We start from the raw sequence: 72,089 nt of genomic DNA, 5'->3' as shown, positions 1-72,089 counted from the left end.
GCCAGTGGTAGACAAGTGGTTTATGTACCATACACAGTATCTAGCTATAACAGATGCTATTAAAGTTTTATTTTTACAACAAAAGTCCATTGCAAGTGCACAACTAGCAGGTTCCAGTGACAGGCTTGATTTTATTCAGCAAATGGAGAAAATTCTTGATTCCCCCAAGGCACCATTAACAAAATCAAGCATCTTTGTCTGACAAATCATCATCAGAAGATGAAGAAGAAGACCCTGATTTAATGTTCTAAAAAATTAATCAAAAATTACATCAGCATGACAGCACAATGACATCACAGTTGACATCATCCATGACATCAGCTAGCACTTACTCCTAACGACATCATTTATGACATTAGTAAGTAAGGACTTCTTTTCCTAGTTAAAGAATTTATTCTCCATTGAGGCTGACAATGGAGAATTTTCTAGGGAGATTCTAACTTCAACATTGGAGAATTTGAAGCTAATTCCTAGTTTTCCACCGTTAGCATCCCTAAGACCTTCTTTGTTTTTTCAAAGAATTTGGTTGGAATGAGCCCTTCTTGTATGCAATTGAGATCTGCACATGTATCAAATAAAGTAATGATACCCAAGGTAAAGGACTTATTAACAACTAGGATGACTCTCATATGCCATTTTCTTATGGAAATTTTGGAGAGGTGGTTGCAAAAAACTTCTTGTTCAACTGGTTTAACTTCAGTTGGTTTGGGCTCTTCATGTTTGGTATAGAGCCATTGGAGAACATGACGGTCTAATTCTTTTATAGCCTTAATTTCTTGAATTTCTTCCTTAAGGACTACTATCTCAGTTTGGAGATCTTGGGTAGTTACTACCTTAGTTTTTTGGTAAGGGAATCTACTGAGGATATCAGAAATATTGTAAGTATTGGAAACTTGAGGATGATTGGTAAAGACACTAGAGGAAGATGTAGAAGGCTTACCTATTGTTCGTTTGAATTGCTCGAGATAATACTTCTTTTGCTCAAAATCTTGGAGATTGTTTAATATTTCAAAAAGAAGATCTTGTTCTTTGGAGAGCACATTAATCACAGGTTCCTCTTGACTAGACTGGGATGAAGATGATTTTGTGTCATCATCTTCGAGTTGGTTAAATTGTTGTTCAAGTTCATCATCAGCAACATCAGAAGTGTCGTTATCTTCTAATAAAAGTTGTTCGATTCGATTAAGAATAGACTCATCTATATCAAGATTTCTAACTTTGTTAGACAACTTGTAGTATTTGGCTATATGACCCGGTTTGTTGCACTTGAAACATTTGCCAGAATTGGGAGTTTGGAAGTTTGTTGGTTTATGTTTACTGGGAAAGGTTTTGTATTTAGAAGAAAATGGTTTGGTCTTCCTAAACTTGGGTGCAGAAGACCAATATTTCGTAATCTCTATATCCTTGGTTGTTCGTCTCTTGTGAGGGTTTTTGCTACAAGGTGGTAAACCAAATTGTTCATAAAAACTACCTAGATGTCGACGAGTTTGTGCTCTATCTTTGGCTAATTGTCTCAATATCTTATCATGTCGACAGATTTTGAGAGCGACATGTTGAATGAGGCTGGTGAGTTGGTCATAGGTAATTTGTTCGTAAGGAATAATATCACCAGAATGCTGATTTTGGAGTTATTCTTTAACTAAATCCCTAAGAGGCTTAAGTAGACCATCTAGGAATTTTTCTTTCCAATATGGGAGATTTCCATAAGGGTTTTGTAGATTCGGGTAAGAATGGAATCTTTATACTATCTGAAATCAGAAATGGTTTTACACTTAAGGTTCTTAAGTATCTCAGAAGATTTTTCCCTAAAGATACATGGACTACCTATGAATATTTTGATAATGGTATAAATCAGGGTGTTGGTTGAATCAGGAATGGTAAGGCCATCCTTAAGAATTGGTTCTCCCGTTGAATCAACTCGGACACTTAAGAGAATTTGGTTCTTATCTTCTTCGATAAGATGGGTATCCCACCATCATTTAAGTTGACCTGTGAAACCTGCTACTAAGACATGGGTAGTAAGTTGGTCAGAACAGTTATGAGAAGTTTGGTATGCAGTGGCTACCATAGTCAATTGTTGTAATTTGGCCAGAATATTGTATTCAGAACAACCATTTATGTTCCATTCATAGATTTTATTGGCATTATAGTTGTTTTGTATAAATTGGGTCTCTCTTCTAAGGCTACATCAGGATGGGTAGCTCTAGAATAGTAAAGTCTTTGGGGCTGACGCCAGTTGAAGGATCATGTTTTGACGGGGTTAATTTTGGGGGGAGGATTTTCATAAAATTGTTCTGACTGCGAATTGGTTTCTTGGTCAGAATCGGCTTCTCGGAGAACATGTAGCTAAAACTCCTTAGATGGAGTATCATGAGCTATCAAGGTTTTCTTAATTTCTAGGATCCTACACTGAAGGTCAGAGAACTGAGGATAGTCTTTCGCTTGGTGGATCCTAAGTTCCGTAGCGAAAGTTCTAGAGATCTCATAAGGTTTAAACAAAGGGATTGAAGAAGTGGAGGTATCTGTTGGCTTAGAACTAGTAGATGCTGAAGTTGGTTTTGTAACTAAATATTCACCAAGGGATTGTAAATATTTGTTCGTATAATTATTTTGTTCAAAGATATTTTTAATATCTTTGCCTGTAATAGATTCATTTTTGTTTTTTTAATTTGAATAGATTAGCTACTACTGAAGTATTTGCATAACTTGTTGAAAATCCTTGTGCCGGAGGATGTTCTGAGATGACTTCTTCTCCGGAGGAGGTTTTCCAAATTTTTGAAACATTAATTGATTTAAAAAAGGAAAATTTAATTGGTGATATTCAGCATAAGCCTCAAACCATTCAAAGAAATTGATTTGTTCTTTTATGAAGTTTAAAGACTCATAGTAAATATTTTGGAGATTTTTTCTATCGTCTCCTTAAAACTTCTAGAAAAACGAAGTTCTTTTGAAAATATTTTCTTGTGAATAAAAATTTGCTCAAAGTTTTTCTTTATCAATTTGGAAATCTTTTTCCAAAACACCTAATTCAGCACCTAAAGCTGAGTAAGTGGGAGATTGAGGTTGTTCATAATTAACTTCTGTTGGAGGGATTGTTTCTACAGAATATTTTGCTTGAGGGATCATAGAGTCAAAATTAACAGTTTCGATTCTAGAAGGAAAAGAACATATTGAATGTCTTCCAGACTGAATCTCAGATTGTGCCGAAGAGGACGAGACAGAGACTCTTTGGCTAAGGGACCTTTGGAAGGAAATGGTTACAGATCCACTAGAATATTGTTGGATTTGAGAGACCGTAGTATTTTCCGGTTTCTCAGCCTGAGTAGCATGTTGTAGTAACTAGTTTTGTGGTAGGTAAACTTGGCTCTAAGAAATGGGTTTTGGTATTGTCAGGTGAGATCTTTGTAGATCTGTTTTGAAAAGAACAGTTTCTCCTTTATGGAGGGTTTTCATGGTTCCAGTGTTAAAGGTAGAACTCATGGCTTTATACTGTATTCTATGAATAATTGCTACTGGTAAGGATCCAATTTTGGTTTCATAATTGGCTGTTTTAACATTAAGAGTTAAAGAATCTAAGATATTTCTATCTCTAAGAGACACCAAAAAATTAGGAAAACAATCAAAGTAAATTGGACCACTACAAAGGCTGGTTTCTATCATTCCTAGGAGGGAATCATTGAAGTCTAAAAATCTAGAATCTCTAAGACAGAGGAGTAGAGACGTGTCTAGACTTTTCCTGGACAGAGGTCTAGCTGCAATCTGTACTAAACCAAAATGGAGATGATTATATTTTCGCCTATATTTTTCTATAGACTTTGGGTTTAAAAGTTTGATGTCCTCATGATCTGATTCAAGAGGAATGGTTTGCTCAATTGTAGAAATATGGTAATCACTAGTTAAGGGTCATCGTGAATACTTGTAAATTGTGGACTGTGGATGTTTAGGGATCTTCCAGTCATCATTTGATTACTGCAAATCAGAAAAGCTAATTTCTTCTTTGAGTTTGGGATTGGAGGAGGATGATGAGGAGGAAGATGAAGAAGTTGGAGACGAGAAGGAATTTTTTGAAGGAGAGTAAGAAGGATGGAAGAAAGACATGTCTTAGATTTGCAAGTAATTACAACAAATTTAATGATGATAACTTTAATGCTTCTTGTTCTTGGTTCTAGAGACCATTGGGTTCCATAAGGATAATATTCAAGTTCTTAACTCAATATTATGTAGAAAAGTTAGATCTAAAAATCAAATCCATGGATACATATCTTCTTTATATATAATAATTAAATCTAATTATTTCTTACGAAGTTGTTCTTTATGATGACTCAAAGGTTATAAATAATCATCGGCAAGCCAACTAAGAATTACATATCCACTTTTCTTATGAAAACTACTTACAGTGCAAATCCGGAAGGATCACAGTGCCAACCTTAAGAGATCTTTTTATGAAAAATATAAGATTGAAGAAAAATATAAAAAAGAAGTCATATATATATAGATCTAAGTCTGATCTACCAATACCACATAAAAGCAAGTTAAAAACAAGAATAATAATCCTTACTTCCCCCCATGGCTTTGATACCCCTAAAAGATTAGGGGAAAAATAAATAAATGTAAGGACGGGAAGCTAATAACAATATGATAATTAAACCTGCAGAAGATATAGTTAGAATGCAAGTAAATAAATTTATGGGGCAGACCCGACCATGTAAATAAAATGGGATAAAGTAAATTAGGTGGTATAACCGACCATAATACAGAGTAATGTTAATGTAAACTTAGACAAGAGTAAAATAAATATGAATTTGATTATTATTGAAACTGAAAAATTGATAATACAAGTTAAAAACTTATATTAATATACTAGAGAGAGAGCTCAAACCAATTCTAGAGAGATGGAGAGAATTCTTTCTCAAATGGCAGTGTAAGGTGTATTTCTTACAAGTGATATGGGGGCTATTTATAGCCAAAAAACTAAAAATTACATAGTATTTTCTAATGTCATCCATGATGTCATTAAGAGTAAGTGCTAGCTGATGTCATGGATGATGTTAGTTGTGATGTCATTGTGCTATCATGCTGATGTAATTTCTGATTATTTTTTAGAACATTAAATCAAGGTGTTCTTCTGATGATGATGATAATGATGATTTGTCAAACAAAGATGTTTGATTTTATTGATCTGAAAATGGTGCTTTGAGGAAATCAAGAATTTTCTCCATTTGCTGAATAAAATCAAGCCTGCTGCTGGAACCGGCTAGTCACTTGCAATGGACTTTTGTTGTAAAAATAAAACTTCGGCAGCATCTGTTATAGCTAGATACTGCGAATGGGACATAAACCACTTGTCTACCGCTGGCACATAGGCTTCAGATGAATCCCACATTTTATACCATTTGTAGTGGCCTTGGAGGGCTAACCACGGTAGTCCTTTATGTCCTTCTGGCTTGTGGAAGGAAAACTTCTGGGAGTATATCCATGGGATATAAAATCTGTGAAAAAATTGGAGGAGTATGTGTATTTGTTGCTCACTAGAAAACCTGTGGCAGAAATAATCATATCCTTCTTTTACTGGTGCTGGGAGGATTTCAGCTCTATGACCATATGCATGCCACCATCGATGTATAAACCACTAAGGAAATTCAAAGGTTAATTGTTTACTCCAGATGATGAACCATGAATGCTTTCCAAGTTTGTTTTGGAAGGTGAAAGCATTCATCCACGCTGTCTGGTAGTCATAATAATTGTAAAATTGTGGATCAAAAGGCTGAGAAAGTCTTTTGTATTTGGCTGGATGGGTTCCCCATTCTTTTGGTGAGATTATTTTGTTAATCCACACTGTAGAATGGGTGACATATGATTGGGTCTGTTTTTCTTTGTGGGGCTTAAACAAGCATGATCTGGTATCTGTGAGAATGAACTCATAGTATTTTTAGGTATGTTTGTGGGTGCTTTAGATGAAATTGGCTGAGAGACTTAGTATTTTCTTAGCTACCTCTTGGGGGTTGGAATGCTAGAATTCTGGTTCAATTTGAATGAGTGGGTAGACACTTTCATTCTTAGTATAAGTGGGTTCCTCGAAGAAGGAGCCTTTGTTTAAAGAAAAAGATTGTGGCACTGATGAAGAAAGTGTCTGATTGGTTGTGGTTTTGTGATGTTGGATAGACACCCTGTACCTGCAATGGGGCTTTTAGCCTCCAATATGTTTTGTGAGGTGCTTCTAGCAACCACAGGAAGTAAAGAGGCCGTGTGATTTTGGGCCGCCATGGAGTTGGAAGAAGATGTGTGGCCTTGTGCCGCCGCATTAGATCAATAGTTTTTATACAATTGATACTGATCTCTCAGTTGTTTTTTAAATATGCCAGGCATGGTCATTTGATCTTTAATGCCCATGAGTTGTCGCCATTGCATGAATTCTTCTTCTGTCCAAGGAGAAGACATGGTCTGTGCTAGTTGAGCTTGAGATTGTTGAGATTCTTCTTCCTCAACTAAGTCTGCCCATTTTTCGGACTAGAAATTGAAATTGGTCCTGAACTTTCTATCATATGAACTTGGGGATCTTCGCTCATAGCGTAGTCTGATAGCGTTCTATATTTGGGCTGGCTTGGTCCAACTGCACCTTTTGGAAGTTGCTTAGAGGCAACTGAAATTGTGTGTTATTTGGAAATAACATCTGTATCAGACTGTTTGGGTATTGCCTCGGTAATATTTTCCTCCATCGGAGGAAGAGCAGGTATTGGAGGATCTGCAATGTCGGCTTTCTTTTTTCTTGGCATTTAATCTTCCCTGTAAGAATTTTCTGGTAAGAAAATCCGGAATACAATTTGAGCTCCCTTTGATATACTCTATATCAAAATCAAAAATAGATAAAATATCTTTCCATCTAGCAAATATATGTTTAGAAGCAAGATTTTGTACATCCTTTTGTAAAACAGATTTCGCAGCTTTACAATCAATCCTTAACAAAAAAAATTTATTTAATAAATTAGCTTGAAATTTAGAAATGCATAAAACAATTGCTAAAATTTCTTTTTTAATTGTAGGATAATTTTGTTGGAAATTATTCCAATGTTTTGATGCAAATGCAATAATTTGTTCCTTGAATGGTTTCAGGATTATGCTGAATATCACCAATTCTTTTTTTTTTTGGCACCATTTGGACAATATGAATGGAATGTAATGCCATTTCATTTAAAACATGCTCCTTCCGAATTTCAAAGGATAATAAATGATATTTTTAATCCTTTTTCAAATTTTATCATTGTCTATATTGATGATGTTATATATATAACATGCTTAAATTTCCTTTCCGTCTTGCATCTAATATTGTTGATCATGCTTAAAAATATGAAGGAACTCTTTGTGTGTAATTCTTGGAGAGAAAGAACCTTATTTATTTAGATTTTTAATTTTTATATGTTCTTGGGTAGTTTTGGTAAGTGTATGATTAATAGCTAGCAGTTGTAAGTTGTAACTAATTTGGAACATTTTTGTAAGATTCCCACCTCCAAATCCTATCGAATCCCAAGCCAAGCTCAAATAAACGACGGCAGGACACATGTGGATAATTTTTGTTATTCTATTTTTTTTAACCAAGAATGCCTAGAGTCTTTTATAATTTACTGCTATAAGCTATCTGTCATACTTCGTCACTCTTGGAGTCTTGCTTCTAGCATAGAAAGTCAGGTTCAACCAATTATCGATCATCAGAAAAATATTATTATTCAAACTATTGTGATACAAATTTTAAGTTCTTAACTATTGAATTTTTCCCGTGGAGACAAATTTATCTCGAGTTATGTCTTGATTATGATACATCTATTCAATAAGTATTGCATAACCAAATAATTCAAGGGAGGGCGGACTGCAGGGAGGGTCCTTTTAAGTAGATGACTCGTTGGGATATTGGAGCGGGACTTCTTTGGAAAAAAGAACTTGAATAAGTTTATTTTTAAAGGAATCATCATTTCCTATTAGGAACGCTATGATAATTTTAATCCCAGCATATTTTGGATGCTTGAAGGCCCTGCTGATACAAAGTGATTTAGAATGATTCTTCTTTCCCCGAAAATCAAAGTTTATCTGGTCCCTGAAAAATTCACTTTTTACAATTACATCACAATAATCCAGAAAAAGGGGGATGTTCATAGCGGACTCAATGGAGCAAGTTATAGCATCCTACTTCTTGTTACAAAAGAAAATTCATAAGAGAGATGAGGCTAATAAGGAATTGATAGAGGTGCATCGAGAAGGTTAATAACTTCTTGATCGAGAAAATGTATGTGCTTGTACTTCTCTTTATTTTTCGAGATTGAGTTGGTGTTCTCTCTTTCTAATGATCCTCTCCTTCGTCATGTCGCCCTAATTACATTCTTCCTCTCCATCAGATTGACATTTGCTCCAACTACTAACTATTAATATTTAATTGATGAATAGACCATGAACGAGAAACAACAAGAGAAAGCACAATGCGAATAGTAGTGGCACAAATAACATGACTAAAAGGCGAGCCTTGTATCTGTAACGATCCGATCGGTCGTTATGAGCATTTGTATTTCGCTCGATAGTTTGGGGGCACGAGTAGTAGCTCCGTAAGTTGTATTAGGACTTGTGTACAAAATTTAAGTTAATTTCGAGTTGCTTTGATATGTTTCGACGCGAGTTTTTGGAAGCCGAAGGTTCGAAAGTTCATTTAGTTTGATTTCAGGCGCGTTTCCTCGTTTAAATATTGTTATACATGATTTGAGGCCGTGAGTTGGTCCGTGTTATGTTATGGGACTTGTTAGTATGTTTGTACGGGTTCCCGAGGGGCTCGGGTGAGTTTCAGATAGGTTTGGGCTGCGTTGCGCTCGTTTTTCTTATTTTTCGACGTTGTTTATTCAAGCATAAATGGTACCACATTAAGCAAATGAGCTCCGATTTCAATTTTGATTGAAGAATTAGATCCGTATCGTAATTACGGAGCCATATCAAAAAGAATCATCGAATTTGGACATCGTATGTGATATTTATAGTCATTTTACTAAAAATTAGGTTGCCAGATTTTTTCTGATTAATTACGAAATTACCATCATTCGTATTTAAAAATCTGCACTATTTGCAAATATTGAAACCAACATATCTCCTTCATTATAAGGTCAAATTGAGTGGTTCAAAAGCCTAACTTGACTAAAATTTCACAAGAAATCCACTAGAAGCATAAAAAGTGAGTTTCAGGATTGTTTGGCATGATAAACGAGGTAGAATAGTTGGCAGAAGAATATATAAAACAAGGGTTTGTTTATTCGGTCGTATTTTGAGTTGGGGAGCTCGGATTTGGGCAATTGTGGAGGCAATGTAAGTGTTCTCTACTCGGTTTTGGTTATATTTCATGAATCCATCTTCGTTTTTGGGATTTGATTGATGATTTCAAAGTGAAATTTGAAGGTTTTTGCCTAAAGTTTCATAAAGTTAACTTTTGAGTTTTGAACATCGATTCGGAGTCGGATTTGAGTGAAACTAGTATGGTTGAACTCGTAATTGAATGGGTTATCGGATTTTATTAGTTTTGTCGAATTCCGAGGTGCGGGCCCGGGTTGGGCTTTTTGGCCGATTTTGGGCTTTTGATTAAAGATTTGACCTTTTCGATTGGGATTGATTCCTTTAGCATTGTTTGATATATTTGAGTTGTTTTTTGGTTAGTTTCGTGCCGTTCGAAGGTCGGAACGCGTGGCATGGCATTTTTGGAGCATGTTTGGCTTGCTCAATATTAGAATTGGCTTGTTCGAGGTAAGTAACTCTTCTAAACTTAGTTCTGAGGGTATAAAACCCTGTAACATGTGTTATATGATTAGTATTGAGGTGATGCACATGCTAGGTGATGGGCATGTGGGCGTGCACCCTGTGAATTGGGACTCTATTGTTCTCATGGCCTTGTATAGTGACCCTATTTTGTTGATCTTTGTGTTTTCACCATGTGATGAAGTAATTGAGCTGTCAATCATGTTAAACACCATATCTAGACTTCATGCTGATATTGTTTGTACTCATAGTAGTTATTTCTGGTTGTCATCTCACTTATTTCCATTGATATTTTTGTACTCAGTCACATTCATGCATTCATATCATATCTCAGTCTCAATTGTTGTTATTGATACATCAAATCATTATTGTCGGGCTAGATTCGTGATATTGTGTTCCCGTGAGTGAGACTAGAGAGATTGATGGCTGAATAAGGCCAAGTGCCGGAGTGAGAGTGACATTTTTTTGGATCGGACTGTTCGCCGCAACATATTATATCTATTATACTTTATGGGATCGGGTTGCACGCCGCAGCGATATATTGATTATATATATGTATATTGATCGGGTTGCACGTCGCAACGATATATGGATTGGGCTGCATGCCGCAGCGATATTAGGTCGGGATGCACGCCGCAACAATATAGCGCCTAGACTGAAAGAGCCCATCCGGAGTCTGTACAACCCTAATGAGCGCAGTCGACTATATATATATGGATTGGGTTGTATGTCGCAACAGTTATTATACACCGCTGAGTGATTTAGTGTGCTGAGTATTGACCTTCGTGAGAGAGGATGCGAGGCAATGAGATTGAGTACTCTGAGAGTGTGAGTACATGTTTCAGCTTTGAAATACATGGCATTTACATGTATACATTGCATACATACATAGAGATACATTTTTCCTCATGCTATATAGTATTACATCATTCATGACTTATTATACACATTGATATGTAGGTATGGAGAGGCACTTTATACTTGTTATTTGGAAAGAAAATGAAACATTTTATTTATTGTGAAAAGGATATTTGAAAAATTACAGTTTTCAAACTTACTCGTACTTTTGGAATTTTCGGTAAGAGATTTGGGATTTTTTCACTGAGATATTTGAAAAGCATGACCATTTTCTGGAACTAGTGAATGAGCTGAGTATTTTACTTTTGAGATATCTCTTTTATAGTTGCATCTATGTTGTTATGAATTGTTGTGGAAAATATTGGCATTGGACCCGATCATGTGTTAGCTCCTCACTACTTTCAACCTAAGGTTAGGTCTATTACTTACTCAGTACATAGGGTCTGTTGTACTGATACTACACTTCTGCACATTGCGTGTAGATGTTGGTTGCTGTGCTCGATGGTTGCAGGACTTGAAAATGTATCGGTGTCCCTGTTGTAGTTGCCTCCTTTGTTCGGGGTAGACTTAGCTTATAAAACTCTGTTTATGTACTTTTCAAACAGACTATGTATTTCTTTTATTTTCGATTTGTAAACTCTATTATTAGAAGCTCATGATTTGTACTACCATTCATTGGGATATATATAGAATTCAGTAAAAAAAAATTAATCGACTTAATAAAATTATTGAAACTGGATAGCTTTAGTTAGCTTACCTAGCGGGTTGGGTTAGGTGTCATCACGACTGGTGGATTTTGGGTCATGAGAAGTTGATATCAGAGCTCGAGGTTCATAGGTTCTACAAGTCATGAGCAAGTGTCTAGTAGAGTCTTGTGGATCGGTATGATGACGTTGATACCTATCTTCGAGAGGCTACAGGGCATTTAGGATACACTTCCCATCTTTCTTTCCTTATCGTGCAGCATTGATTCAGCTTGAAGTGTAAACCTTTAAATTTCTTCTACGCATTTGTATGCGCACATGAGCGCTCAGTATCAGTTGTGCATCGACGGCTTGTGACTCCCTGGATGAGGTGCGAGATGTGATTTGTGTGTGTTGATGAAGGGCCAGTTTGGAGGACTTGAGGCCGGATTTTGACTGTAGCTTGAGCACAAAGGTGTTGATTGTGTGAGCACATGCTTTTTTATTTATACGCCTGGTAGTGTCCCGATTAGTGGAATTTGTGGCTGGATAGCAACGTGATGAGTATGATGTGACTGCGAGATGTGTTCATATGGTTTGAACGTGATGAGAATGGTTGCTTGAGGTGTAGAAAGAACTATTGGGTGCTTGATTTCCATCTTGATTTGACGTATAGTCTCGAGTTATGGGTGTGTTAAAGGATCTTTTCATGTTGTTTAGTTGAGGAGTGAAGTAGATTTTCATGTCGTGATATGAGTTTAGACTCAGGAAGATTAAGTGATTGCGTAATAGTTATGACTGTGGAAGGGCATAGAGAGATGTCAGTTTGAGGCTTAGTAGGCGGGTTATCACCTGCGGGGTGTCCTAAGGTTGTGTGATCCCTATGTTATTTATGTGGAGAGTTTTCTCTTACCGATGGGTTGTATGTGTAGAACTTGAGTTTGGATCATTTGACGAGGTTGGCTTGACTGTCACGAGGATGAATGTGAGCTTAGCAGATGATTTGAGGTATTATATGGTTTGTGTTACATAAGCTTATCAAGGATTTAGTTGAATTTCAATGCGAGATTTTGGGCAGCAATAGAGTATGGGTATTATAAGTTATCAAATTCTTTATTCCTTGGCTTTGAGCCAAGTGGGGGAGTCTGCAATCGACGGTTTGATTACGCGGTTAGGTTTTATATTGGTTTCAGTTTGAGGTATACTGGTGAATCAGTTATGGCTTACAGAGGTTGAGATCGAGCATGTCTCGAGTAAGGGAATTTGTAGATACGGGTTGTATTACACTCTATGGGTATATGGAAATCATGAAATGATTAGTTGCTTAATCGTGAAGGATGTAGTGTTCATGGAATAGAAATTTACTCAATTGCTTAGAGGTGTGAATTACTTCTTAGGGTTTTGGGGTGCAAATGGGGCATAGGTCATTCGGTCTGTTTGGACAGCTATTGAGATTCAAGCAGAGTGTATGACTCTCGAGAATAGTTCTAATGAATTCAAGATTTATACGTGGCAATTGAGAATGTTGCAGATTTGTATATGGCTAGAAGCTGAGAGTTACATGGGATGATGTCGAGACTCGCAGTATTTCTATATCATTATGGATTCTCATTCAATATCAGGAAGGTGAAAGTAATGGCTTTAGATTCACAGAAGGTCTCTTCAGAGTGGGTAGCTTGGTTATGGTACTTTTGGGGTGCTTAAGAGAGCATTCAGCGGCTTATGAGCCTTAGGACGGTATGGTTTTATGCTAGGGTCTCATGTGGTGAGTTTTGGTTGCAGATTGTGGTATTATGGCAAGGAGGAGTATCAATTTAAGGTAATCTAGAAGGAACTCGGAGAACTAGGACAGCTTCGTGATGGGTTGGATAAGCATGGTAACAGATGTGATTAGCTCTTCTGGTTCTTATGATGTAGTGAGTTTCTTCAGGTGTTGTGTGGCGATACTCTCGGGATTTGATGGCTTGTGTAGTTTGGTTAAGTTAGAATAATTCAGTCCTGACGGTGTGGTTAAGTGTAAATGGGTTTCGGAGAGTTCTTGATGATTTCTACCACGGGTTGAGATATATATTTCCTACTGGTGCGAGGGCATGTTGCGTATTGTGATTTTCTCTTGGATGAGATCAAATGAAAAGTTCTTGGCTAATTGAGTGAGTAGTTTCTTGCTAAACGGAGCGGATTATGAAGTTCTCATATTTTTCACAAGATAGCATGGTATATGTGGTGTGAAGTGTGGGATGAAGATTTGTATGGGCAAGGTCACAGTTCAGTTATGAAGGAGACTAGGTAAACGATATTACTACTTGGTATAGTTTGATGATAGTGTACATTTCAGAAGGGGCGATGTGTCTCGATTATGGATACTTTATTGGTATTGCGGTGCTCTCCTAGTTGATCAACTGTTGATGTCCAAATTTTGCTTTGTGGCACAGAAGAATTATAGAAGTATTCCTTGTAGGATGATCACGTATTGGAGAAGTGTTAGGAATCCAAGCGATAGAGATGAGATCAGATATGGTGATTTATGTGTTCTATGGATTTGGAGACTGGGAGTTCCCATGAGTAGATTGTTTTGTGGTTGTGGACTATGAAAATATCCAGGGTTGGGCAGAGGAGAGTATGTGTTGTGACCAAAGTATGGGTTATTTATCTATTGTGGGTGACCAAAGTTGATTTGAAGTTCATTGGTAGGCCCAATATGGATGTGTCTCCAGCACCGAGTCGAATTTGTTGAATTCAAACTGATGTTGTTGAGGGTGTGCCATTCAGTTATTATTAAGCTTATTCGTATTCCGAACTGATCTGTGGGTTACCTTTCTATGTTACTAGAAGTGTGAATCGTTGGTTATACGCATACATGGTGCCGTTTTATTTGGGATTATAACAAAAATTTGAGCAAGATGAGTATTTGGGTATTGCGTGATTGATTGCGCATTGGTTATATTCTTTCAGGATGATGTCATGGTGCTATTTGCTCCCCGCGGTTAGGGAAATGCATTTTGGGTACTTGATGTCGAATTTCGAGTGGTTATGGATTTTAAGCAGGGTGGCTCGAGGCATATAATATGGACCAGCATTTGGATGGGGGTCACGCATTTTAGCAGAGTGATGTAGAGGTATGATCTTTTGTGTAAGGTTCATGTGTTTTGGTTCTGCAGTGTGTGATGAGTTCTTAGCATTGCGTTGTGGTGATACCCGTTGATCATGTGGGACGGTTCTCTTGTTTGATGTCATTTTCCATGTTTGAGTACATTTGGAATGTTGCATATTAGTGCATGGACTGCACAGGTCGTGGCTTTAGATTTTATAGATGTATCATGTCACTAGAATGGTCATGTTGGATGTGATGAGGTCATTGGCCTAGAATGGGTGTTATCAGATCTGATTACCGTATATTTGGAAGGATATTATTGTTGATCGGCTTAGAAATTTGTTGTAGTTCCTATCGAAGTAGATGGAGTTCCACAAGTGGTTGATCTAACCAATGGTTATGAGTTTCTGTGTGTTTCTTTCATCATCAGTAGTACACAAAGGCTTTAGAATGGGGTTTTGTTTGACATGAGGTTTATTACCAGTATTGGGTTGTTTTGAGCAACTACTATGGTCAGAAATTTTACTACGAGTATACGAGTCATGTGGTATGTTGGTTGATTACATCTTGGGTTGTGGTTATGACTTGATATAGCTTGTTCCGGCTTATACAATGTGTAAATGCGAGTTCGGGTCTTGTAGTAAATTTTGGATGTTGAAAATTGGATTATGTGGTTTACGGACTAAGGTTGAAGTAATGATATTTAGTTATGTTGTGTTATCGGACCTATAACAAATAGGGTGATGGGATCAACCCCGGGTATGTGCATGGTAAGGTTACACGGCAGTTTGACGGCTTAGGAACAACTCTTGGCACGTTCGAGGACGAACGTATATTTAAGTGGGGGAGAATATAACGACCCGACCGGTCGTTTTGAGCATTTGTATTTCGCTCGGTAGTTTGAGGGCACAAGTAGCTCTTTTTGCTATATTAGTATTTGTGTGCAAAATATGAGTTAATTCCGAGTTGATTTGACATGTTTCGATGCCAGTTTTTGGAAGTTGAAAGTTCGAAAGTTCATTTAGTTTGATTTGAGGCGCGTTTTGTTGTTTAAATGTTGTTATGCATGATTTGAGGTCGTGAGTTGGTCCATGTTATGTTATGGGACTTGTTAGTATCTTAGTACAGGGTCCCGAGGGGCTCGGGTGAGTTTCAGATAGGTTTGGGCTGCGTTGCGCTCGTTTTTCTTATTTTTCGACGTCGTTTCTTCAAGCATAAATGGTACCACATTAAGCAAATGAGCTCCGATTTCTATTTTGATTGAAGCATTAGAACTGTATCGTAATTACGGATGCATAGAAAAAAGAATCATCGAATTTGGACATCGTATGAGGAATATATAGTTATTTTACTAAAAATTGGGTTGCGAGATTTTTTTTTTCCAGATTAATTACGAATTGCCACTGAATTCGTATTTAAAAAACTGCACTATTTGCAAATATTGAAACCAACATATCTCTTTCATTATAAGGTCAAATTGAGTGATTCAAAAGCCTAACTTGACTAAAATTTCACAAGAAATCCATTCGAGACATATAAAGCGAGTTTCGACATCGTTTGGCATGAGAAATAAGGCGGAATAACTGACAGAAAAATATATAGAATAAGGGTTTGTTCATTCGGTCATATTTTGAGTTGGGGAGCTCGAATTTAGGCGATTTTGGAGGCTATTTTCACCATATGGATTGGGAAAGTGTTCTCTACTTTGTTTTGATTATATTTTATGAATTAATCTTCGTTTTTGGGATTTGATTGATGATTTTAAAGTGAAATTTTGGGGTTTTTGTCTGAAGTTTTATAAAGTGAACTTTTGAGTTTTGAAAATCGATTCGGAGTCGGATTTGAGTGAAACCAGTATGGTTGGACTCATAATTGAATGAGTTGTCGTATTTTATGAGCTTTGTCGGGTTCCGAGGCGCGGGCCCGGGTTGGGCTTTTTGGCCGATTTTGGGCTTTTAATTAAAGATTCAACCTTTTTCGATTGGGATTGGTTCCTTTAGCATTGTTTGATATATTTGAGTTGTTTTTGGTTAGTTTCGAACCGTTTGAGGGTCGGAACATGCGGCATGGCATTTTTGGAGTATCGTTTGGCTTGCTCGATATTAGAATTGGCTTGTTCGAGGTAAGTAACTCTTCTAAACTTAGTGTTGAGGGTATAAAACCCCGCAATATGTGTTATGTAATTGGTATTGAAGTGATGCACATGCTAGGTGATAACAACATGATAGGGGATTCAATAATTACTAAAGAAAAATAAGAAAATCAAGAAACGTGCGGAAGCTAAAAGAAAATAAAAAAAATAAAAAGGACGGAAAATTAAAGATAGATTGAATTCAAGAAATGGTTTCTTGAATTCAAGAAGTCTATTCTAGAAATTGAATCCTAACAACAACAATTAGCTAACAAAGAACTAATCGCCTTTGGTAGAGAATTAAAAAACAAGAGATAGATTGTGAAACCTAACCCTTTAGAATAACAAGAACAACAATAAGCCTAAACTTATCACCTTTCTTAAATACCTAGAAGTGATCTAAGATTTCGAAAGAGTTTAACCTTACCACCTTAAGTTGAGTCTTGAAGGTTGAAGAATAAATCCAAGAGTAGCCACACACAAGAGTGCAAGAAAAATCTCACAATTGTTATTGATAATAATCTGAATCTAAAAGCAAAGAAGATACACCTTTATATAGGGAAGGGGTCACGAAATTCTACCTAAAAACAAGGAAATAAAGTCCTAAACTACTTTGGACAACAAGTCCAACTACCATAGGAAAAGGTAAAACTCTAGGAAACAAAAACCAAGTCAATCTTGGAAAGTAATTCCAATAATTTTAGGAAAAGAAAAACAAAACCTTAACTACCTAAGAAAGCATCAAATATGTCCTAACAAACTAGGAAACAAAATAAGGAACTTTGACTCCTTCTCCTATGTTTTGGCGGCCCCTCCCTGAGCTGACTTGGGCGCCAAGTTGGCTCCTTTGTGAGTTGATTTAGGCGCCTAATTTAGGCCCTCCTTGACTGGTGCTTGGACCCCAATATACTTCCTCTTGGACTTGGACATGGACCATGAAATGAGTGTAGAACTTAGTTAAATCCTCTCCATAATTCTTGAGCTTTTCTTCCACCATTAGCGCCTTCTTGATCTCCCATTGAAGCCCAACAACCTTGTCTTGTTTCTCCTTAGCTTGAGACCTTGTAAATGGCTTTCTTGGTGCTTCTAAAGCTTTATCCTTGTCTGTGGAGCTATCATTCCCCTCCTCTTGAAAAGAATTCGTCCTCGAATTTGAACCTACATCAAACAAGGATAAATCGCAACATTGAATGTAGCACTTACTTGAAACTCACCTGGAAGGTCCAATTTGTAAGCATTATCTCCAATCCTTTCAAGTACTTTAAATGGCCTATCTCATCTATGGTGTAATTTTGTCTTCCTTTTTGAAGGAAATCTCTCCTTCCTCATATGAACCGAAACCAAATCACCAGGCTCGAAGATAACTGGTTTTCGACCTTTATTTCTTCGTAAAGCTATTTGCTCATTCCTCCTTTCAATTGCAAGTCTCGTATGTTCATGAATAGTCTTCATCAAATCAGCTTTCTTTTTTCCTTCAAGACTAACCATCTCATTAGTAGGCAAAGGCAATAAGTCAAGGGGTGTAAGGGGGTTAAAGCCATAAACAACTTCAAAAGGAGAATAACCAGTAGATGAATGAATAGTTCGATTGTAAGCAAATTATACCATAGGCAAGTGATCCTCCCAAGAAGTTAATTTTCTTTTTAGAACAGCCCTTAACATATTTCCTAAGGTTCTATTTACTACCTCAGTTTGTCCATCAGTTTGTGGATGACATGAAGTAGAAAACAACAATTTTGTTCCCAATTTTCCCCAAAGCACACGCCAAAAGTGGCTTAGACACTTAGCTTCCCTATCACTAACAATAGTTCGGGGTATACCATGCAATTTAACAACTTCTATAACAAATAAATCAGCAACATTAGAAGCATCATTAGTCTTTAAACAAGGAATAAAATGAGCCATTTTTGAGAACCTATCTACCACAACAAAGATGCTATCCTTACCATACCTTGTTCTAGGCAGCCCTAACACAAAGTTCATAGAAATATCAATCCAAGGTGAAATAGGCACAGGTAATGGCGTGTATAAACCATGTGGCAACACTTTAGATTTAGCTTGTTTGCACTGAAGGCATTGAGCACAAAATTTTTCTACATCTTTTCTCATATTAGGCCAAAAGAAATTTTCAGCAAGGATATCAAGTGTTTTAGGCACACTAAAGTGTCCCATAAGCCCCCCACAATGTGCTTCCCTCACAAAAACTTCTCGCAAAGAACAATTAGGGACACAAAGCTTACTCTCTTTAAAAAGAAACCCATCTTTCAGATTATACTTCTCAAAAGGCCCATTTAAACATGCCGATAATGCTACATCAAAATCAGAATCATCAACATATAATTCCTTAATATGATCAAATCCCATTAATTTAGAAGTAAGAGTAGAAACAAGAGCGTACCTTCTTGAAAGCACATCAGCAACTATATTGTCTTTACCTTGCTTGTAGCTAATGACATAAGGAAATGTCTCAATGAATTCAACCCATTTGGCATGTCTTCTACTCAATTTACTTTGGCTTTTCAAGTATCTTAAAGACTCATGGTCAGTTTTTATCACAAACTCCTTTGGCTACAAATAATGTTGCCATGTAGCAAGAGCCCTTACCAAGGCATACAATTCTTTATCATAAGTAGAATAATTCAATGAAGCCACATTCAACTCCTCGCTAAAATAAGCAATTGGTTTAGAATCTTGCATTAAAACAGCCCCAATACCTCTACCAGATGCATCACATTCAATTTCAAAAGACTTATTAAAATCAGGTAATTGTAACAAAGGAGCAGAACACAATTTATCCTTCAAAATATTAAATGCATGCTCTTGTTAGTTTCCCCAATTAAAGACCTTATCCTTCTTAATGACTTCAGTTAAAGGTGCAGCAATTGAACTAAAATCTCTAACAAATCTCCTATAAGAGCTAGCAAGTCCATGAAAACTTCTAACTTCAGTAATGCTATTAGGTTTAGGCCAATCTTTAATCGCTTTGATGTTATATTCATCTACTTCAACACCTCTAGAACTCACAACAAAACCCAGAAAAACTACCTTATCTACACAAAAAGTGCACTTGGATAGATTTGCATATAGTTGTTGCTCCCTAAGTACATTATAAACTTGTTTCAAATGTTCGACATGCTCTTCTAAAAATTTAGAAAAGATAAGAATATCATCAAAATAAACGATTACAAATTTTCCATGAAAATCCTTAAAGATATGGTTCATTAACCTCATGAATGTACTAGGTGCATTAGTTAACCTGAACGGTATCACTAACCATTCATACAATCCATATTTAGTTTTAAAGGCAGTTTTCCACTCATCTCCAGGATTCATTCTAATTTGGTGATATCCACTCTTCAAATCAATTTTAGAGAATATTTGAGACTTATGCAATTGGTCAAGCATATCATCTAAACGAGGAATAGGATGGCGATACTTTACCGTTATTTTATTGATGGCACGCAGTCCACATACATCCTCCAAGTGTCATCCTTCTTTGGCACCAAAAGCACGGGCACAGAACAAGGACTCGTGCTTTCTCTTACAAATCCCTTATGAAGCAGCTCCTCTACTTGTTTTTGCAATTCTTTTGTTTCTTCAGGATTGCTCCTATAAGCAGGCCTATTAGGAATTTGTGATCCTGGCACAAAATCAATGTGATGCTCTATTCCACTTAAAGTTGGTAAACCTTTAGGAAGATCCTCAGGAAAAACATCTTCAAAATCCTGCAAAAGGTTAGAAATAACACTAGGCAAAGAGGATGTTAGTGAATCATTATTAAGCAGAACTTCCTTATAAGTGAGCAAGATAATAGGCAGCCCCTCCTTTTTTGCAATTAAACACTCTGGCTTTTGCAAGGCTCACTTTTTTTTCAATCTTAGCTTCTTTCCTCTCACCAATGCTTTCTTTTTTTCACTCTTCCCCACCTTTTCCTTTCTCTCATTGTTGCCCTCTCTCTCCTCACACCTCACTTCATATTTTTCCTCTTTTTCTTTCCCTTTAGTCTCTTGTTTTGATCCCTCCCCATGTTTCCCCATTGATTCTTTCATCTTTTTTTGATCTTCATACACTTGGGAAGGAGTTAAAGGTGCAAGAATGTACTTCTTGCCATTATGCTCAAGAGAGTATCTATTTTTCCTCCCATCATGAAAAGCACTCCTATCGTACTGCCACAGGCGTCCCAATAAGATATGACAAGCTTGCATCGGTACTATATCACATAGAACTTCGTCAGCATACCTTCCAATCTTAAAGGAGACCATGCATTATTTATTCACCGTGACCTCTCCACTATCATTGAACCATTGCAGCCTATAAGGTCTAGGGTGCTTTGTCCATTCCAACCCTAACCTTTCCACCAAATATGCACTCACAACATTAGCACAACTCCCATTATCAATTATCATAGAACAAATTTTATCTTTAATCCCACACCGAGCATGGAATATGTTTTCCCTTTGTTCTTTATTAGAGTGACCCAAATTAATGTGCATAAGCCTCCTAACCACAAAATTCAACCCACTATCAATGTACCACATCTCTTCTACTTCTTCATTCTCTACAAACTTTTCTTCGTGTTCTTCACTTGGTTCACTTTTTTCAGTCTCATATCCCCCATCCTCTTTGATTAGAATGTTTCTTCTACTTGGGCATTCATAAGCCTTATGCCCTCTCCCTTGAGACTTGAGACTTGAGACATTGAATAGAAGAAGTAGAAGTAGAAGTCTTAGGCATAAAAGGCTTACCTCCATCCTTGGATTCCAATTTGCTCCTGCCCTTGTCTTCATGTAATTTAAGAGTAGGTGTCTCCTCAGATTTCGGTCATTGCTTCTTTGGAATAGTAGTTGGCCGGCTTCTCCATGAGCTAGATTATTGTCTCCTTTTGTTTTGTCTTTCTACCTTTACAGCTAATTCAACTAACTCATCTAAAGTTACATATTGTTGTAATTCAACTACATCAGCTATTTCCTTATTTAATCCATTCAAAAACCTAGCCATTATAGCCTCCTCTTCCTCCATACAATTAGCTTGGATCATCGTCATATCCATAGCCTTAAAGTACTCATCTACAGATAAAGACCCTTGCCTCAAAGTTTGAAGACGTTGGTGTAGATCTCTTTGAAAGTGTGATGGCACAAATCTCTTCCTCATTACCCTCTTCATCTCAGCCTATGTAGAAATGATTGCTTGTCCTTCTTGCAATCTGTCCCTAGAAAGCTTCTTCCACCAGATTGCTGCATAGTCAGAAAACTCAACAGCAACAAGTTTAACCTTCTTACCCTTCAAATAGTTGTAGCAGTCAAAGATGGCTTCCACTTTTCTCTCCCAATCAAGGTACAAGTCTGGATCCCTTGTTCCCTTGAAAGATGGCATCTTCATCTTTATACTACTTACATTATCATCTTCAAGTCTTCCTCTTTGTCCCCTCCTATCTCTTCCTACCCTATCAAAATCAATATCATCATTAAAATCATCGATTGGGTTTTCTTGATTTACAATCGGGGCGGGTACATTTCTCCTAGCTTGGGGTCTAGCATTATTTCCCCTCCTAAGTTCAGCTATTGTAATATTTTGCTCAGCAATGGAGTCCCTCATCTCTTGGAATTGCAAATTCCACCTTTCAAATTGTTGGTGCATAGCTTGCAAGGTGAAATCATTCCTTCCTTTGATTTCGGCTTCTTGAAGAATCCTTTGTTCATCATCACTACATGTACGAGACATCCTAAACAAAGCAATATATATCTCTCAATTTGGCTTTTCTCTCTGATGTTCTCACCTCTCTTACCTTTTTCCACTCAATTCAACTATTGGTCGTTAATCTTTAAATTTATTAATAAACTATACTAGTCACAACCCTTAGTGATAAGAGTATAGAGTTAGAAAAAGAAAGAAGAGTGAATGACCAAACCTAGAAAGAACATGAATTGGTTACTAGAAAACAAAAATTTAGGAAACCCAAAACCCACAAGAATAAGGAAAGAAGTTTCCTTCTTCAAGAACAAGGATCCCCTCTTCTTTTCCTTTCTTGACTTGAAAACCAAATAATACTTGAATTCTAAAAATAATAATGAGCAATAACACTTTTTTTGGGCTGATTTTCGTTTTTTTTTTTTTTTTTTTTTTGCTCAAGAACCTCCCAAGATTATCAAGATTGAAAGCTTGATTAGCCTATGCTCTGATACCACTTGATAACAACATGATAGGGGATTCAAGAACTACTAAAGAAAAACAAGAAAATCCAGAAACGTGCGGAAGCTAAAAGAAAATAAAGAAACAAAAAAAGACGGAAAATTAAAGATAGATTAAATTCAAGAAATGGTTTCTTGAATTCAAGAAGTCTATTCTTGAAATTGAATCCTAACAACAACAATTAGCTAACAAAGAACTAATCGTCTTTGGTAGAGAATTAAAAATCAAGAGATAGATTGTGAAACTCGCCCCTTTAGAATAACCAGAACAACAATAAGCCTAAACTTATCAAATTTATTGAATACCTAGAAGTGATCTATGATTTCGAAAGAGTTTAATCTTACCACCTTAAATTGAGTCTTGAAGGTTGAAGAATTAATCCAAGAGTAGCCACACACAAGAGTGCAAAAAAAATCTCACAATGTTTATTGATAATAATCTGAATCTAAAAGCAAAGAAGATACCCCTTTATATAGGGAAGGGGTCACGAAATTCTACCTAAAAAACAAGGAAATAAAGTCCTAAACTACTTTGGACAACAAGTCCAACTACCATAGGAAAAGGTAAAACTCTAGGAAACAAAAACCAAGTCAATCTTGGAAAGTAATTCCAATAATCTTAGGAAAAGAAAAACAAAACCTTAACTACCTAGGAAAGCATCAAATATGTCCTAACAAACTAGGAAAAAATAAGGAACTTTGACTCCTTCTCCTATATTTTGGCCGCCCTTCCCTGAGCTGACTTGGGCGCCAAGTTGGCTCCTTTGTGAGTTGATTTAGGCGCCTAATTTAGGCCCTCCTTGACTGGTTCTTGGACCCCAATCTACCTCCTCTTGGACTTGGACTTGGACATGAAATGAGTGTAGCACTTAGCTAAATCCTCTCCATAATTCTTGAGCTCTTCTTCCACCATTAGCGCCTTCTTGATCTCCCATTGAAGCCCAACAACCTTGTCTTGCTTCTCCTTAGCTTGAGACCTTGTAAATGGCTTTCTTGGTGCTTCTAAAGCTTTATCCTTGTACATGGAGCTATCACTAGCTTCTAAAGCTTTATCCTTGTCCGTGGAGCTATCACTAGGTGACGGATGTGTGGGCGTGCACCCTGTGAATTGGGACTCTGTTGTTCCCATGGCCCTATATGGTGGCCCTATTTTGTTGATATTTGTGTTTTCACCATGTGATAAAGTAATTGAGTTGTCAATCATGCTAAACATCATATTTAGACTTCATACTAATATTGTTTGTACCCATAGTGGTTATTTCTGGTTGTCATCTCACTGATTTCCATTGATATTTTTGTACTAAGTCACATTCATGCATTCATAGTATATCTCAGTTTCAGTTGTTGTTATTGATACATCATATCATTGTTATCGGGCTAGATTTATGACATTGTGTGCCCGTGAGTGATACTGGAGAGATTGATGACTGAGTAAGGCCGAGGGCCTGAGTGAGAGTGATATTTTTTGGATCGGACTGCACGCCGCAACATACTATATCTATTATACTTTATGGGATCAGGCTGCACGCCGCAGCAATATATTGATTATATATACATATATGGATTAGGTTGCACGCCACAGCGATATATGGATCAGGCTGCACTCCGCAACGATATTGGGTTGGGCTGCACACTGCAGCGATATAGCACTTGGGCTGAAGGAGCCCCTCTAGAGTCTGTACACCCCCAATGAGCGTAGTCGACTATATATATATGGATCGGACTGCACGCCGCAACAATTATTATACACCGCTGAGTGATTTAGTGTGCTGAGTATTGAGCTTCGTGAGAGAGGATGCAAGGCAATGAGATTGAGTACTCTGAGAGTGTGAGTACATGTTTCAGCTCTGAAATACATGGCATTTACATGCATACATGACATACAGACATAGAGATGCATGTTTCCTCATGCTATATAGTATTACATCATTCATGACTTATTATACATACTGATATGTGGGTATGGAGAGACACTTATACTTGATATTTGGAAATAAAATGAAACATTTTATTTATTGTGAAAAAGATTTTTGGAAAATTACAATTTTCAAACTTACTCGTACTTTTGGCATTTTCGGTAAGAGATTTGGGATTTTTTTCACTGAGATATTTGAAAAGCATGACCATTTTCTGGAACTGTGAACGAGCTAAGTATTTTACTTTTGAGATATCTCTTTAAGAATTGTATTTATGTTGATATGAACTGTTGTGGAAAATATTAGCATTGGACTCGATCCTGTGTTAGCTCGGCACTACTTTCAACCTAAGATTAGGTCTATTACTTACTCAGTACATAGGGTCGGTTGTACTGATACTACACTTCTGCACATTGCGTACAGATGTCGATTGATGTTGTTGTTGTGCTTGATGTTGAACTTGAAGATATACCGGCATCCCTGTTGTAGCTATCTCCTTTTTTTGGGGTAGCCTTAGCTTATAAAACTCTAGTTATGTACTTTTCAAACAGACTGTATTTCTTTCATTTCCGATTTGTAAACTCTATTCTTAGAAGCTCATGATTTGTACTATCAGTCCTTGGGATGTATATAGAATTCAATAAATTTATTTTTGTTTAATCGACTCAATAAGATTATTGAAATTGGATAGCTTTAGTTGTCTTACCTAGAGGGTTGGGTTAGGTGCCATCACGATTGGTGGATTTTGGGTCGTGACAGTATCACTCAATAAACCCATTTGGATTACACTTAATTGTGATAAACCTATTTACACCCTACCAAGTTCATGTTTGGATTATAGGGAACAAGCACCCAAGTGCATTAAATTCATCGACCATGGCTTGTTACCACTTTTAATGTTTCACAGTTTGAGAGAAACATGAGGTTCACTAATATATACATTAGCACTCAATGAAAGAATCTTTTTAGGTTTAAAAATACCAGGCTTTGAACAAGTTTGCATAGGATGAGAGACATTAATAGACATAGAGACAGAGCAATGATAAGTAGACAAATGGGTGGAAGAGGGTAATTCAGGAGTTGTGGATTTGGAAGAGGAATCCTTAGACCAGTTTGCATTTGTTGTAACAACCCGATCAGTTGTTTTGAGATCTAGCTTGTCGTTTGGAAATTTGAAGTCTTGAGTAGCTTCACTTCAGGTATTATAACTTGTACGTATGGTCAGAATTGAATTTCAGAAAGTTCATATTTGATTCGGATGAAAATTTTAAATTCGAAAGCTTTAAGTTGGAAGAATTAACTAAGATTTAACTTTTGACTAAACGAGCTTAAAATCAAGATTTGAAGGTTCCAATATGTTTGTATGATGATTTTGGACTTGGGCATATGTTCGGATTGAGTATCGGGCGGTCTGGGAGAATTTCGGCGCTTATTATGGAATGTTGGCATTTTGAAGGTTTAGGAATTTCTTAAGTTTGGTTTGAAGTGAACTTTGATTTTATCGATGTCCATTTGAGTTTCAGAGCCTTGGAATAGTTGTTGAAGAAGTTGATCATGATAAGGATAAGCTTGAACTAGATAAGGATAGTTAGATTGCATTGTAGAGTTTGTACTTAACTCAATGTAATAGTCATATATGTATTAGAGCTCTAAGTCATTTGTAGTAGTTAGCACTTAGCATACTTAGCCTAGTTTTTAGTTGTTTTATGACTTGAATAAATTTAGTCACTCATGGCTTTGTAATACATGTGAAAACACACGATTCTTCAATACAATTCCTTCTCAATCTTGTGATTTTCTACATGGTATCTGAGCTTACTGAAGCTACATTGCCCACATGATCAAACATGGCCATAATAATACCCTCAACCTCTTTGTGTCTATCACCTGCTTTCTTGCACCACCTGATTGCCTCTTGTCCAGTTAAGTTGAAACCATCGAACTATTTGATTTGGAGGACACAAATATGCCAAATATGTGGAAGAAACAATCACACAGCTTTAAAATGCTTCTATAGGTGGGACCACTCCTACCAGGCTACAGAGGATCTTCCACAAGCTTTTTCTGTTGTTAATCTGCAAAATACACAGGCTGAAGATGAAGATATGTATATTGACTCTGGTGCAAGCAGTCACACAACCAATTCAACAGGTAATCTATCAAACCTTCAACCTTATAATGGTTCTGATAAGATAATAGTTGGGGATGGCTCTAAACTTGATATCACACATATTGGTAATACAAAAAAATCTGGACTTAAAGTAAAGGAAATCCTTGTTGTTCCTAAGATTAAGAAGAAATTGTTGTCAGTTAGTAAGCTTGCTAAGGACAATTCTTGTATACTTGAGTTTGATGAATCTGATTTTGTTATAAAGGACAAGAGCTCAGGGAGACTTCTGGCCAAGGGATCTAAGAAGAATGATCTATATGCACTAGAGGACAATAACTTTTATGCCTTATCTGCATCAAATGAGTAGAAGAATACAGACAGTATTTTGCATGCTAGATTAGGTCACCCTAGCTTAAAGTCTTTAAAGATTCTTAGTAGTAACAAGTGTATTGATGTCAAGTACTAGAACAAAGTTCCTATTGTTTGTGTTAGTTGTCAGTTAGGAAAAGGATGTAAGCTTCCATTTGAATTGAGAAATAAGATTGAAAAAGAGTTTTTGTTTAAAATTCATTGTGATCTTTGGGGTCCAGCACCTGTTGAATCATCTCAGCACATGAAATACTATATTATTTTTGCTGATGACTGTACAAGATATACCTGGCTCTATTCACTAAGAAGGAAATCTAAATTCTATGATATTTTTGTTAAGTTTCAAAAGATGGTCGAGAAACAATTCACAAAGACTATTAAGATTTTTCGGTGTGATGGAGGCAGTGAATTTAATAGCACTGCATTTATTGAACATTTAGATAACTGTGGCATTGTTAGACATATTTTATGCCCTCAAACACCTGAGCAGAATAGAGTCTCTGAGAGGAAACACAGACATATAGTTGAAAGTGGTTTAACTTTGTTGTTTCATGCAAAGTTACCACAGTTTCTTTGGGTAGAAGCCTTTTTGACAGTTGTATTCTTAATTAACAGAATGCCTTCATCAGTGTTACAAATGGTAACTCCATTCTTTAAGCTCTTTGGAAAGAATCCGGATTATAACAGTCTAAAGGTTTTTGGATGCAGGTGTTTTCCTTACTTGAAAGGAAAAACAAAATTCTCTCCAAATACATATCCTTGTGTGTTTATTGGATATAGTAGCCTTCACAAAGCTATAACTGCTACCACCCACCTACCAGGAGAGTGTTTGTCTCAACATGTGGTCTTTGATGAGAACACATTGCCTTATGTGCAACCAGATGCACCACTAGATAGTTCAAGTGAGAAACTCACATTGCTACCTTCTATGAGTTTTTCTCCAGGTTGCATGATACCTCAAGCCCAGATGTGCACTCTTTTAATTTAGGGGAAGTGTTGAATGGATAACCATTAATTGGTGTAGGTGATCATCCTACAGCTAATATGAATGCACCATCATCTAGTGATCAGTTCACACCTGAGTCTCCAGTTGATGCTCCTGATGAGACTGTTGAGCCTACACCTACAACTTATCACAATGCTGAGCAACTTGAATCTCCTTTAGCAACAGTTCCTATAGGAATAGATGATCGCATGACTGCTGAGAGTGAAGAACCAAATAGCTCAGCTCAAGATAGTGCGCCTTCTGGCTCTAATGTATTTTTAGTTTATGATCCACAAGGAATTCAACTTGAAGTTGACTTGTCTCATTGGTTCAATACTGAACCTAATCAGGATACACAAGCTATACCAATACAAGCTACACCAACTAATGATGCAGAACCAGCAGAGCACACATCAAATGCACAAAGTCATCACATGGTCACATGACAAAAATCAAAATACATGCCAGTGAGGCACATGTGTCTGGTAGCAGCTAAGGAGCCATAGACTATAAATGAGGCACTTTCACCAGAATGGCTTGCAGCTATGCAAGAGGAGTGCACTTCACCAAAACAAGACCTGGATATTGGTGCCTAAGGCACCAAGTATGAATATAGTTGGCTCTAGGTGGGTGTTTAAAACCAAGTGAAAGGCTGATAGATCCATTGAAAGGTACAAGGCAAGACTAGTTGGCAAAGGGTATTCACAGCTTGAAGGAGTAGACTTTGAAGAAACTTTCAGTCCAGTTGTTAAGGCAACCACTATAAGAGTAGTTCTTTCAATAGCTGTGAGTCTCCACTAGTGTATCAGGCAACTAGATGTAAAGAATGCATTTCTGCATGGACATCTACAGGATAAGGTATGCATGAATCAACCACCAGGTTTTAAAGATCCTAGACATCCTAACAGTGTGTTCCTTCTAAAGAAAGCAATGTATGGCCTTAAGTAGGCACCTAGAGCCTGGTTTGATAGGTTCAGTTAACACTTGCTCCACCTTGGGTTTAAGTGCAGTAAGGTAGACTCCTCACTTTTTGTGATGTATTGAAAAAGAGGCACAATCATGCTCCTTTCGTATGTTGATGATATAATTGTCACTGCGAGTCACCCTGCACTAATTTCAGAAATCATTGATGAACTAGGTAAGGAGTTTTCTATGAAGGACCTTGGCCCTTTGCACTTCTTCTTAAGGATTGAGGTCACCTACTTTACTGGAGGCATTCATCTGAATCAGAGTAAGTATGCGGCAGAATTACTTGCCAAGACTAGCATGGCACTTGCTAAGACAATAAGCACACCTCTAGCACAGAAGCATGGTCTACAAGAAGTTGTGGATGATCGAGTTTTTGCTTCACTATAAAGTATTGTTGGTAGTCTACAGTATTTGACTCTCACAAGGCCAGACATAGCTCATGTAGTGAATTTATCAAGTCAATTCATGCAAAGTCCAAACAACACTCATTACCAAGCTATAAAAAGGATCCTTAGGTATGTGAAGGACATAAGTGAGTATGGTCTAAGAATCTTGTCTCAGTCACCATTCAGGTTATATGGTTTCTCTGATGCAGACTGGGGAGGGTGCCCTATGACTAGGAAATCAACTACAGGCTACAATGACTACCTAGGAGCTAACTGCATATCTTGGACATCCAAGAAGCAGCACACAGTGGCAAGGTCTAGTGTAGAAGCTGGAGTATAGAGCACTAACCTCGACAACAACTGAAATGACATGGATAACCTACATTCTCAATGACATTGGGGTTCGTTTAAAAACTGCACCAACTTTGTTCTATGATAACTTGAGTGCACTATATATGACAGTCAATTCAGTAAAGCATGCCAGAACAAAGCATGTTGAGATGGACTATCATTTTGTTAGATAAAAGGTTGCTAGTGATCAGCTTGTCACAAGATTTATTAAATCAAAAGACCAGCTAGCGACATTAATACAAAGGCATTGACTAAGTAGATGTTTGCAAGTTTTCAAAGCAAGCTAGAAGTGGTAAATACACCCCTCACTAGCTTGAGGGGAAGTGTTGAAGAAGTTGATCATGATAAGGATAAGCTTGAACTAGATAAGGATAGTTAGATTGCATTGTTGAGTTTGTACTTAACTCAATGTAATAGTCATACATGTAGTAGAACTCTAAGTCATTTGTAATAGTTATCACTTAGCATACTTAGCCTAGTTTTTAGTTGTTTTGTGACTTGCATAAATTCAGTCACTTATGGCTTTGTAATACATGTGAAAACACATGATTCTTCAATACAATTCCTTCTCAATCTTGTGATTTTCTACAATAGGTTCGTATCGTGATTTATAACTTGTACGTAAAGTTTGGCGTCATTTTGGAATGTTTAAGTATGAATCGGACGCGTTCGTCAAAGTTTGAATGTTTGAAATTTGAAAGAAGGATTTTGATCGTCGATTTGAAGTTTTGATGTTGTTTGGTGTGATTTGAGGTATCGATCAGGTTGGTGTTATGTTTTGGGACTAGTTGGTACGATTGGACGGGGTCCCGAAGGCCTCGGGTCTATTTCCAGATGGTTTCAGACCATTTTTCCTTGTTTTACAACTGTTGATGATGGTGTCTGGTTTTGTTCGTTGTCAATGCGAAGGGTCTCATGCGTTAGTGAAGAAGTAATTTTGGGCAGCTGGATTTTTACTCATCGCGAACGCGACATAGAGGTCAAGAACGCGGAGAAGGACTAAGGTAACCTATGCGAACGCGACATGGAGGTCGCGAACGCAAAGAAAGCGGGGTGGTTGTAAGGGAGAAGGCCTTCGCGAACACGAGGGGCAAAGCGTGAACGTGAAGGGCAGGGGAAGTCGGGCATCGCGAACGCGGACGGGTGGTCACGGACGTGATAAAGGATGGGCCTGGGCAAAATTGTTTAAAAAACGGGATTTTTGCTCATTCCTCTCTTGCTTGAGCGATATTTTGGGCAATTTGAAGGATCCATTTTCATCACCAATCTTGAGGTAAGAGATTTCTATATATTATGAGTTAAATACATGGCTTGTATACGGATTTAAATATGGAAATTAGTAGAAATTGTGGGATTTTTGTACAAAACCTACAAATCATATTTTTGGATTTTAACTACAAAATTGGACATGGTATTTAGGATAAATTATATATTTGAATTCGTGGCATTATGGGTAAAGAATATGTTCAAGAGTTTTGGAAATCTGGGCATGTGGGCCCGAGGCTTGACTTTGTTGACTTTTCGAGCGGAGTTGGGAATTATAATAAATTGTTAAATTATGTACATTGGAGTATATTGTGATTGATTTGCACGTTGTTTGACTAGTTTCAGATCGTTGGCTCTGAGTTGAGGTGTTAGGGAGGTGTTCGGATCCGGTTATGGAACTTCAGAGCGAGGTAAGCTCTTGTCTAACCTTGTGAGGAGGAAACTACCCCCTAGGTGATGTAATTGTTATGTGCTATGGGTGTTGCGTACGCACGAGGTGATGAGAGTTCGTACGTAGCTAAAGGTTGTTCATGTCCGGGTAGACTTAGGACTTTATCATGTGTTATCTGAATTATTTGGACTCATTTTCTAGCTTAATTAATGGAAATTGATTTTGAGACATATATATATTAGGCCGAGCTTTATCACTTTGAGTTGTTGCCAAAATATTTGATAAACATAAAGGAGTATATTCACTATTATGCCCCTGTATTTGTGTTGTAAGCACCTGACTCATAATTCCATAAGTTTCTTCTTTTCTTGTGGAGCGGGCCGAACGCCTCGGTAGTGTAATAGATGCATCTATGGTTTGTGTCGGTCGAACCTCGACAATATACACATTATTCGGGATTGGACCGTACGACCTCGGTATAATCGTGCGTTATATCGCTAGCAGTCCAAATATTCACGAGATTATCCTTCCGCTGATGCCTGGCATTTTATATGGTATTCCTTATCCGTTTCATAATGGCACTTGATACATCTAAATTGTTGAGGTAGAATACAAGAGTGAGAAATTTATATCTTTAAAAGAAATTTTTGGAAGATTATGTAACTTACAGTTTAACCTCCATTATTGTTGTTGTGCTTCATATTTGCTTATAATTTATCATATTATTTTATTGTACCTCTAGTAAGTATCGATGTAGACCTCATTAATACTTCTCCGGGGTTAGGCTAGATACTTACTGGGTACGCGTTGATTTACGTACTCATACTACACTTCTGTACTAAATGTGCAGGATCTGAGAGGATCATTTGATGGTCATATTGGGCGTAGGCATAACTACTGAGGAGACTTTTGGTAAGCTGCATTCTAGGCTGCATATCGCAGCCCACTAAGTCTCCATCGTACTGTCTACTTTATCTTGTCTTATTTACATTTCGAATAGATATTGTATTAATATTGTACTCCTTAGTAAATGTTCATGCACTTGTGACACCGGATTTTGGGATACTCTAGTGGTTGCTTATGGTTCGGCTTGATATTGCCATCTTTTATTTCACATCTTACTAATATTTTAAGTATTGTGATTTTTAAACGCAATGAATCCTCTACTTAATAAGGCTTATGATTTTAAAAATAATAAAATAAATAATTAAATTGATAGTTTACCGTTGACTTACCTAACGATGACGTTGTGCTCCATCACGACCTATAGTGGGAAACTGGGTCGTGACAGTTTGGTATCAGAGCTCTAGGTTGACTTGGGTCTCACGAATTATGATCAATTCTAGTAGAGTCTTAGGGATTAGTACGGAGACGTCTGAACTTATCTTCGAGAGGCTACAGGGCTGTTAGGAGCACTTCCCTTCTTGATTTCTCATCGTGCGATTTGATTTCCGTTGAAGCTTATACCTTCATTTCCTTCCTACTCATTCTTATACGATGTTGAGCGCTCGTGTCAAAGGGGCATCGAGAAGTTGTAGTGGTATTGTAGATGTGGAGCAGGATGTTTCTCCCTGTATATTTGAGCGAGTTATTATCGTCGTCTTATGTAAGGGTGTTATGTCGTCTCAGCACTGTATGCCTATGGTTTTGAGGCTATGCACAGATTGTTATGATGTTCGTACATTGTTACTGTGTTGTGTTGTTGTGAATATTAGGTTGCTCATTTATGGATCGCGATAGTGAATGGTTCAAAAGAAGGATTTCTCGGTTCATGGTTTAGAGGTTCGGCATTTAATCCCAGCAGAGGAAAAGCAATTGGACTATGGATGGTCAGGCCTTAGTTGACGGAGTAGCGAGACTTGATATTTTCGAGCGTGGTAGAATTTTCATTTATGGTGTGGTGTCGTCGTCCTTGTTGGAGCGCATTAAGGCCTATGGGTGTTAAGGTCTCTTTTGATTTGTCTTCGGGGCAGGGTGTTGTAGAACGGTGCCTCAGTAGCGATTAGCAGATATAGCGGTGTATGTTGGCTTCAGAGTCGAATCAGTGTTTCTAATATTGGTGGCTCGAGGGAAATGATCTTTGAAGAGGCTTATAGTTGGTGGCAATTTGTCCGTTCGGGTGCTACAAAGATGGATTATGATTTGAGGTAGTATTTTGACAGCAAATGAGGAGGAAGGACACGGTGGGAGGTGTCTCGCGGTGATTGAATTGCTAGCAGGTCAAGTATGAACAGCAAGGGTCGAGAAGTTTCTTAAAGGAGATAGTTTAACGGAAGTGGGAGTGGCAGAGTAGCAAAGGAATTCTGTGGTAGTATAGCCACATGCCTTGAGAAAAGTTTAGAGCGATTTGGAAATCATGATGGATAGTGACTATGTCTATAGATTTTATTTTGAATGGTGGCTAATGTGTTGAGGAAGGTTGAATATGACAGAAAGAAGAGTGTTTAGGGGTGCAAGAGCTTGATTTTCGTTTTTGGATGCGACATGACTTCGAGTTTGGAATGTATTATCGGACTTTCAGCTGATGTCAATGGGAATGAATAGACTATTATAGCCGGTGGACGAGCATGGGCTCAAGAGGGTTTACAGATTTTGTGGTAGTTGTACTCAATGCAGCATCGTTGAAAGATATTGGTATGGAATTCCACAGGTGGGCTATCTCCTATGAGCATGTTAGCAGTTGCATGATTTTGATAAAGTTTCTACGAAGAGTTCTACTTACTACCCGGTAGAAGGTCGAAAATGCGATTGTGGCTGATAATTCGGAATGTTCATGAAAATTTTAACAAGGGATTTCAAGAAATTTGGTGGATTGACGGTGAGAGATCATGGTAATTGAGAAGGAGGAATTTTTGTGGGTTCTACATTCATGTGATTGTAGCTTAAAGCTAAGTGGGGAAGCCCACCGTCCAGATTGGATCGCATGGTTGTATGTGTGTGTGGTTTCTTGTTATTGGTACATTGGTGGATATTTATGGCTAAGAAAAGAAAATATCAGGGGTAATTCGAGCAAAGAACTTGATGAATGTGTGCTATATTTCTCCTTATTGATTCATGTGCAGGCTTTGGGAAGACTCACAGTTTATGCTTCTTGTAGACGTGATGTACAAGGAAAAGAATTCATCTGGTTGCTTCTTTGGGAGTGTTCATGTGCTAATAGAGTATTGCAGTTTGATTATATTCGAGACCAGGTCAGAGTGGGTAACTCTCAATAGTGGTTCTAATGGGTTCAAGAACTAAAGTGAAGTGTCTAAGGATTTTGGGTTCGCTGTATGGTTAAGTATCAAGTTTTTGTAGTGGGTTATGAAAGGGACTTGGAGTGTTTCTATATTATCATCGGGTTTGTGGTGAGATTTTAGAAAGATGGAAGAAAAGAACTTCGGATTCGTAGAGGATCTTTCAGAATGGGTGTACCAGTTGGAGATGTTATTGTGCGCATAAGGAGGGTATGAGATGGTTCATGGGTATTGAGACGATGTGGTCTTGTGAATTGGGTCACTCGAGATGAGTGTTGTTGGGTTTCAATATGTTTTGAAGGGAGCTATTATTATTTCTAAGTAAATCCAAGAGTAAATTGAAAAAAGTTGGGTCGGTTAGTAATGGTTTGAATCAGCATGATTGTGGCAATGATCAGTTCCTTCGGCGTGTTAACTTATATAGGTGGTTTGTGGTTGTATGTGTGGGCTTGACAAGCACCCTACTTTGATTGATTTGGGAGGTATTTGATTTAAATAACCTTGTTGTGTAAATGGATCCAGGAAGAGTTATGGCAATTTAGACTATGACTTGAGGTTTGTATTTTCTACTGTTGCGGGAATTCGGTTGCATGTTGCAATTGTTCTTTTGAAATGAGATGGGTGAAAGGTTTCTAGCCAATGAAGTGTTTATTCTACTAGTATTTCAAGGGTTATTATGAATTCTTGTACTCTCGCATAGCAGCATGATAGGTGCAGTAAGCGGCATGGGAATTGGAAGTTAAGGATTAAGATTGCGGCTCGGTGTTGATAAGAATGTCACGAGCTCGGATGAGCAGGGAAGAATTCAGATGTTCATAGTAAGCTGGCATTTTCTTTAGTGTTACTTGAGAATGGTGTTCTGTGGAAGAGGCATTGTGTATCGATTTGCAGATTCTTAATTTGCTTTACAGAATTAGCACGGTTGGTGGTATGGAGGTGCAGACTTCGCTACCTGGTGCGGAAGGTCGAGGGAGCGTATCCCACGGGAAAATTGTATAAGTATGACATGTTAGTCACTTGATTATTAAGGATGGAAACCAAGTATGGAGATCTGGTACTATCGCTAATGTGAGAGTTTATGCTTGAAAGGCGCTCTATTCATTTGCTTGTGGACTGTGGGAGTTTGTCTCGGATTGGACGGTTGCTCGTGTGTGTCATGAATAGGGCCATTATGGATCCTTGAAAGGTTGTTGACCCAGTGTGGTATGGTCAGAATTGGCTTGAGATCCATTGATGGGTCTAATGCGAAAGCGTGCTCTACCTCAGGTCGGATGTGTTCATTCGGCAGAGCATTGCTTATCCATGTAATACTCCAAGTCTTCGGGCGTTGGATGTTATTCCCGTCGTCAGCTATTCCATGTAATACTCTATTATGCAATGTGGGTGGAGAGACAGCTTGATTATTCGCATATGTGTTGTGATCCAGTGTAGCTTGTGGTGTTATATGAGCGAGACGGCTCTCGAAATGCAAGTCATTTATTGAGCTTTAGTCGTTCTTGGGTTTTGTAACGTATGGCACTGTCCGTCTCCCCAGGGTTGTATCATGCAATTAGCGTGCTTGTGGTCGATATTTCGGGCATTTTGTAAGAATAAGCATTACGGCTTGACGGGTATATTATTAGATCGGGTGGCATGCTGCCATAGGTATGTTGTGTGGATCGGGTTGTACGCCACAACAATGTCATATTCGTATTGGATTGCACTCCGCAATAGTGTTATGTTTGGATCGGGTTTCGTGCCACAACAGTGTCATAATTGGATCGGGTTGCACATCGCAATAGTGAGATGCTAAGTACGGTTCCTTATACTTATTTTGTGTGCCTTCTTTCTCATCTCTGAGATAGAGCCATAACATCTGCGGGCTAGATGGTTCTTCGCCAAAGTTCGTTCTTCCCTATGGGTCATATTCGAGTTGTATCTTATTGGCGCTGTATGAGATTTTAGACTTTGTTTGAGGTGGCTTATTGCCTGAGCAGCTTGTACTATGTGAGACGAGGTTAGTGGACCTAAGATCAGTGCGATTCCATTTATGTAGGGTAATATCAAAGAGGAAATATCGTTATTCAATTCAGAATGAGGTAATGACTCTTGTTAGGTTGAAAGACCCCATGATTTATTGATTCGGCAGGTGGTTATGAGTTTCTACATATCTCTTTTGTCGTGGCAGTATAGCGGCAGTTGGAACAGGGCTACATGTGTTATGAGATGTATTGCGGGCATCAGATTTGTAAAATTACAGCTATTGTGATCAGTGGATATTATTATTAGCAAACGACTTATGTGGTGCATGGTGTGATTTCAGCAAAGGTGCATGATCATGTAATGGTACAATGTGCAGTGATTGATATGGTAACGTATGTTAAAATCGGGTCTCGTGGAGAATTCCGGATGTTGGAATTTGGTTCTAAGGCTTGTTTGCAGTTTGGCTCGAGCTACTATGCTCGCCAGGGTTGTGGTGGCACGGGTAGGTGCACGAGGTGTTAAACAGTGATTTTGGACTACACTGAAACAGTTCTTGACACGTTCGAGGACAGACAAATGTTTAAGTGGGGGAGAATGTAAGGACCCAACCGGTCGTTTTGAGCTCTAGCACATCATTTGGCGGTTTGAGTAGCTTCACTTCAGGTATTATGACTTGTACGTGTGGTCATAATTGAATCTCGGGAAGTTCGGAATTGATTCGGATGAAAATTCTAAATTCGGAAGCTTTAAGTTGGAAGAATTGACTAAGGTTTGACTTTCAAGTAAATGACCTCGGAATCGTGATTTGAAGGTTCCAATAGGTTCGTATGATGATTTTGGACTTGGGCGTATGTTCGGGTTGAGTATCGGGTGGTCCGGTAGTATTTCGACGCTTATTATGGAAAGTTGGCATTTTGAAGGTTTAAGAATTTCTTAAGTTTGGTTTGAAGTGGACTTTGGTGTTATTGATGTCCATTTGAGGTTCCGAACCGTGGAATAGGTTCATATCATGATTTATAATTTGTACATAAAGTTTGGCGTCATTCCGGAATGTTTAAGTATGAATCGGACGCGTTCATCGAAGTTCGAATGTTTGAAAGTTGAAAGAAGGATTTTGATCGTCGATTCGAAATTTTTATGTTGTTTGGTGTGATTTGATGTCTCGAGCAGGTTCGTGTTATGTTTTGGGACTGGTTGGTGTGATTGGACGAGGTCTGGGGGGCCTCGGGTGTGTTTCAGGATGGTTTCAGACCATTTTTCCATGCTTTGCAATTGCTGGTGCTGGTATATGGTTTTGTTCTTTGCGAACATGAAGGGCCTCATGCTTTTGCAAAGAAGTAATTTTGGGATGCTGGATATTTTCTCATCGCCAACGCGACACAGAGGTCGCGAACGCGGAGAAAGCCTGAGGTAACCTACGCGAAAGCGACATGGAGGTCGCAAACGCGAAGAAGGCTGGGTGGCTGCGAGGCAGAAGGCCTTCGCGAACGCGAGGGACGAAGAGCGAACGAGGAGGGTAGGGGCATCTGGGCATCGCAAACGTGGACGGGTGGTCGCGAACGCAATGAAGGACGGGTCTGGGCAGAATTGTTTTAAAAACATGATTTTTGCTCATTCTCTCATTCCTCTCTTGCTTGGGCGATTTTTGGAGCGATTTGAAAGAGCCATTTTCATCATCAATCTTGAGGTAAGATATTTCTATACATTGTGAGTTAAATACATGGATTGTATGCAGATTTAAACATGGAAATTAGTTGAAATTGTGGGATTTTGGTACAAAACCTAGAAATCGTATTTTTGGATTTTAATCACAAAATTAGACATGGTATTTAAGATAAATTATATATTTGAGTTCGTGGCGTTATGGGTAAAGTTTATCTTCAAGAGTTATCGAAATCCAGGCAAGTGTGCCCGAGTCTTGACTTTGTTGACTTATCGAGCGGAGTTAGGAATTATTATAAATTATTAAATTATGCACATTGGAGTATATTGTGATTAATTTGCACATTGTTTGACTAGTTTCGGATCGTTGGCTCTAAGTCGAGGTGTTAGGGAGGCATTGGAGCCAATTATGGAACTTTGGAGTGAGGTAAGTCTCATGTCTAACCTTGTGAGGGTAGTTTGATGTAATTTTTATGTGCTACTAGTTGTGGGTGCTACGTATGCACGAGGTGACGAGAGTCCGTACATAGCTAAAACTTGTTCATGTCCGAGTAGACTTAGGACTTTATCATGAGTTATCTAAATTATTTGGACTCATTTTTCTAGCTTAATTAATTGAAATTGATTTTGAAACATATATATATATATTAGGCCGAGCTTTATCACCTTGAGTTGTTTCCAAGAAATTTGATAAACGTAAAGGGGTATATTCACTATTATGCACCTGTATCTGTGTCGTAGCACATGACTCATAATTTCATAAGTTTCTTCCTTTCTTGTGGAGTGGGCCGAACGCCTCAGCAGTGTAATAGATGCATCTATGGTTCATGTCGGTCGACCCTCGGCAGTGTACACATTATTCGGGATTGGGTCGTGCAACCTCGGCATAATCGTGCGTTACATCGCTAGCAGTCCGAATATCCACGAGATTATCCTTCCGCTGATGCCTGGCATTTTATATGGTATTCCTTATCTGTTTGATATTGGCACTTGTTACATTTGAACTGTTGAGATAGAATACGAAACTAAGAAATTTTTATCTTTAAAAGAAATTTTGGAAAATTATATAACTTACAGTTTTACCCCATTATTGGTATTGTGCTTCATATCTGCTTATAATTTATCATACTGTTTTATTAGACCTCTAGTAAGTGTCGATGTCGACCCCTCATTATTACTTCTCCGAGGTTAGCCTAGATACTTACTGGGTACACGTTTATTTACGTACTCATGCTACATTTCTGCACTAAATGTGCAGGATCTGTCAAGATCATTTGGCGGTCATCTTGGCGCGTAGACGGCTGCTGAGGAGACTTTTGGTGAGTTGCATTCCAGGTTACGTGTCGCAGCCCACGGAGTCTTCATCGTTCTATATACTTTATCCTGTCTTATTTACATTTCGAACAGATATTGTATTAATATTGTACTCCTTAGTAAATGCTCATGCACTTGTGACACCGAGTTTTGGGATATTATGGTTGCTTATGGTTTGGCTTGATATTGCCATCTTTTATTTCACATCTTACTGATATTTTAAGTATTGTGATTTTTAAATGCACTGAATCCTCTACTTAATAAGGCTTTTGATTTTAAAAATAATACAATGAATAATTAAATTTATAGTTCATCGTTGGCTTGCCTAACAGCAACATTGGACACCATCACGGTCTATAGTGGGAAATTGGATCGTGACATTTGTCTTATTTCTTTTCTTATTTTCGAAATGCAAAATAGTGTTCTTGAATATTTTCCAAAAAAATAAAAGAAGAATTTAGTGTACTCTACTATCACGACCCTAAAACCCGACCCGACGTGATGGCGCCTATCATGAAACTAGGCCAGCCTCAACTCAACAATCAACACGATAATAACAAGTTTGAAAACATTTACGGAAGCTTTTAAGAGTTAAGGAACTATTTGGAACAAAAGAAATTTACTGAAATAGATACAATCCAGTCCAAAACTGGGGTGTCACTGAGTGCATGAGCGTCTAAGGAAAATACATAGTCTAACATAATGTCTAAGGGAACAACTGAAATACAACTGGAAAGTAAGGTGGAAAGCCAAGGCCTGCGAACGCCGTGCAGGTACCTCAATAATCTCCTGAGTCAGAAGTCACGATCAACCACCGCCACTGGATCCAAAGTGCCTGAATCTGCACACGGGGTGCAGGGGGTAACGTGAGTACACCAACTCAGTAAATAACAAGTCCAACCTTCGGACTGATAGGTAGTGACGAACTCAACCTCCTCAAGGATAACAGAAATAATGTACAGAAACATAGGCATGCTTTTAGTTGAATAAACAGTTCAAACAGGAAATAGAGCAGATATGAACATGGTAAAGAAATGAGACTTTGCTACATCTATATGTCAATGCACATGCTAGATGAATTGCACCGTGTTGAGTGCCTCATGTTCCCACAATCTCAAATGCTCGTCCACTCAGTACTGTATATGGCTCAAACTACCCAGGGAAGATCCATCCCAGAATATATACATCTCTGACAGCAATCACTCAGTACTGAGGAAGGTCATTCCAGCCTATGGAGAAGATCCATCTCCAGATAATAACAATAATAACCTCACAACCACTCGGTACTATATATGACTCATAAGGCCCAGGGAAGATCCATCCCGGAATATATATACATCACTGACATCAATCATCCAGTACCAAGGAAGGCCATTCCAGCCTATGGAGAAGATCCATCTCCAAGTATAAATACTTCGGACAAGATCCATCTCCAAGTATAAATACTTCGGACAAGATCCATGTCCAGGAAAGATCCATCCCTCAATAATACCAACTGCGCTCACTAGGGGTGTAAAGATTCCGGAGGGACTTCTCTTAGCCCAAAAGCTATAACAAGCCAACGAAGGCATGTTCAATATCTCGATGTGGCGTGTAGCCCGATCCCATACTGTCACTCAATATCAGGATCTAGGCCTCACTCAGTCATCACTCTCTATTCTCATACACACGTGCTCAAAATTATACTAGCACGAACAATGATATGATGTGTCAAATAACAATAATCGAGACTGAGGCATGATATAATATGCATGAACAGGACTGAGCATAGAATTTCAATGAAGCTAATGATATGATAGCAAGAAGTGACCTCTCGGGTCTCAACAGTATTGGTGTGAAGCCTTAACATGATAATTAGCATGATTTGTAGCTCATTAACTTAATCACATAATTACAACAAAGATATCAGCAAGAAAGAGTCACTAAGCGGTGCCATGGAATGATCCGGGTTGCAATTCTCACGGTGCACGCCCACACGCCCGTCACTTGGCATTTGCATCACCTCAATAGTAATCATAGAACACATAGTTCGGGGTTTCGAACGCTCAGAACCAAGTTTGGAAGTGTTACTTACCTCAAGCCAAGCCAAACTCTAGCCCGCGATGACATTGTCTCTCGATTCGGCCTCCAAATGCTCTGAATCTAACCAAAATCAGTATATTATCATGAGTATACACTAAAGGAATGAAACCCATACGAAAACTATCAATTTAGACCAAAAATCTTGAATTTGCTAAAACCCGGCCCTCGAGTCCACGTCTCGGAATTCGATAAAAATCACATCACAAGAATCCTCATCCTCCCATGAGTCTATACATACAAATAACATCATAATTGGACCTTAAATGGCCCCTCAAATCACGAATCAAAGTTCTCCAAAACTCAAGCCCTAATCCTCCATTTTTAGGCTTTAAATCCCACTAATTTCATGATTAAACAATGGAAAAATCATCATAAACACAAATAATAAATCCCAAGTAACTTACCCCATTGAAAACCCTTGATTCCTTTTGAAAATCACTGCCCAAAGCTCAAATCCCGGCCAAAAATGGTGAAGAATGACCAAAAATTCGCGAAAGAGCCTTTATATACACTCTGCCCAGCACTACTGCATCTGCGGTCCCCATTACGCATCTGTGGGGCCGCATCTACTTAAAATCCTCTGCTTCTGCAAAACTTCATTAAAAGTCATTTCCGCTTTTGTGGTTGCCTGATCGCACCTACAGTCATCGTAGATGCGGGGACCAAACCGCACCTGCGCTACATAACCGCTTCTACGGACCTCGCACCTGCGTTCCCCAATCCGCAGGTGCGGAAATAACAGGAATAGTAAAATCTGCAGCACAACTCAAATTCCAAACTTTTCGATAACCATCCGAAATCATCCCAAGGCCCTCGGGACCTCATCCAAAGATACGAACAAGTCACATAACATCATTCGAACTTAGTCGAGCCTTCGAATCACTCAAGACAACACCAAAACACTGAATCAACCTCGGATTCAAGCCTAAGAACTTATAAACTTTTCAATTCCACAAACGACGCCCAAAACCTATCAAATCACCTCTGAAGGACCTAAAATTTTGCACACACGTCCCAAATGACACAACGGACCTACTCCAATTTCCGAAATTCCATTCCGACCTCTATATCAAGATTTCCACTGCTGAACGGAAAATGCCAAATTTCTAATTTTGCCAATTCACACCTAAATCAACCACGGACCTCCAAACCACACTCCGAACACGCTCCTAAACCCAAAAATACCTAACGGAGCTATCCGAACCATCAGAATTTACATCTGAGACCTCCTACACATAAGACAACATCCGGTTGACTTTTCCAACGTAAGCTTACTCAAAAGAGACTAAGTGTCTCATACCTCTCCAAAATCTCTCTGAACCCGAACCAGCCAACCCGATATCACATAATACAGCTAAACAAGACATAAAGAAGCAAAAATGGGGAAACGGGGCTAAAATTTACAAAATGACTAGCCAGGTCGTTACATCTACATATCACATCCGTAATAATAATTTAAGGCAGAATTCTCAATGTAAGCATCTCGAAGTGGGGGACATTCTGCTTCTAGAGTTTTCCATTCACAAAACATAAATAATGTAAATAAACTTTATGATATTAGATTTTCCTTCTTTATTGTTATTGAACACTGTGACAACTGGAAAAAAGGTCATAACCAGAGAGATCAAGCAACAGTGGAGCATGTATGAGATATACACGATATACATATACTTGCGTGATTCCAACAGAGAGGAATATCATTTGAGCTGCAGATATATGTCCAATCTTAACAAGATTATGATAGAATAATATAAGTGATAGTAGGGTATATAGACGCTATTTACACTCTAAATGAACCATACTTTATTGTTGTTTTAAATGCTAAATGATAACAAAATACTCTAATTAGAGTTCTTTTGCTTTGCAGGAACTAATCCAAGTTAGAAAGAGACTATGTAGTGTTTTGGAGTCAATGACGTGGATATAAGGCCAATCAAGAAGAACCCAAATGAAAATAAGTAAGAAAAAGGCAAAGGATGACAGGACAAGAGCCCACCGCGATCGCGGTCGACCGCGGCTGGAATGTGGTGGGCCAAACACACAAGGCAAAGCTGATGCATTTCACCACAGTTGCGCCGCGTTGTGCCGCGACCGCGGTCGACTTTGGAATTGCCCAGAAATTTAGGGACTTAAGTGTAAATCGTGGGAAACTTATCATAACCCTATATAAACTCAACAAACTTGCCCAGGCAAAGGTTAAGCTTGTTTTTAGACTGAATTGGAGTAGGGCAGCTTATCGGGCGGATTGGGCAGTTATTTAATCTTAACGGTTCGGCTTATCGGTTATTGGTTTTTAAATGTATTAATCTGCTAGCCACCCGATAAGATATCGGGCGGATTGGTATCGGTTTAGCTCTTATTGGATGGTTATCGGTCTAATTCAATCTTTATTTTAAATAAAATAAAAATTCTGAATTTGAAACTGAAACTTTTATACATGATTTTAAGAAGCAGAAGATTTCACACTTCTATTTTAGGATTGGAAAAGGCTCACTACGAACTTGGGGACTAATTTGGTACTCAATGAATATGGTGATTGAAGGGTTCATGTCATGCTTGCAGATGCAAACATTCCCTGTAATTTTGGGAATGATCCTAGGAAGCACCTAACAGTGTTGATACAAATAATGATTATATATATATATATATATATATATATATATATATATATATTCTTAACGGGTTAACGGATTAACCGTTAAGAAAATTAAATAATCCGCCTCCAAATCGATAAGTCGTTAATAAAAAAAATTTAATCTGTTCCCCGTCCGTTAAACCGTTAAGCTGATACCAATAAGCCATTAAGCTTCGGTTTTGGTTGGATTTTCGGTTTCGGTTCGGTTTTGAACACCCCTAAATTGGAGGCAAGAAAGTGTGAGAAGATCAAGACACCATTAAAGTTTTTCAATCTTCTTCTTGTTATCATTATTTGCGAATTATGAATAATTTTATGGTTTTATCTTGTTTTTCTATGAGTAGCTAACTATTTAGTCTAGGGTTTTGATGGAACCTGTTGAGGGATGAACTTTTTGTTGTGTTAATATAGTTTGCCCAGTTTAATCTCTATTTGTTCAACTACGTTCTTGATGTAGTTAATAGATAGGATCCTCAATTAGTTGTGCCTATTTAATATGTATTACTCGGGAGAGAGTGCAATTTAGGCAGTTGTTGAACAACACCACTCCCAAAGTATATGAGGAATCAACAACCGAGGGTTTAAATGTGGGATTAGGGATAACGAAACCTTGGGTGCGATCTAAGTGAGCTGTAAGAGAAGCCAGCCAACATAACTTGGGAGAGTGCTTCTAGTAAATTGTCGTAATTACTCGGGAGATATTTACGATAGGAAGAGTGCTCATGATCGATAGAGACAATTAGGCAAAACTATATGAAACATGACAGAAAGGGAGTCCATCAGTAGGGGAAATCACAACCTTAGATCCTTCTCTTATTTGTTTACAACTCAGTCATAGTTAGCTTTTAGTTCACTTAATTCTATTCAGTTATAGTTAGTAGAAATATCACCAATATTCAAAATATCTAGGAAGTTGATTACGGAGAATTCAATGAGTCTGACAAAAGTTATTGGTAGGTTAATTCCTTGTGGAATTTGACTCTAGGCTAAATACCCGGATTATATTTGCAATGACCATTTGTCCTTTTTATAAGGCATAGTTGGGTGTGATCAAATTTTGATGTTGTTGCCGGGGAATTAACGGTGTTATCATTACAGTTGAAAGAAATACAAAAATTCTTAGTGTAGTCTGTTTTCTTTATTTTCAATCCATACATTGAAATTTTAACGTTTGTTAACCTGGTTGTACAGGTGCATGCCTAGAAACGCATCTAGAACTGGTGAAGTGTTTGAAGCATTATCAGATCCCGAGAAAGTATTCAAGGCCTTAAATTGGGCCAACCGGAAAAACAAACAACAACAATCAACTGAACAACCTGAACCAGACATGGCAGACCAGTTAAACAACAGAGGCAACAACGGGGATAATGTGGTAGACCCAGCTGCACAGGTAGTGGCGCCTCTAGTGCCAGAGGCTCCTAATATGACTGGGCACAACCCACATCAGAGAATTTGGACACAGCGATATTAGTCCAGCAGATACATGCTGAATATTTTCAAATCACAAACAACATGCTGCACTTGTTGTAAAACAAGGGACTATTTTCGGGGTCATACATTGAAGATCCTCAACAGCACTTGAAGAATTTCTTGTCAATCTGCAAAACTCAAAGGCAGCCCAACGTAACTCAGGAAGCAATAAAGCTATTGTTGTTTCCATTTTCAGTGACAGGAGCTTCCCAGACTTGGCTAAATTCACTCCCTATTAATTCCATCATGACTTAGGAGGAGTTAGTCAAGCAATTTATGAATACGTTTCATCCACCCAACAAGACTGCTCAGCAAATTGATGAAATTTTGAGCTTCAGACAGAAACCAATGGAAACATTGCAAGAAACATGGGAGTGATTCAAAGGGATGTTGGTTATATGTCCGCACCACGGTATTCCAAAGCAGATGTTGGGGCAGCGGTTCTACATGGGTCTTACAGATAGCGTGAAGGCTAATGTTGATACTTTAATTGGTGGAGCATTCTTGAGCAAATTATGGATAGAAATCTAGATCCTGCTTGACAAGATGGCACAGAATTCGGGGTGAACAACCAGGAATGCACCTATCACTCCAGTAGTTAACTTAGTGGCCTTAGATCCAGCCAACACTTGTGCTGAAAATATAGCCACCTTAATGACACAAATGAGCATACTCACCAAAAAGATGGAAGAGTCAAGGCAGAAGCAGTAGGTACACATTGTAGATACAACCTATGGGGGCTTATGCACATCTTGCATTAGTCATCCAATTGGTAGCTAGTGGAATGCAGAAAGTGATCATCATCATTACCCTGAGGACATGAACTATGTGTCTAATTATGGGGTTCATAGACAGGGTGGTCAGAATTGGGGTCAACAAAATCAGCCATACAGGTCAGTCCAACCACAATACAACAATAGAAATATGGGAGCCATGCGACCTCACAATGATGTGGCACCCTACCAAAGGCCACAGGGGTACAACAACCAAAATCAGTAGCAAGGCTATCATCCTCCTCAGCAGCAACATGGTGGGAGACAGGAAGATGGGTTTGCCATACTCGAGGCAATGATGCAGCAGGTTATTGGGTCAAATGTAAAAATAAGTGAAATAGTAGATGCACATGAGTCAGCCATAAAGAATATTGAAGTGCAAATGGGCCAGATCTCGATGTCTTTGAATAATCGTCCTCATGGGACATTGCCTGCAGACACTCAGGTAAATCCAAAAGATCAAGGCTCGAAGCAACTGATGGCAGTGAGTCTACGTAATGGCAGAGATCTAGACTTGGAGCAAGAGAGGGCTCGAGAAAGCAAACAGGCTAAGACACTTGTACTAGTGCCCATTGAGCTAGATTATTCAGCAAAACTAACAAAGGTGACAGCACAGCCTGCCCAGGAAGAAACCAACACACAGATTGAGGCTGAGAAAGAAGCTGAGACAGTCCAGGAACCGGTAGTTGAGGTGGTGTCTGACAAAGAGAAAACCCAAATCACTAGGAAGAAGAGACCTCCAGCACCATTCCCACATTGGCTGGCCAAATACCAGAAAGAGGAACAATATAAGAAATTCTTGGATATGCTGAAACAAATCCAGGTGAATATTCCATTGATTGATGTGTTAAAGGAGATGTCTGGTTATGCAAAAATGATGAAGGACTTGATGTCCCAAAAATTCGACTTCCAAGACTTGGCCACAGTGATTCTAACTCATACCTGCAGTGTTGCGGTAACTAGACCAGTTGCTGAGAAGTTGTCTGATCCAGGGAGTTTCACAATTCCCTGCACCATTGGTAACTTTGCCTTTGCCAAGGCACTCTATAATTTGGGGGCTAGCATAAATCTTATACCCCTGGCGATCTATAAGAGGTTAGGGATTGGAAGAGCTAGACCCACATCTATGTTGTTGCAACTAGCTGACAGAACTGTGAAAAGACCCTCAGGTATTTTGGATGACGTGTTGATACAGGTAGGGAAATTTGTGTTCCCTGCAGATTTTGTAATTCTAGATTGTAGAGTGGATGAAGAAATTCTTATAATTTTGGGAGGGTCGTTCTTGGTCACATGGCGAGCCCTAATTGATTGTGAAACTGGGGAGCTCAAGATGAGGTTGAACGATGAGGAGTTAACATTCAACGTGCAGAAATCTATGAGGCAACCAAGTGAATTCGCCAATTGTTCTCTTATTGATCTCGTGGATGTAATCGTGGAAAAGGATGATGAGACATTGAATATTGAGGATCCTCTCGGTGCATGTCTTATGAATTTAGATGAGGTGAATGGGGAAGAATTGGCAGAATGGGAGCTGGCTCTAGAGGGCAGAGTGTTTTTGGAGAGATCACTTGAATTTGAGCCCCTGCACTTAGAAAAAAGAGAAACTCCTCCAGCCAAGCCATCCATAGAAGAACCACCAAAGCTGGAGTTGAAGCCACTGCCGCCCATCTCAAGTATGTGTTCCTAGGACCTAACTCCAGATTACATGTTATTATCTCATCTAGTTTGTTAGATGTGCAGGCACAAGAGCTTTTGCAGGTACTCACGGAGTGCAATACTACCATTAGGTGGACCATGGAAGACAATAAGGGGATCAGCCCGGCATACTATATGCACAAAATTCTACTGGAAGAGGGGCACAAACCTTACAGGGAGCACCAAAGAATGGTGAACCCCAACATGAAAGAAGTGGTGAAGAAGGAGATTATTAAGTGGTTGGATGCGGGAATCATTTTCCCCATCTCTAACAGTAACTGTGTTAGCCCGGTGCAATGTATTCCTAAGAAGGGTGGTATGACGGTGGTAAAAAATGATAACAATAAGCTGATCTCTACAAGAACTGTCACCGACTGGAGAATTTGTATGGACTATAAGAAATTGAATCTGGCCACCTAGAAAGACCACTTCCCACTTCCCTTCATTGATCAGATGTTTGATAGACTAGCAGGGAGGTCCCACTTCTATTTTTTGGATGGGTACTCAGGGTACAACCAAATCTCCATTGCACTAGAGGACAGAGAGAAGACCTCATTCACAAGTCCATATGGGATTTATGCCTTTCGGAGGATGCCTTTTGGCCTATGCAATGCACCCACCACATTCCAAAGGTGCATGATGGACATATTCACTAACATAGTTGAAGACATAATGGAGGTGTTCATGGATGATTTCTCAGTGGTAGGAAACGCATTCGATGAGTGCCTTACAAACCTTAACTGAATGTTGAAAAGGTGTATGGAGACTAACCTTGTACTTAATTGGGAAAAGTGTCATTTCATGGTACAAGAGGGTATAGTCTTGGGACACTTGGTATCAAGCAAGGGAATCGAGGTGGATCGTGCTAAAGTTGATATGATAGCAAAGCTGCTACCCCCATATCAGTCAAGGCAATCAGGAGCTTCCTCGGGCATGCCAGTTTTTACCGGAGATTCATCAAAGAATTCTCAAAAATTGCCAACCCTCTCTGTAAGTTGTTAGAAAAAGATCACCCTTTCATGTTTTCTGATGATTGCAGGGTAGCATTCGAGGAGTTGAAAAAGAGGCTAGTCACAGCACCCATCATTGTTTCCCCCGACTAGGAGCAACCATTCGAACTCATGTGTGACGCCAGTGACTATGCAGTGGGGGTAGTGCTGGAACAATGAAAAGATAAGATATTGCACCCAATTTACTACGCTAGTAGAATGTTGAGTAGAGCCCAGCTGAACTACACTATGACTGAAAAGGAGATGCTGGTTGTGGTGTTCGCATTCAATAAGTTCATATCATACCTGATTGGCTCTAAGGTAATTGTATATAATGATCATGTTACTCTCAGGTACTTGATTGAAAAGAAGGAGTCCAAACTGTGCCTGATTCGTTGGGTGCTATTACTGTAAGAGTTCGACCTAGAGATTTGTGACCATAAGGGCACGGAAAACCGGGTCACTGATTATCTATCGAGACTTGAAGGAGCTAAAAACTCAATTGAGGCAGAGGATATTCTGGAAACTTTTCCAGACGAGCAGCTACTCACCACAAGCCTTGAGGAAGTGCCATGGTATGCAGATTTTGCAAATTACCTGGCAAGCGGTATAGTTCCCTATGACCTTTCTTCTATGCAAAAGAAAAAGGTTTACTGTGACTGCCGCATGTATTACTGGGATGAACCTTATCTATTTAGAATCTGTGATGACAATATGATCTGGAGGTGTGTCCCCAAGATAGAACAATATTCTGTTTTGCAGGCATGTCACACATCGGCATATGGCGGATATTTTGGAGAAGTCTGGACGGTAGTAAAAGTTTTAGAAGTTGGGTTCTACTGGCCAACAGTGTTTAAGGATGCACATGGTGTGATGACTGTCAGCGAACCGGTAACATTTCCTGTTGCCATGAGATGCCCATGAACCCAATTCAAGAGGTTGAAGTGTTCGATGTATGGGGGATAGACTTCATGGGTCCCTTCGTCAGTTCCTTTGGCAATAAGTACATACTTGTTGCTATAGATTACTTGTCCAAATGGGTGGAAGCTGAAACACTCCCCACCAATAATGTAAGGGTGGTGGTGGGGTTTTTGAAGAAAAATATATTTACCTGTTTCGGGATCCCGAGAGCTATTATTAGTGACGGAGGCACTCACTTCTGCAATCAAGCCTTCGAGAAATTGCTAGCAAAGTATGATGTGCGCCACAAGGTGGCAACCCCATATCATCCTCAGACTAGTGGACAGGTCGAAGTGTCGAATAGAGAAATAAAGAGTGTGTTGACCACGACTGTGAATGCCACAAGAACTGATTGGGCGAAAAAGTTAGATGATGCACTCTGGGCCTACAAAACCACTTTCAAAATACCAATTGGTATGTCACCATACAAGTTGGTGTTCGTGAAGGCATGCCACTTGCCAGTGGAACTAGAACATAGAGCTTGGTGGGCAATGAAATAGCTAAATCTGGACATTGAAGCTGCTAGAACAAATAGAGTCACAGAATTGCATAAGCTAGACGAGTTCCGATTTCTTGCTTTCGAAGCACGAGGTTATACAAGGAGAGAATTAAGAGGTTGCACGACAAGAACATTGTTAAGCGAAATTTTAATCTCGGAGACATGGTGTTGCTTTATAACTCAAGATTAAGGCTATTTCCGGGTAAACTCAAGTCACGATGGTCTGGACCATTTCGGGTGGTCTAAGTGCTCGCTTCAGGCACCGTAGAGATTGCCTCAGAGAAAGATTCCCACACATTTAGAGTCAATGGGAAAAGATTGAAAATATATGTGGGAATGGATAAAACCAAGGAAATGTCAGTGATCCATCTGACTGAACCTCAGAGGTCGAGCGAGCCTTAAATGCGCTCATTTGCGTCGTGCCGCGACGTTAAATCAGGCGCTGCGTGGGAGGCAACCCATGTATTCTTTTGTGTCTTTTTCTTTTGTTTGATGTTGTACCAGATGTGTAGGAAACAAACATTCTTAAAAAAATCGTGATCGCGACTGCGGTAGGACCGCGACGCGACCACGGTAAATGAAGAGTATTCTGCTTGGGTTGCTCAATCGATGGGACCGCGGTGAGTAGCCAACATTCTGTTTGCCCCCCCCCCCCTGAATTCACCGTGGCCGCGGTGGGACCGTGGTGAATCGGTATAATTCTGTCACCCAGGTAAGTTGTGTTAAAAAAAATTATTTTCTTTTCTTTTTCTTCTTCTAAAACACTAACAACCCCCACCCCCCGCAATTCCCTCACTTCTCTTACTCTTACCCCTCAAACCCTAACCCCAAGCCATTTCTTCTTCTTCTTCTCTCCATCTATCACCAACCCACTTTTCTCTCCCACACACACACACACTCTTCCGCCTCCCTCCTCCCTATCTTCCATTACTCTCAACTTATACAAGATCCAGGTATGTCAAGCTTTCCATCTGCCTTCTTGTTATTCTCTATTTTGCTATTTTCATGTCTGAATTATTGTAGTATTATAATTAGATTTTTGGTTTTCTTTTCTTCTTTTTAGTGGGTAATATGTAAAATGTTGTAGAGAAGAGTTTGGTAAGTTAATTATGGTGGGGTGGAGTTGTGAAGTGAGAATGGTTGATTTGGGGGGAGAGTTTATGCTTCCATAGGGATAGGTGTGTTAAATTAGAAACCATGCTCACAAGCTGTTTGTGAAATTGCCCCAATGGAGCTGTAATGGCTAATGTGACCATAGTGGTGGTGCAGTTTGAGTAACTACACAGGGTTCACATAACTCAAACCCTCACTAATAGTAGCATCTGTTTTGTCAGGTACAATGCATCAGTCCAGGAAGAGACATACCACAGGTTCCTCTGCTAGTAGACCTGGAGGTTTATCTAGAGCTCGAGGTCAGGCTAGTGTAGATCAGTTTGACAGTACTAGGTTTGTTTCCAAGGCAGTTCAAGATAGGTTTAACGCCAAGGCATCCAAGAAGTTGTTACCTGAAGTACACATTGACAGGCATGCCTTGCAAACTGAATGCCCAAGTATCTTTGAAGAGTTGAAGAGGTGTCAGTTGGACATCTTCTTTGATGAACCAGAAGAGGCAAATGTACTGATGGTAAGGGAGTTTTACGCGAACTGGCCGGAGCATGTTGATAGGGTGGTCACAGTACGAAACAACCGGGTGAATACATCTTTTGAGGCCATACGCCGAGTGTACAGGTTGCTGGTATTCAGTGGAGGGATGGATTATTACCATGCTTATCACCGCCTAACTATCTGGTGGGCACCAATTCTTGAAACAATCTGTGTGGCTGGTCAGGAGCCAATATGGATAAAGCACAAAATTACACTAAACTCCCAATCTATCACTTGGGAAGCTAAGTGTTGGCCATAATCATCAACAGCCGTTTGCTACCCTCTAGAAATAATATAGATGTAAATGGGCCAAGAGCAGCGGCTATTGATTATTTTATGACCCACCACGATTTTGATGTGACCAAGCTCCTTCAGGATGAAATGTTCATTCACTCCCCAGAAATACTCAAAGGGTTCTACTTCCCCTCCACGGTCACCAAGTTGTGTCGTGTTGCACGAGTTCCTGAAAATCCCATAACATATGGGAAGTTGCAATTGAAAGCCCCATTCGGGGCTAGCAAAAATCACAGTTGGGAAAGAGCCGGAAGTGGTGGTTGATGATGAGGATGATGCTAATGAGGATGATGAGGGACCTATACATGTTGCCACCCCACCAGAGCCGAGTGTTGATGAGGCGGGCCCATCACAGGCCCGTCGAAGTACCCACATGACAGCCCTGGAGCAAGAAATGGTTGGCCTACGCACTTCGGTCACTGACCTGAGTACTAGAGTTGACAATTTAACTACTCAACATGCTAGGTCAGAGAAAAAGATCATGGGCTGGCTTCGGGCGCTAGGACGAGTGTGTCACCTCGATCCTAGCATCGTCTCTGATCAGGACTAAGCACCAGGGAAGTCCCCTTACTTTACTCTGCTTTAAATTCTTTGACATGGGGACATGCCAAATCTTTAAGTGTGGGGTGGGGGATGGTTGTTGTTGTACAATTGTATAAATTTGTTTGGTGTTGTTGTTGCTTGGTATTTTTGGTTGATGTTAAATAACTTCAACTTGGCCCGAAGACGGACACCTCTCGACTGGTCTCTTGAGGGACCTAAGTCGAAAAAAAAAGAAAAAAACAAAAAAAAAATCGTTTGTTAGGTAGTGAAGCAACTCCCCCTTAGTTTTTCTTATTTGAACCAGGTGTAGTTAGTTTTGTCTTTTTAGTTTAGGAAGTCTTGGGCGAGAAACAAAAAAAGACAACATGTAAGCCTGTTTTCCTGGGCAACCACATTACAAGCCTAACCCGAGTTTAAATAGCCTATCTTGTTGAACCTGATCACCTCTTAGAAGCACTCAAAGTGTAATGGATATGGAAAAATATAAGTGTGGGGTGGTTGGTTGGGCTGTTAAGTGGAATTAAGGAGACATGAAAAGAAAAAGGTTCACTGGTTGATAAATAATATTAGAGGCCACCAGAAAAAAAAGTGAAGTCTCAAACTGGTGGTAGCGATTAAAAGGAAAAGTGTGCTGGAAAAAAAAAAGGGTTAACACAATAATGTAATGGTGGAATGAAGGTGTGACAAAGTTAAGAGCTTAAAAGTACACAATGTAGTGGAGTACTTAGGGAGGTGTAGTCACTATACCCATATGTATCCTACCCGTCCCACAGCCAACATTACGACAAAATAAAGTCCTATTTGGTTATAAACCGAATGAGCTCGATTAGTCAAGTATTACACTACGGGCAAGCCTATGGTGCGTTGTTTGTGGCATAAGAATATGTTTCTGAGGGTGAGTGAAATGTTGTATTCGAGTTCCTCAGTATGTGATTTGTAAATGATATAAGTCTCTTTTGTAGTGATTAGGCCCATGATTCATGAAGGGAAGGTAAGTCTGGACCTCTGGCTGAGAGTAGGAGAGCTATTTAGGGGTATTGTGTGGCTAGAAAGGAGTCCACTCTTGAGGCGAGGAGGTCGCGCTGAAGTAGTCTTTTTGTATGAAGTATTCTTGGTATAAAAAGTAGGGGAGGTAGCCTGTGATGATTAGGCTTATAGAGTGTGGTTTTTTGCTAGAGGACTAGCAACAGTTTAAGTGTGTGGTATTGATAGTATGGTATATAGACGCTATTTACACTCTAAATGAACCATACTTTATCGTTGTTTTAAATGCTAAATGATAACAAAATACTCTAATTAGTGTTCTTTTGCTTTGCATGAACTAATCCAAGTTAGGAAGAGACTATGGAGTGTTTTGGAGTCAATAACTTGGATATAAGGCCAATCAAGAAGAACCCAAATGAAAATAAGCAAGAAAAAGGCAAAGGATGACTGGACAAGAGCCCACCACGACCGCGGTCGACCGCGGCTGGAACGCGGTGGGCCAAACACACGAGGCATAGCTGATGCATTTCACCGCGGTCGTGTCGCGTTCTGCCGCGACCACGGTCGACTTTGGAATTGCCCAAAATTTAGGGACTTAAGTGTAAATTGAGAAACTTATCCTAACCCTATATAAACTCAATAAACTCGCCCAGGCAAAGGTTAAGCTTATTTTTAGACTGAATTGGAGGCAAGAACAAGTGTGAGAAGATCAAGACACCATTAGAGTTTTTCAATCTTCTTCTTGTATATCATTATTTATGAATTATGAATAATTTTATGGTTTTATCTTGTTTTGCTATGAGTAGCTAACTATTTAGTCTAGGGTTTTGATGGAACCTGTTGAGGGATGAACTTTTTGTTGTGTTAATATAGTTTGCCCAGTTTAATCTCTATTTGTTCAACTACGTTCTTGTTGTAGTTAATTGACAGGATCCTCAATTAGTTGTGTCTATTTAATATGTATTACTCGAGAGAGAGTGCATATTTAGGTAGTTGTTGAACAACACCACTCCCAAAGTATATGTAAAGTCAATAACTGAGGGTTTAAATGTGGGATTAGGGATAACGAAACTTTGGGTGCGATCTAAGTAAGCTGTAAAAGAAGTCAGCTAGCGTAACTCGGGAGAGTGCGTCTAGTAAATTATCGTAATTACTCGGGAGAGATTTATGGTAGGAAGAGTGCTCATGATCGATAGAGACGATTAGGCAAAACTATATGAAACATGACAGGAAGGGAGTCCATCAATAGGGAAAATAACAACCTTAGATCCTTCTCTTATTTGTTTACAACTCAGTCATAGTTAGCTTTTAGTTTACTTAATTCTATTCAGTTATAGTTAGTAGAAATATCACCAAGTGTTATTCAAAATATCTGGGAAGTTGATTACGGAGAATTCAGTGAGTCTGACAAAAGTGATTGGTAGGTTGATTCTCTGTGGAATTCGACTCTGGGCTAAATACCCAGATTATATTTGTAACGACTGCTTGTCCTTTTTATAAGGCATAGTTGGGCGTGATCAATAAGTATCCTCCAAAGCATTTAATCCATCTTATCTTGCAATGAAAGAGAAAAATAAAGAAGCTAAAATAGTAGAATCATTTGCACTACTTGCAAATGGTGTTTTTTTTCTTCCCATGATTAACTTGCCAATTGGAAAAATACAACTTGCCGTAATTGGGAGACTATTGATATTCGAACTCATAACACCACAATTTCAATCGCTGAATTATCAATTGTCCTTCGTATTGTGATATATTATTTCTATATCTATGTTAATCTTTGCAATCATCAATCAACACTGTATTAAAATTTGAAAATTCTTAGGGTGCAATAACTTTTTGTAACACTTCGAATGGAGTGGTCCGTACGTCCCTCTCCTCACCAAACCTGAAGAAAGGAGCAACAATCGTCTTCATATAAGATGTGAAACTAACTACTACAGAAGTTTTTATAGGAGTACAACAGTGATTCAATGTTCTTTTAGAATAATTACATAAAATTTCATCAGTTAACACAATGTATATATACATAGCATAATTACAAGCACCTTTCATGTACTTAAAATATGTGTATGGCCAAGTAAGTAGTATCACAATAGGGGTGCATTTTTATTAACATATTTGTCTTAAGTATTGACATAATTTAATTTCACTAAAAGTTTATTTAGTTTTATTTATATAGAAAAAATCCAATTAGCTAGACATAGTTGGCATGAATCTGAATTCGTGACACTATTGTCTGAATTATGTTGGACAATTTTAAGAGTGCATTTTACTCTCTAGAAGATAGGCTATCTGAAATGCTGAAAGTTTGTTGTATCGTTCCACCACTTAATTTTATCGGATGTACCTGAAGAACTCGTTCCACTTCCACCACTTAATACTATGTTAAAACTAAAACAAAAAGAGAGAGAATTAATTATTTAAATTCTAATTCTAAAGCAAAGAAGGTAAATGAAATATTTTCCCAAATCTACTTTATTTCTTCTCTCTCTGTGTGACATAATTATTTCTCTCTTCAAACCTATGAAATATGTGTTACCAAAAAGCGGATTTGAGCAGATGTGGAGCTAGAATTTCGAGCTTATGGGTTTCGCATTCTAATGGTTTGAATTTACTGAGTTCTAAATTAATAAATTATACATATTCAATGAAATTTTAAGACAAATACAAGGTTCAAACCAAAGCTAATAGGTTCGGTCGAACCCGCTCCCGACACTCTGGCTTTGCCCCTGGATTTGTGCGATGCCAAGAATCGTCTTCGTTTTCCCTTCCATCTTTATCTTATTTTCTTATCTATCATATCATCATACAAATGTGTGTTTGCGTGTGTAAGAAGTTGACTTCTTTTATCAAGTAGCTAGAAAAAATCTATAGAGCTGTACTTCATTCTTTTTTCTAACTTTAATTAGTACGTACGTACATGATTGCCAACGTAAACAGTTGTTGCATCTCTATCTTCCTTTCCTTATTCTCGTTTGCTATCTGACCAATTACGTATGCTAGCTAGTGCACGAATGTGTGCCTATCTTATAGTATCATTTCCTTTTTTCCCGTGAAGGCATCTTTTACGTTGGCAATATGAGATTAATTTTTTTTTCTCGTCCAAGCGAAGAAGATTTGAGTGCATAGTTATACATATGTTGTGGGATTATGTAAAATTTTGCGTAAGCGGTATCGCTATTTATACAAAAAGAGTAATAAATAACATATATTTTCTCTATTTTAAATTAGATGAGATATTTTCCTTTTTAGTCTGTTTTAAATTAGATGAGATACTTTCCTTTTTAGTTTGTTCCAAAATAAATGACACATTTTTTAATTTGAAAATAATTTAACTTTAAACTCTTTATTTTACTCTTAATGAGAAGCTTTTATAACCACACAAATGTCATGATCCCACAAAGCTTTTACCCCTTAAGCTTTTTTAATACAAGTTTCAAAAGTCTTCTTCTTTTTTCTTAAACTCCGTGTCGAATCAAACTATCTCATCTAAATTGAAATAAATGGAGTATATAGGAGCATATATTATCACTTTTGTAGACGAGAAAAATCCTTGGCTTGTTGATTTGATTGAGTCTTAAGTTAAAAGAGGTCTAAGGTTCAATTTATTTAACTACTTTTTTAACAAAAAAATAAAGTCTCGTTCAAAGATTTGCCCACAAAAATGCTCACAAAACAATCTTGTCAAGTGGTGTCATTTCTGCTTTAACTATTACGTCTTCTTGGGGGGTGAGGCTCTTCCCCAGATTCTGTATAGCACGGGATGCTTCGTGGAGCGGACTGTCCTTTTATAATAAAAAAAAATTCAATCGTATCACGTGACATTGCTTCGTTCAATGTGCATGCGCCCCTGTATATACACTTCGATATGAAATCTATGCTTTACAAAAATAATCTAACAATCAAGAGATTACTGCAATATCACAAGTTCGATGAGATCTTTGATATGCTTCGAACTCGAACACTTGGGGAATAACTTTAAATCCGTACAAGTAACCTTAAAAACCGGCCTTTGGGATCCACAAGAGCCAATTATGGGCAATACATTGCCCTAACTTTAGGTCACAGTCCCTTGTGTAGGACATGAACTTAAAGCACTACCAAATTCCATTCACATAGAACAAGCTGTGGACACCTTTTTTTTAAGTTTATGATCAACATGTCCAAGATTCCCCATATATGCATATGCTGAAAAGCCTGATAAAAGTGAATCAACTTTTGAACTGTCGAGATTTCTATAGAGAAATCTTTATTTCATTCTTATAGTTTCTTAGTATTTGATATTGGAGATTATCATAAAGAAGTAAACAATAGAAATAGTATAATATCCTTGGCTAGTATAAAGTTAGCCACAGACATGACTGCCTTTTGTTTCTTTTTTCGTCTTAATTTCTAATTTGATTATATTATTAACGCTAAATCCTTACCCATATTAAATTAATTAATAGGAGAGTTGCATTAAATATATATAATGATTTCGTCTTTGATTATACCTTTCAGGATGACGAGTACGTAAAAGGATAATCCTCCAGTACTAGATTTGGCAAATGTTAAATGTAATGTACAAGTGTGTAGGTGTACAAAGGAACCCGACAAACCGCATCAACCCGATAATCCGAGTCAAATCGAGAAAAAAACCTAATTATGGTTTGGTTTGATTTGGTTTGGTATTAGAAAAAAAAAACTCAATCATAATTGGTTTGGTTTGGTTTTAACTAAAGAAAGTCAAACTGAAACCAAACCAATCCGACATTACATATATAAAAATTCTAGATATATTTAATATATAAATATACTTATTGTGATGTAATTTATAAATATTTCTTAAAAAATTTCATAATTTTATCTTTTAAGGTATTATTTCAAGGTTGAACTTAGAATTTTTGAATGTTCCAATAAGTTTTATAGTCATTAATATTAGTAAATTAAATAATGCTAACAAAAGTCCAAACCAAAATCAAGTCAATATTAATGCTAACAAAAGACATTCAATTCAATCTACGAACGGGAATGTATTGAATATCTATTTTTTGTTTTGCAATAATTTAAATAAAAATGCATAACCTATTTTTATTTTTTTCTTTAGCGTTTAGTCATGTAATTAATACTCCCTTATTAGACTACTTATTTTAGCATGACTTAGTACTTTTAGATTATGTTTATTTTTATTATGGCTTTTTAATTAGCAATATTTATATTACATAATTTTGTTGTCTTTATTGTTGAATATTTTAGGATAAGCCATGACACATCTAATATTTTATATTATTTTCTTGGAAAATACTTTATATAGTTGTATCTTACTAAGATTAAAGAAATATTTTGAGCACAAATTATATGTTTTGTTCTCCGAAGATTTTACCGGAAAAAAAATCCGAAAAAACCCGAATAACCCGAGAAAAACCGAGATTGAAACCCCCGAGTTTTATTGGTTTGGTTCGGTCTGGTCTTTAGATTTAATAACCCGACACAATTGGTTTGGTTTGGTAATTGTAAAATTCGAACCAATCCGATCTATGTATACCCCTACACGTGTGTATGCAAAATGTGTTTTATGTTTTACGTTCCTAAATGTAATATGTAATTAATTCATCATGTTTTTGTAGGAAATTAGCAATTAATTCAATAAAACCTTTAAAAATCAACAGTATTTTATGCGACTTCAACTTCAATTGTGTGCAGTGTGTGATTGGACATAACTATGAGAATTTTCTCTCAAGTAAAATCCTATGGGTGTCTAATTGGCCGGGTCAGCCCGTTTCCGGACCGGCCCAGACCGGTTAAAACCGGAACCGGCCCGGATCGGTACAAGGGAGCTGGGTTAAAGGGGTAGGGGGGTTTGGTCCGTTCACATTTTGCCAACCGATTAATCGGATTGCTCAAATCCGGTCAACGTAAATTACTGTTGAACCGGTTAATCGGCCCGAACCGGTCCGGCCTGGCCCGGTTTAAAAGCTATATTTCATTTTTATTTTATTTATTTATTAAGGTTTTAGAGTCTAAGGCAATGCAAAACATTTGAATTTACTCTTTTTCGTTAATTTACTTGTTGTTAAATGTAAACCTTTCAATTTGTAAGTTTGAATTTTGAAATAAATGTAGAACTTGCAATTTATAAGTGCAATATTTTTTCCATCTACATTGTATTCGTTATATTTTTACTTTATATTAATATAAATTACAATTGTTATACAAAATACAAAAAAAATAAAAATAAAAATAAAAAACACTAACCCGGTCCCGGCCCGGCCCCTTGTACACGTAACCCTTACGGTTCATTTTTTACTCGGATGAACCCGAACCCGTTAAACCCGATAAGCCCCAACCCGTAACCGGCCTGGACTACAACCCGTACGGTTACTAATTTTCCCGGGGCATTTGCATCTATACCCGCTTGTTGTGTCACGTTTTAACTTGTGCCCACTTTGTAAAAAATATTGCAAACGTACCCGCTTTTTCGCATAATTTCAGCATACAGGGCTGAAGTAGCAAAGGAAATCACGCAAAACTTCAGCATTCTAGTAGTCGGGCCTGAAGTTTTTGTTTTGTAATTGTCGAACTTCAGCTCTAGAGCTGAAGTTTTTGTTTGTAACTGGCGAACTTCAGCTCTAGAGATGAAGTTTTTGTTTTGTAACTGGCGAACTTCAGCTCTAGAGCTGAAGTTTTTGTTTTGTAATTGGCAAGTTTTTGTTTGTAAGCTTCAGCTCTAGAGCTGAAGTTTTTGTTTTGTAACTGTCGAACTCCAGCTCTAGAGCTTGAAGTTTTTGTTTGCAACTGGCGAACTTCAGCTCTAGAGCTGAAGTTTTTGTTTATAACTGGCGAAGTTTTTATTTTGTAACTGGCGAAGTTTTGTTTTTGTAGCTGGCGAACTTCAGCTCTAAGTTTTTGTTTTGTAACTGGCGAACTTCAGCTCTAGAGCTGAAGTTTTTGTTTATAACTGGCGAACTTCAGCTCTAGAGCTGAAGTTTTTATTTTGTAACTGACGAAGTTTTGTTTTTGTAGCTGGCGAACTTCAGCTCTAAATTTTTGTTTTGTAACTATCGAACTTCAGCTCTAGAGCTGAAGTTATTTAGTTCATTTGTAATATGCACTAATACCCAACAAAAAATATTATAGTGTGTTGAAGTTTAAACACAAAAATGCATTATATGAAGTAGACTGAAGTAGGATGAATTATGTATTTCTTGATCCCGTCTCTAATGGACGGTTGACGAAGCAGTTTGTGCATGCTTTTGAGTCAGGCGAATCAATAACTCGAAGGGATTCAGTCTGTTGTTTGAGTAGTAGTGTAGGCATTTAAATTTAATTTCATAAAATAATTTGGATTATATTTAAAATTCAAGATATATTAGTCCAAATAAATACTACGGGCTAATATAATTGGATTGATTATATAAGTCCAATACATGTGGGTTAAATAAATAAGTCTTAATTCATTGGGCTAGCCCATTTAGTTGGGCTAAAGTGATGAGCCGAATTCATTAAGCCCAAGATGTCATCTTCCTAGATGCCCAGTTTGGTGCCACGTGTCAAATGACGTGGCGCGCCAAGTCAAACGAAAAAGCCAATAGGACCATGCCACGTGTCAAAATGACAAGGCATGTCGAGTCACACTGAAAGGCCAATAAAATCGTGTCGCGTGTGCAAGTGACATGTTCTGGCCAATCAAATGCGGTCATGTCACACTTCAATTTGATTGGTCGGAAAGTGTTTGTTTTTACCATGACTCCTTCCTTCCATAACTATAAATAGGGGTGTTCATAACTCAGAAAAAATACCAGAAGTTATAACAAGAAGCAAGAAAGAGCTCGTGGATCAAACGCTGCAAATTCCTCCACAAGTTTCAGGCTTCAAGTTCAAGTTCAAGAAATCAAGTGCAAGTCCAAGAACGAAGAACAAATCAAGGTCAAGTTCAAGCAATCAAGTTCAAGCTCAAGAACAAGATTATCGTTCGAGGCAACAAATACATATTCAAGATCAAGCTCAAAGGCCCTTGAATTTATTTACTATTGAAAAGAAGAATCAGAGGATTCATAGAGATTGTAACACTCAAAAATTCGAAATAAAATACTACGATTGTTGCGATATTTTTCGGTCTTGATTTTATTTTCTCGACGCAAATTTATTGTCTACAAATTCTAGAACGCCCAGTGGGACAATCTCTACCTCTCATCTCAACTTTTCAATCACCAAAGTTCAAAAACATTGAAATGTCTTCGAAGAAAATCAACTCCAAATCAACATCCACCAAGGCTGCTAACTCCAGGTTCTATGCTGATATGGAAAGCATCCTCGATGTCACCTTTGGAAGCTTCGGACCAGTTACGAGGAGCAAAGCAAGCTCTTTAGGACAACAAGCACCCCAAGTGTCGTCCGCATCAACCCCTATTTTTGGATCTTCATCCTCAAAAGGAGCAAGATCTTCCACAAATGCATCTGAAAGAGGAAGCGATATTGCTGAAAAGATCAAGAAGATCTTGCTCTGCTTGACCTCTCCGGCTCCAAGCACTCTGTAGTGAAGGAAGATGATGATGCTTCAAGCGATGGATCCTCCCCACTTACACCATATAGCGTGACCCAGTTAAGGATCAATCTGTGTGAAAATCCATGCTATTCTCCATCATCGACGACAATCATGCAAGCCATGGTGACAAACACTTCATCTATGGAGGAGCAGTTGGCTAACTTGACGGAAGCAATCACTGGCTTGACCAAATGCATGCAAAATCAAGAGGCTAGAATTGACAAGCTAACAGACAGGGTGGGAATCTTGATGGAAGAAGAATCTACCCATGCACCCGGCAAGCTCCTAGAAGTTCTAGAGAGTGACTCTCCCCCAAGACAAGCAGCGTCCACTAAGGCTATCCCTGTCTCATTTGAAGGGATGATTCCAATCGATCAACTGAAGGAGTTCATCGAAGGAACCATTAAGAACAAATATGAAGTTGCTGCCAAATCCTCCCTTACATATGCAAAGCCGTACACTGCAAGGTTCGATATGTTGAAGATGCCTGCTGGCTATCAACCTCCGAAGTTTCAATAGTTTGATGGTAAAGGTAACCCAAAGCAACATATTATGCACTTCGTTGAGACGTGCAACAATGCTGGGACTTATGGAGATTACCTCATCAAGCAGTTTGTTCGCTCGCTAAAAGGAAATGCTTTTGACTAGTACACGGACCTCGAGGCTGGATCTATCGATAGTTGGGATCAACTAGAGCAAGAGTTCCTCAATCGCTTTTATAGCACAAGACGCACGGTGAGTATGATAGAGCTCACAAATACTGGTCAACGAAAGGGGGAACCAGTTATCGACTTTATCAATCGTTGGACGAATGCAAGCCTCAACTGCAAAGACAGGCTTAGTGAAGCTTCAGGCATAGAGATGTGCATCCAAGGCATGCATTGGGGATTGCGCTACATCTTGCAAGGTATCAAGCCTAGCACATTTGAAGAACTTGCAACTCGTGCCCATGACATGGAATTGAGCATGGCCTCCGCTGGAAATGAAAAGGCTACCCATCTATGAACCTCGCAAAGTGAATGACAAGCAAGAAGTCAGGAAGTGGGGCAAGTTCGTACCCAAGTCTGAAAGCAAAGAAGCTATGAATGTCAATACGTCACTTGTGAAGTTCACGACGAAGGAGAGCAAAAAGCAGAGTATGAAATCCACTTCGTTTCAAGATAAGCCAAGTGGGAAGTTGACTCTAAAAGAAATGTAGGAAAAAGAGTACCCATTCCTGGATTCTGATGTGCCAGCCATTTTCGAAGAACTCCTCAAGTTAAATCTCATTGAGCTTCCGTAGATGAAGCGACCAAATGAAGCTGGGAAAACAAATGACACGAACTACTGCAAATATCACCGACTTGTAAGCCACCCTCTAGAGAAGTGCTTTGTCTTCAAGGATAAAGTCATAGACTTAGCTCGCGAAAAGAAGATCGTGCTAGAAAATGAGAAAGCAAGCGCAAACCAAGTCGCTATCACCTTTGGCTCACTCAGTCTGGATGACTTATGTGGTTTTAAAGAAAGTAAAGATGAAGAATTACTGGAGAGCGACAAAGCTGAAGTCAATCAACCTGATGACGATGAAGGTTGGACATTGGTGACTCGTCGTAGGCACCACAAAAGGAGCCCTAAAAAGAATCAATAGAACAACCAACAAGGAAGATGATGGTAAAAAGACCAACGAAAAAGAATCCAATTAGGCATTTGAATAAAGCAAAAGTGGAGATGCACCATCCTCAAAAGCCACGAAATCCAGTGACCTTGGAGGAGTTTTTAACAAGTTGGTTCCGCACGAAGATTTCCCAGGAGGGCATTGATGCCTCTTGTTGCCATGCTAACAAAGGGGAAGAAAAGATTGATGACCTACCATTGGCACCACCTTCGGAAAAGCCTATTGAGTCCACTCCTCAAGAAGTTAATTCTTGTGAGGAAAAGGTCACGTTCACAAATGGCGATCTTTTGCTAGGTGACACTCCTTATAACCGCCCATTGTACCTGGTTGGCTATATGCGCGATGAAAGGGTAAATCAAATTTTGGTTGATGGAGGATCCTCAGTGAACATTTTGCCAATCCATACTGTGAAAGAACTTGGTATTCCCATGAATGAACTCTTAGAAAGTCGTGTGATGATCCAAGGATTCAACCAAGGGGGGCAAAAGAGCCATAGGCGCGATCAGGCTGGGAATCACTATTGAAGATATGCAATCAAGTGCATGGCTGCATGTGATCGACGCGAAGACTTCATACAATGTTTGCTTGGGAGGCCTTGGATACATGAGAATAAAGTTGTTCCATCTACCTACCATCAATATTTGAAATACTACGAGGGCGAAGTCGAGAAGAAGGTAATTGCTGATGATGAGCCATTTATCGAGGCTAAGTCACACTTCGCCGATGCAAAGTTCTACTTGAAGAACCACATTGTGAAGGAGCCGAAAGTTGATGATGGTATGAAAAGCAAGAATGACGAACCCATAACTAAAAAAGTTGAGGTGACTATTGGTAAATCCAAAGTTGTTACTGAGGAGATACCCGCCAACGTGAATAAATCTCATAAAAGGGGTATTGCGTCTTATGGATAGAAAGTAAGTCCCGCGCTCCAACATGTCCCTAAAAGGAAGAAAGACGAGGGCGAATCATATAATATCCAAACCAAGACGTTAAGGGAGTTAACTCTTCCGGTAAAACGAATTGAGGCAGTAAAGTTGCCCTCAAAGTCGCTTGCAGGGTTTGTAGCCCATAATCGTTTGCAGAATGTGGCACTCCCTACAAAGCGAACAGATGGAGGTTTTGATCCTAACGCTTACAAGCTATTTGCAAAAGCTGGATACAATCCCAATGAGCTGTCAAAGTTAGGGAAGCTCCCATCAGAAGCTGCAACGAGGCAACCCTGTGAAGGTCTGGGATACAAGCAACCGTCACCAGTGCGCATCTCAATAAGAAGGGCGAGTAGCAAGTATATCACTGTAGAAGACGAATCTGCCGCTTCTAATAGGCCTTCTGTCTTTGATCGGCTTGGAAAATCAACTGTGAGAACTTCTGTATTTGAGAGATTGGGTCCATTAAAGAAGGGTAATAAATTCCAGAGAAATCATCGAAATACAAGAACACCCGCTTCACCCAAAATTCAGGAGATTTCTAAGGATTTCCATAGTTTGGTTCCTTCCAGAATGAGGCGACAAACAAAACTGATGGTTTCATGTGAAGAAGTACTGAAGGTAAAGCCATATATTGTGGTCTACACTAAGGAACGTAATGAAGATGAAGAAAGTGTAGGTTCTTCGTATCATATCATTGTACAAGGCGAGAATGGTGTTTCGTCTTCGATGGAAGATAATGTGGAATTAGAGGATGTTTCGTCGTGTTATCACATATCCTTCAATGATGGGGACCCTCAAGAAGATGAAGATGCGAAAGATGCTCCACCTGAACTTGAAGAAGGAGTGAAGACGGCAGTTGATGCCTTAAAAGAAGTTAACCTTGGCACCGATGAGGAACCAAGACCCACCTACCTAAGTGCTTTACTAGAAGCTGATGAAGAGAGCACTTATATTGAGTTACTCAAAGAATTCAGGGATGTCTTTGCTTGGAGTTACAAAGAGATGCCTGGCTTGGACCCGAAAGTAGCAGTCCATCACCTTGCAGTCAGAAATGGTGCTCGCCCTGTTAAACAAGCTCAAAGGCGTTTTAGGCCAGACTTGGTTCCCCTGATTGAAACTGAAGTTAACAAACTCATTGAAGTTGGATTTATTCGGGAAGTTAAATGCCCAACATGGGTTTCAAGTATTGTCCCTGTAAGGAAGAAGAATGGCCAATTTCGAGTATGCGTTGACTTCAGGGACCTCAATAATGCATGTCCCAAAGATGAATTCCCGCTTCCTATTACAGAGCTGATGATCGATGCTACTACTGGTTACGAGGCAATGTCTTTCATGGATGGTTCGTCGGGCTATAACCAAATTCGCATGGCACCAAAAGATGAAGAGCTTACTGCATTTCGCACCCCCAAGGGTATTTATTGCTACAAGGTAATGCCTTTTGGCTTGAAGAATGCTGGTGCTACTTACCAAAGGGCTATGCAGAATATTTTTGACGATCTTCTCCACAAGAATGTCGAATGCTATGTTGACGACTTGGTGGTGAAATCAAGAGAGAAGGGTGACCACATGAAAGACTTGAGGATGGTATTTGAATTGCTCCGGAGGTACCAACTTAGGATGAATCCGTTGAAATGTGCCTTTGGAGTTACTTCTGGAAAGTTCCTTGGTTTCATTGTCCGGCATCGAGGGATCGAAATTGATCAAGCCAAAGTGGATGCCATTTTGAAAATGCCTGAGCCTCGAGATATCCATGAATTGAAGAGTCTGCAAGGAAAGCTAACATACCTTAGAAGATTCATATCAAACCTGGCTGGGAGGTGCCAACCATTTAGTCACCTCATGAAGAAAGGTGTTCCTTTCAAGTGGGATCAAGCTTGTAGTAATGCCTTCAAAAGTATCAAAACCTACTTGATGAAGCCTCTAGTTTTAGCAGCTCTTATACCATGAAAGCCATTGATACTATACATTGCGGCACAGGAAAGGTCTGTTGGAGCATTATTGGCCCAAGAAAATAGTGAGGGGAAAGAAAACTCTCTTTACTACTTGAGCAGGATGATGACACCTAACGAGTTGAACTATTCGCCAATTGAAAAGTTGTGTTTGGCGCTAGTCTTCTCAATTCAAAAGTTGAAGCACTACTTTCAAGCTCATGTTGTCTGTCTTGTTTCTAAAGAAAATCCCATCAAGTTCATGATGTCAAAACCTGTTCTTAGTGATCGACTAGCGAGATGGTACCTCCAATTTCAACAATTCGAGATTTTGTACATCCTTCAAAAGGCTGTAAAAGGACAAGCATTGGCAGACTTCTTGGCAGATAATCCAATACCTGATGACTGGGAGCTAACTGATGAACTACCTGATGAGGACGCAATGGTCGTTGAAGTTCAACCCCCATGGAAGATGTACTTTGATGGTGCTGCGCATCATGGGGGAGCCGGGGCTGGCGTAGTATTTGTCACTCCTCAAGGTGAAGTCTTGCCCTACTCCTTCACCTTGACACAACTCTGTTCCAACAATGTTGCTGAATATCAAGCATTAATACTTGGGCTTGAAATGGTCGTTGATATGAAGCAATTGCAATTGCAAGTCTTTGGTGACTCCCAGTTAGTGGTCAATCAGCTTTTGGGTAGTTACGAGGTCAAGAAGCCTGAACTATGCCCATATCATGATTACGCAAAGAAGTTGATGGGGTGGCTCAGCGATGTGACTATTCAGTATGTACCAAGGAAAGAAAATAAGAAGGCTGATGCTTTAGCTGGTCTAGCTTCATCATTAACCCTGCCTGACCAAGCGCAAGTTACCGTCTGCCAGAAATGGGTAGTACCGCCGCCAAATGAGGTCGAATGTGAAGAAAACAAACTCAAGCATCTTGTTGCTGTTTCTGAAGTTGAGAAAGAAGAATGGCGACAACCCATCATCGACTACTTATGCTAAGGGATACTTCCAGAAAATCCGAGGAGGAGGACTGAAATCCGTCGTCGTGCACTTCGCTTCCTTTACTATAAGGATACTCTATACAGAAGGTCGTTTGAGGGAGTACTTTTGCGATGCCTAGGAGAAGAAGAAGCTCTCCAAGCTTTGCAAGAGGCACATTCTGGGGTATGTGGGTCACACCAGTCCGGACCAAAGCTCCACTTCCATATAAAAAGGATGGGATATTATTGGCCAACGATGGTAAAAGATTGCTTGGACTACGCTCGAAGATGCAAGGCTTGTCAATTCCATGCGAATTTTATTCATCAACCTCCTGAAGTGTTGCACCCAACTGTTGCATCCTGGCTATTTGACGCTTGGGGATTGGATGTTGTTGGACCACTACCAAAGTCCTCTGGTGGGCATCTATACATCTTGGTTGCAACTGACTACTTCTCAAAATGGGCTGAAGTTGTTGCTCTTAAGGAAGTAAAAAAGGAAAATGTTGCAAGTTTCATCCGAGTAAACATTATTTATCGCTTTGGCATACCTCGTTACATAATAACGGATAATGGAAAGCCATTCGATAATAGGTTGATGAACAGGATTTGTGATCTTTTTGGCTTCAAGCAACGTAACTCTTCGATGTACAATGCTGTCGCCAATGGTCTAGCTGAGGCATTCAACAAGACTCTATGCAACTTGTTAAAGAAAGTTGTCTCCAAATCCAAACGAGATTGGAATGACCGTATGGAAGAAGCTTTATGGGCATATAGAACGACTCATCGCACGCCAACATAGGCGACTCCTTATTCACTCGTTTATGGAGTCGAAGATGTCTTGCCACTTGAGCATCAAATACCTTTAATACGACTGGCTATTCAAGAAGGGATCACTGATGAAGAAAATGCTCGACTTCGATTAGCAGAGTTGGAAGCTCTTGATGAAAAGAGATTGGAAGCTCAATAGAGTCTTGAATGTTATCAAGATCGACTGTCTCGCGCCTTCAACAAAAGAGTTCGTCCGAGATCCTTTCAAGTAGGAGATCAAGTCCTTGCCGTACGAAGACCCATAATTACTTCCCATAAACCTGTAGGGAAGTTCACTTCAAAATGGGATGGGCCATATGTCGTACAAGAAGCTTATTCAAGTGGGGCTTACAAACTGGTTGATGCAGATGGTATGAGAATTGGCCCTATCAATGGCAAGTTTTTGAAGAAGTATTATCCATGAAGTTGCAAGTCATGGTGCTCCTCGACGTACGAGCCTAAACTGCAAGTCATGACGCTCCTTGACGCACGAGCCTAAACTGCATGCTGCTACACTCCTAGCCCGCAAGAGTATAAACTGTGTACGGCCCAAAAACAATATAGTCCGCTAGGTAGAAAATCTCGAAAGAGGCGGCCTAGGCAAATCTACCCAGTCTGAACTACGGTATGACTTGATCCTCTTCACTGAGGTACATAGGCAGCTTAGAGTTTCATTCTAAGTTCAGTCGCATAAGTTCAAAAGATACATATTGCCCCAATTGTTGTTCGAGTGAAGTATGGAGGAATGCAAAATCAAGCTGAAATGTCATTCTCCTGTTGAACTTTGATCTCATTTGATTTAAAGGAGGCAACCCTCCTTGGTAAATTGATATCTTCAATGGGCCGATTTTAGAAGGATGTCAAATATTTGCATTAAAGTCCAGGGATTCTCTATGTCTTCAGGTTCGCCAAACCTTCAAGTTTGTTGGTCTCCAAGTCCTCCCTCCGCCTAAAAAAAAGGGGAAGAGAAGCGAGGCATTAAAAGGAAACACAAGTATAAGGAAATGAGCTTGGCGCAACGTTTCAAATTCAGTGAGATTTGAACCCCAAGATATTTGTGAGAATATGGCTCTTAAATTTCGATTTATGGCAAGTAAGACGTCTTCCGATCTTGAGGCTTCCATATCAAGATACAAAATATTTGGTGAAGTCACGCAAATCTGAAATTGTCGGTGTATCAGAATTTAGTCTTGACTTTGAAATATTATCTGAATGAATCTGTAAGGAATTAAATCTTGAATTTTGGATATGTTATATATTTTGAAGTTAAGATTTCAGTAGATCAAACGGTTCCTGATTTCGACATTCCTACTTCAAGATACAAATCTTTTGGCAAAGTCGTGCAAATCTGAAATTTTCAACGTGGTGGAACCTAAAGTTGATTTCAAAATATAATCTGGGACGATCCTGAAGTTATTTGATTGAAAATTTTGGATATGTTCTATATTTTGAAGTCTAGTTTTCATGAAATCAAACGGTTCATAATTTTAATGTTCCTACACCAAGATATGATTTTTTTAGTGAGACTGGGCAAATCTGGAATTGATAGCAAGGTGCAATATAAAGTTGGTTTCAAAATATTATTTGGGACTATTCTGAAATTGTTTGATTTAGAATTTTGGATATGCTCTAGATCTTGAAGTCTAGTTTTCTTGAAATCAAACGGTTTGCAATTTCGATATTTTTACACCGAGATATGAATTTTTTGGTGAGACTGCGCAAATCTGAAATTTTTAACGTGGTGTGATCTAAAGTTGGTCCCAAAATATTATCTGCGGCGATTCTGAAGGTGCTTGATTCTGAATTTTGGATATATTTTAGATATTGAAATCTAATTTTTGAAAAAATCAAATAGTTCATTATTTGGACTCTCCCATGATAAGATATGAACCTTTCGTTACAAGTGCGTAAAGTAAAAAATTATGCAACTAAGGAGAAACGATCTTATCTAAGATGAAATAAATATCCACTAGGTCAACCTAATATAAAAAAAATAAAAGAGGAAATAATGCTAACAGCCTAATCTAAACAAAATTTGTAGTTGATTGGTTCTTGACAGCTAGTCTCCAAGTTCTTCTTCTTCTCCTCCAAATTGGCCGAATCATCAACAGTCAACAAATTTATGTTGTCATATGAAGAGACCTCAGTCTCGGCAGTTGAATTTTTTTTCTGAATCTCTTCAACCTCCTTTTGGAGTCACTTCTATAACACCTTCGAGGTTCTCCCTCTCTTGTTGTAATGTCTGCAACTTCTTCACGATTCTCTTCAATTTCTTTTCACTAGAGGAAACTTTCTTGACTTTCTCACTTGATTCAAGTTTGAACGATTCGAGACGCTCTTTAGCTTTGGAAATCAGCTCTAGCTTCTCATCTTCACTCGTCTTATCAGCCATATTGAATCGCTCTTGGTCATATGATGCGGCAAGTTCAAAAAGAGAATTCAGTAAATCTTCTAATGGAGAAAAATCCAGAATATTCGTCTTCTTCATATCCTCGAAAATCTCAATGATTTGCTCCCTATAAGATGAGAGCAATTCTGGACGAGTTTTGGAGAGCCTATTGCAAATATCCTCCCAAAGTTCCAAAATGAATTCCTTCTTGCGATTGAAAACAATGTTTTTTCCTTGAAATATAGATACCGTTGTATTTGTCATTGGTGAAATGCGAGTTATCTCATTTGGAGTTTGTCTTTTTAGGGATTTGTCATGAGGAAGAGATGATGCCTTTGACGATGACTTCACTTTACACGTAGGCCCTCCAATAGATTCATCACTCACTTGCGACTTGTCGCATGGGGATACCACCGGATGCCCAATGGTGTTTAACTGTATAAAGAAAAGGCAAAGAAAGTAAGTAACTTATAGTGAAGCTACTCCTAAAAAAAAGAGGAATGAGCGAGGCAATTGTATTTTACCTCTTTGTTGCAAGCTGTATGCGTTCTGGAGAGACTATCAACACTTTGAACCTCTACGATCTCTACTGGGTCAGGCCGTTTCCTTTTCCAATTTTGATCTTCATTGGTACTCTGGCTTGTGTCTTGAGGAA

At 38.7% G+C, this 72,089-nt stretch overlaps 2 protein-coding genes across 2 annotated transcripts; both read left to right on the top strand.

Moving 5' to 3' along the window:
- Positions 1 to 46,900: 46,900 nt before the first annotated feature.
- Positions 46,901 to 50,213, top strand: LOC138869736 (uncharacterized). Its single transcript, XM_070147394.1, has 3 exons — positions 46,901 to 48,278; positions 48,338 to 48,574; positions 49,705 to 50,213. The coding sequence occupies exons 1-3, from the start codon at positions 46,901 to 46,903 to the stop codon at positions 50,211 to 50,213; spliced, it is 2,124 nt and encodes a 707-aa protein (XP_070003495.1).
- Positions 50,210 to 50,749, top strand: LOC138869731 (uncharacterized). The gene has a single exon (XM_070147386.1). The coding sequence runs from the start codon at positions 50,210 to 50,212 to the stop codon at positions 50,747 to 50,749; it is 540 nt and encodes a 179-aa protein (XP_070003487.1).
- Positions 50,750 to 72,089: the final 21,340 nt, after the last annotated feature.

This window comes from Nicotiana sylvestris, chromosome 1, assembly GCF_000393655.2.
Source record: "Nicotiana sylvestris chromosome 1, ASM39365v2, whole genome shotgun sequence".
Taxonomy (NCBI): Eukaryota; Viridiplantae; Streptophyta; class Magnoliopsida; order Solanales; family Solanaceae; genus Nicotiana; species Nicotiana sylvestris.
This window is presented reverse-complemented; position numbering and strand designations above follow the sequence as displayed.

Coding starts and splice junctions, on each gene's coding strand:
- LOC138869736 (XM_070147394.1), top strand. CDS start 46,901: ATGATGCAGCAGGTTATTGGGTCAAATGTAAAAATAAGTGAAATAGTA. Junction 48,279..48,337: donor GCCACTGCCGCCCATCTCAA/GTATGTGTTCCT, acceptor CTAGTTTGTTAG/ATGTGCAGGCACAAGAGCTT. Junction 48,575..49,704: donor CATTTTCCCCATCTCTAACA/GTAACTGTGTTA, acceptor TATTACTGTAAG/AGTTCGACCTAGAGATTTGT.
- LOC138869731 (XM_070147386.1), top strand. CDS start 50,210: ATGAACCCAATTCAAGAGGTTGAAGTGTTCGATGTATGGGGGATAGAC.